Below are 70,807 nucleotides of genomic sequence, written 5' to 3' on the forward strand. Positions count from 1 at the left end.
TGGGCTTCTTGCGGTCAATTTGCAGTCTACAAATTATTTCTTATTACAGTATGTTCCGGCCCCCCGACCATCCGCTCAATAAAAAAATTGGCCCGTAGCTGATTAACCCTGCTCTAAAGCGTGCTTCCAGACCGGAACCCTGGCCCCTTGATCTGTCTCCGTCCATCCTTCCGTCCGTTTGTTCGTACATTAACGTTATGCCCCCTTTACATCGTGACGTATTTCATTACGACGTAGGTCATCTTCACAGAGTCTTGCCCCGCTAGTGAACGAACAAGTGTAGTGTTTGCAAGATGGAGGAGAGCCTGTCTCTCGTCAGAGATTGCATTTATTTTTGTTTAGTTACTTTTTCCTCAACTTGTTTATCTAACTTTATAGCAAGTCAAGCTAGCTTGCACTGCAGAGCAGCTAGCTAAAAGCTAGGCTAGGTTGAAGATATCATAGCTAGGGACCTCCACCTAATAATTATCATCAAAAACAAACAGTCATATAATATAATTGGCTTATCAGCAAATTTTGATTATTTAACATTACTATTAAAATAGGACCCACTTATAGGAATGGGTAGTTGTTTACAAGTTGCTAGCTATCCTATAAAGCCATCACTGAAAAACAAATATTTGTATCTCCTTCTGTGGTTTGGTAACTTCCTGTTCTGTGACGGACTCTGGACTGAAGACGACACAAAGTTTGAAAAATGTCAAAGTATGCGGCATCCGTCTCGCAACGGAGCCTTGAACCATAACGCCTCGATCACACCGTGTCATTGCATTTTGGTACACCAGAAGTACATTAATTTCCAATGGAACGCTGCGTTTGCCGTTGCAGAGGCAGTTATAGTGCTTTCTGTGTGATATATATGTTGGATTTATCTAACGTATGCGTCAAAACTGTATCTGTAGATGGCTTGACAGAAATCGTAGAAGGTGAATGTTGAACTTTTGTTGCACACATATCCAGATGATCCTGCGTACTATTTTGCACAATGATGCTTTCGGCGAAATCCTGTATCCCGAAAATAATTTTTACCAGCCCCCTGGTTTACCTATTTCCGTTAAATTTTTCCCGTCACGGAAGGCAAATCTATAACCTGGAATGCCTTACCAGTAGGCTTGGACAGTATACCATATACCGGGGTATTTGGAAAAGTTGTTATGAATATTTGTAGATACTTTTTATGTAAATACCTGCAGTCAACTTGTGCAATACCTTAAGATAAAGCAGATTGTGTTCTTCATTTCACCTGTCACATTGTCACAGCTGGATTGCCTGACTTTGCAATTAGTTTATTTTCCTTTGCGCTCGTTAGCATATGTAGCTAGCATCCTCTATGGAAATTCACCATTACTTGTGCTACTTTTGTTAGCATTCTGGTAATAGACGCCCAATGGGCTTTTTGCATTTCGAGCGCCCCCCTTGTGTATTAACATTTACATTTACATTTACGTCATTTAGCAGACGCTCTTATCCAGAGCGACTTACAAATTGGTGCATTCACCTTATAGCCAGTGGGATAACCATTTTACAATATGTGTATATATATATATATATATTTTGGGGGTAAGGGGGGGTAGAAGGATTACTTTATCCTATCCCTGGTATTCCTTAAAGAGGTGGGGTTTCAAGTGTCTCCGGAAGGTGGTGAGTGACTCCGCTGTCCTGGCGTCGTGAGGGAGCTTGTTCCACCATTGGGGTGCCAGAGCAGTGAACAGTTTTGACTGGGCTGAGCGGGAACTGTGCTTCCGCAGAGGTAGGGGGGCCAGCAGGCCAGAGGTGGATGAACACAATGCCCTCGTTTGGGTGTAGGGACTGATCAGAGCCTGAAGGTACGGAGGTGCCGTTCCCCTCACAGCTCCGTAGGCAAGCACCATGGTCTTGTAGCAGATGCAAGCTTCAACTGGAAGCCAGTGGAGTGTGCGGAGGAGCGGGGTGATGTGAGAGAACTTGGGAAGGTTGAACACCAGACGGGCTGTGGCATTCTGGATGAGTTGTAGGGGTTTAATGGCACAGGCAGGGAGCCCAGCCAACAGTGAGTTGCAGTAATCCAGACGGGAGATGACAAGTGCCTGGATTAGGACCTGTGCCGCTTCCTGTGTAAGACAGGGTCGTACTCTCCGAATGTTGTAGAGCATGAACCTACAGGATCGGGTCACCGCCTTGATGTTAGCGGAGAACGACAGGGTGTTGTCCAGGGTCACGCCAAGGCTCTTTGCACTCTGGGAGGAGGACACAACGGAGTTGTCAACCGTGATGGCGAGATCATGGAACGAGCAGTCCTTCCCCGGGAGGAAGAGCAGCTCTGTCTTGCCGAGGTTCAGCTTGAGGTGGTGATCCGTCATCCACACTGATATGTCTGCCAGAGATGCAGAGATGCGATCCGCCACCTGGTTATCAGAAGGGGGAAAGGAGAAGATTAGTTGTGTGTCGTCTGCGTAGCAATGATAGGAGAGGCCATGTGAGGATATGACAGAGCCAAGTGACTTGGTGTATAGCGAGAATAGGAGAGGGCCTAGAACTGAGCCCTGGGGGACACCAGTGGTGAGAGCACGTGGTGCGGAGACAAATTCTCGCCAGGCCACTTGGTAGGAGCGACCGGTCAGGTAGGACGCAATCCAAGAGTGAGCTGCGCCAGAGATGCCCAGCTCGGAGAGGGGGGAGAGGAGGATCTGATGGTTCACAGTATCAAAGGCAGCAGACAGGTCTAGAAGGACAAGAGCAGAGGAGAGAGAGTTAGCTTTAGCAGTGCGGAGAGCCTCCGTGACACAGAGAAGAGCAGTCTCAGTTGAATGACCAGTCTTGAAACCTGACTGGTTTGGATCAAGAAGGTCATTCTGAGAGAGATAGCAAGAGAGTTGGCTAAAGACGGCACGCTCAAGAGTTTTGGAGAGAAAAGAAAGGAAGGATACTGGTCTGTAGCTGATGACATCAGAGGGATCGAGTGTTGTTTTTTTGAGAAGGGGTGCAACTCTCGCTCTCTTGAAGACGGAAGGGACATAGCCAGCGGTCAAGGATGAGTTGATGAGCGAGGTGAGGTAAGGGAGAAGGTCACCGGAGATGGTCTGGAGAAGAGAGGAGGGGATAGGGTCAAGCGGGCAGGTTGTTGGGCGGCCGGCCCTCACAAGTCGCAAGATTTTATCTGGAGAGAGAGGGGAGAAAGAAGTCAAAATATAGGGTAGGGCAGTGTGAGCAGGACCAGCAGTGTCATTTGACTTAACAAACGAGGATCGGATGTCGTCAACCTTCTTTTCAAAATGGTTGACGAAGTCATCCACAGAGAGGGAGGAGGGGGAGGAGGATTCAGCAGGGAGGAGAACGTGGCAAAGAGCTTCCTAGGGTTAGAGGCAGATGCTTGGAATTTAGAGTGGTAGAAAGTGGCTTTAGCAGCAGAAACAGATGAAGAAAATGTAGAGAGGAGGGAGTGAAAAGATGCCAGGTCCGCAGGGAGTCTAGTTTTCCTCCATTTCCGCTCGGCTGCCCGGAGCCCTGTTCTGTGAGCTCGCAAGGAGTCATCAAGCCACGGAGCAGGAGGGGAGGACCGAGCCGGCCGGGAGGATAGGGGACATAGAGAGTCAAAGGATGCAGAAAGGGAGGAGAGGAGGGTTGAGGAGGTAGAATCAGGAGATTGGAGGGAGAAGGATTGAGCAGAGGGAAGAGATGATAGGATGGAAGAGGAGAGAGTAGCGGGAGAGAGAGAGAGCGAAGGTTGTGACGGCGCATTACCATCTGAGTAGGGGCAGAGTGAGTAGTGTTGGAGGAGAGCGAGAGAGAAAAGGATACAAAGTAGTGGTCGGAGACATGGAGGGGAGTTGCAGTGAGATTAGTAGAAGAACAGCATCTAGTAAAGATAAGGTCAAGCGTATTGCCTGCCTTGTGAGTAGGGGGGGGGGGGCGGTGAGAGGGTGAGGTCAAAAGAGGAGAGGAGTGGAAAGAAGGAGGCAGAGAGAAATGAGTCAAAGTTAGACGTAGGGAGGTTGAAGTCACCCAGAACTGTGAGGGGTGAGCCATCCTCAGGAAAGGAACTTGTCAAGCTCATTGATGAACTCTCCAAGGGAACCTGGAGGGCGATAAATGACAAGGATGTTAAGCTTGAATGGGCTAGTGACTGTGACAGCATGGAATTCAAATGAGGAGATAGACAGATGGGTCAGGGGAAAAAGAGAGAATGTCCACTTGGGAGAGATGAGGATTCCTGTGCCACCACCCCGCTGACCAGATGCTCTCGGGGTATGCGAGAACACATGGTCAGACGAGGAGAGAGCAGTAGGAGTAGCAGTGTTTTCAGTGGTAATCCATGTTTCCGTCAGCGCCAAGAAGTCGAGGGACTGGAGGGTAGCATAGGCTGAGATGAACTCTGCCTTGTTGGCAGCAGAACGGCAGTTCCAGAGGCTGCCTGAGACCTGGAACTCCACGTGGGTGGTGCGTGTAGGGACCACCAGGTTAGAGAGGCAGCAGCCACGCGGTGTGAGGCGTTTGTATAGCCTGTGCGGAGAGGAGAGAACAGGGATAGACAGAGGCATAGTTGACAGGCTACAGAAAATGGCTACAATAATGCAAAGGAGATCAGAATGAAATGAACTAAACACCTGGGAAAGGAGAGAGCGGGGCCTTCCTCACTTACATTTCACTGAAACACCCAAATATAAAACTCTCCCATCTTCCACCTCAGAAACTATACTTGTTGTAAACTACAGCGGTTCAATGTTTTCTAGGAATAGACTAACTTAGTTTATTCAGCTAGCTAACTTGGTACAGTATTCTTCCGTGAAAATCGTCCAGGGCACCTAGTCATATCACGCCACAGCCAACTAGCATGCCGGACTCCAACAACACGGTTTAGCACCAATACTCGGCCACAACAAACCACCAGTGTGTCAACACGCCAATCAGATCATTCGTGTCCGTGTCTAACGTTGTGGGTTAGTACCGACAGCTTGAGCGAGTCTGTCGTCAACTTATTCAGCCAGTTAGTTAGCTAGAATAGTTAGCATACTAGCTAGCCATTGCTTTCAGACAACGAAGCAACCCCTCCTCCCACGGCACGAACACACAGAGAGAGCCAAGCTAACGTTAACTAGTCACCCATGTCCCGAATTCCCTTGAACGACTCTGGCTACCAGTATGTAAAAACAAAACACAAATGTAGGTTATAACTTATAGGTTATAACTTACCCCTAGCAGCTACTGTTAGCTAGCCATGTGCAAAGCTAGCCACTGAATTGACTCAGCCAGTTCGCGTCTGTTCGCTAGGTCATTCCAGCCATTGTTTAGTAGCTATCCAGGTAGCAACAAGCTAGCTAAATTTCAAGCACAGTAGCCACTTACTACCTAACATTAACGCTTCAGACAATGAGGTCAGAAAAACAGCTGAATGTTAGGCATTATTGTATGTAATTATTGTAGGCAGCTAGCTGGCGTAATTACAGGCACTCTCAGGCGTGAAACAACTATCCACAGTTGCTAATAGTTACCAGTAGCCACCCGCTAGCTAGTCCATGTAGTGGGTTAGCTAGCTTCGTGCTTCACCGGGCTCAGCCGAATACAATACTAACCTACAATAATTACATACAACAACCCACGATAACTACCTACAATACCTAACTACAATCTAAATACATAGTTTAAGCTTTACTCGACAAAGCCCAAACTATGCATATAAGCCATATAAGCCAAGCTTACCTCCCGCCAGAGAGAGACACAACCTCACCCGACGACGACGCAAGTTATTAAGAAGATTACTTTTACCTTTTAGTCATTTAGCAGACGCTCTTATCCAGAGCAATTTACAATTAGTGAGTGCATAATACCAGTAATCCCAGGATGAGTAAAGACTGTATGATGATGTGAAAATCTGGATACCGCAAAACCCTATGTACCAGTTGGTACGGGCTATACAATGTGTGAAAATAAAAGTTTATATCCAACTTTTCCTGAGTTTACCGAATTCACACCATATCTCCATAAAGGTGCGCTGCCATCTGGGATCACGCAGTAACCTGGTGTGGCAACTACTATGGAGTATGGGGACTAGGGTGCTCTGAAAAATGTACATTTAAAAGTTTATTTTTACCATAGTTCACACATTGTATAGTAGTCCCCTGTAGCTCAGTTGGTAGAGCATGGCGCTTGCAACGCCAGTGTTGTGGGTTCGTTTCCCACGGGGGTCCAGTATTAAAATGTATGCACTCACTAACTGTAAGTCGCTCTGGATAAGAGCGTCTGCTAAATGACTAAAATGTTAAATGTTAAAATGTAAGACTGGTAAGGCATTCCATCATCAGTCTCTCATGCACTACAATAGCCACTTCCACTACAGCGAAATACTATGGCAATATGGGGATGTGTTCCAAAACATGCCAACATAGCAAGGGGAGGTGGCGTTGTGGCGATACTCCCACGCATATCCTGAGACCCCCCCCCCCAATGTGACAGTCCTGTCTGCACTCTTATCAGTGCATGTGTCACTCTCTGGCTGATCAGTTGACAGAGCAGATGTAAGTGACACACAGAGAGCAGCAGGAGTCAGCAATATGTCTGTGATAGAGTCAAAGACGGAGCTCTTCACCGTGGCTGACACTGGGGACTCAGGGCTAGGTTCAGCGGCAGTCAACTCCAGGAAGATAGTCACCACCTTTGAGAGGTATATCCAGCCGTGCTTGGCTGAGATGGTGGGATGCACTCTCTTCATCTTTGTGGGATGCGGGTCTGTTATTGAGAATGCCGGTGTTCCGGGGAGCATCCAGCCCGCTCTGGCTCATGGACTGGCGCTGGCGATTGTTATCGCTGTACTGGGAGAGATCAGGTAAGGACATGCACTCTGAGGTCAGAAAGTTTTACTATGTTTTTATGAATGATTTAAGTATAATTTTGTTCCCATGAGTGGAGATTTACTATAACTAGAGCCTGACCGATATATCGGTTCACCGATATTATCGGCTTATTTTGGCCCTTTTACTGCTATATGATAACTCAACCGATAACTGATATTCAATAACTAGGATGAGAAAAGGGAATCTCATTTATCTGAACACTTGTGGCCATTCTCATGATGTGTCATTATTATCACAATGTATGAAATCAACATTTGAAGGATATTTATTGGACAATTACTCTTTTGGATGGCAATTTATGATAATTCATTGTGGAAAAATTACACTTTTTAATTTTCGCGCTGTAAAACAATTGGCACATATATCGTATTAGTACGTTTTGTCCCGCCAAAAAATCGGAATCAGTATCAGACCCCAAAAAACATATAGGCTCTAGCTATAACACGTATGTTCATCTCTTCTATCAGTGTGATTTTCCTAATGCATGAGTATCAGTAGCAAGTATTAAACATGTTATTCTGTCTGAATCCAGTGGTGGCCACTTCAACCCAGCTGTGTCTGTGAGTGTGTGCGTCAGTGGAGGACTGGACGTCATCCTACTGGGGCCGTATATACTCTCACAGATAGTGGGGGGGATGACTGGGGCTGGCTTGGCAAAGGTAAGGGGGCTTTCAGATCAAGTTTGTTTGAGCGTTTTTTTGTTTTACTCTGGAGCGATTACCCCCTAAATTCGGTTTGTTTGGACAGGTGTCCAAACAAACCAAACAACACACTGTGGTTCGCTCAAAAGTATAGTCTGTCTGATTCCATTTGAATGTGGTGCGGTTCACTGCAGGTGAGAACAGTAGTACTGACCAAACACAGGAGGAAAATAACCAGAGGCCAGCAGTATTGTTTGTTTGACGCAATATCATAACTTGATAGCTCTGAAACATTTTGTGAGTAGCAGTGCATTTATGAGCAGACTGGGACTGGTTGTCACAGTTTTTACTGTGTATATTTCTCAACACTGGTAGGCCTATATCATAAGATACTCTTTTAAACAAGAAAGCAAGGTCTTGGGTAGCTGACTAAACTCCACTCCATGGTGAAGGAATTTTCTGATGAACTCCACCAATGGAGTGGAGCAGAGACCAGGCTTTGTGGAATCTAGCTCCGACTACATCGATTCGCCCAAGGTCAATACTTTAAAAAATGTAAATTATGAAATGCTTACCTTGTACCTATGTTTGTCCTCGGTAGTTGTGTTTCTTTGTTTGCTGAAATTCATCCTTTTTCTAAAAACGTTAATCAAATAGAACCACCGACTGTTTGCTCATTGCTGTTGCTCTACAATGGCAACTCAGCGCAAATGTGCATGTGCCAATTGAATCTCAACAAGGAAACAGTTGTGGTATTTCCTTAACATTTAATGAAAAAGTATGGATTTCAGCAAACAAAGAAAGGTGGAGTTCATCAGAAACTTCCTTTACCATGGAGTGGAGATTAGTCAGCTAGGTCTTGGGGTTGAAATGGGCACCCTTTTGGAGTTATTGCCCATCAAACACTGTCTGTTGGAAATGAAGAAAGTATTGTGGGCTAGCCTACAGTCTTAGAAATAATCACACTATTGATTTTGATGGAATATTGTTCTAACAAAATTAAACAGCTTATACTTTGTAAGTATAATTTTTTATATAAACACTCCCAATATAGCATAAAGGCTATAGCCTATGATCAGGGGCACAACCTTCACTTGGGACCGGGGGTCATGTCCCCCCCACATTCTGAAATGTCACTTTTTCAGTCGGTTGGATTTAGGACCATGCGGACACCCCAAAGCGGGCAGACAGGCTGTGTGAAAGGCAAAGCTTCTGGAAGGCTGGCTGGACCAGCACAGGAGAGTTGAACAGAGACAGCTGCTATCAGTGTGTTGCCTTTCTCCGAGTTGTAAAATCAAGCAGAGCAGAAACTGCCTACTCTTTAGTTGACTGATGTAATTGCTGTTTAACTTAACAGGGGAAAAAACTAAACTAGTGGTTATTCCCAGTGCTGAGCTATTAGCTAGTGTAACTGACATGTAATGTTAGATCGTGTTTCTTCCCCTCTCGACTGAGGAGAATGAATTAGCTAGCTAGTAGCTAACTTAACACAGCCAGGTCAGCTCTAGCCTCTAGCTATCTGGCAGATAACGATATGAGGTGACTACTATTACTATCTAACAGCTGTTGTTTGTATGGAAATGTTTTGTAGCCTTTGTTTTGTCCCATTTCAACAGAAGTACACTACCGGTCAAAAGTTTTAGAACACCTACTCATTCAAAGGTGTTTCTTTATTTTTTTACTATTTTCTACATTGTAGAATAATAGTGAAGACATCAAAACTCTGAAATAACACATATGGAATCATGTAGTAACTAAAAAAGTGTTAAACAAATCAAAATATATTTTATATTTGAGATTCTTCAAATAGCCACCCTTTGCCTTGATGACAGCTTTGCACACTCTTGGCATTCTTTCAACCAGCTTCATGAGGTAGCCACCTGGAATGCATTTCAATTAACAGGTGTGCCTTCTTAAAAGTTATTTTGTGGAATTTATTTCCTTCTTAATGCGTTTGAGCCAATCAGTTGTGTTGTGACAAGGTAGCGGGGGTATACAGAAGAAAGCCCTATTTTGTAAAAGACCAAGTCCATATTACGGCAAGAACAGCTCAAATAAGAAAAGAGAAATGACAGTCCATCACTACTTTAAGACATGAAGGTCAGTCAATACGGAACATTTCAAGAACTTTGAAAGTTTCTTCAAGTGCAGTCGCAAAAACCATCAAGCGCTATGATGAAACTGGCCGCCACAGGAATGGAAGACCCAGAGTTACCTCTGCTGCAGAGGATAAGTTCATTAGTTACCAGCCTCAGAAACTGCAGTCCAAATAAATGCTTCACAGAGTTCAAGTCACAGACTCATCTCAACATCAACTGTTCAAAGGAGACTGTGTGAATCAGGCCTTCATGGTTGAATTACTGCAAAGAAACCACTACTAAAGGACACCAATAAGAAGAAGAGACTTGCTTGGGCCAAGAAACACGAGCAATGGACATTAGACCAGTGGAAATGTGTCCTTTGGTCTGGAGTCCAAATTTGAGATTTTTGGTTCCAACCGCCGTGCCATTGTGAGACGCGGTGTGGGTGAACGGATGATCTCCGCATGTATATTTCCCACCGTAAAGTATGGAGGTGGAGGTGTTATGGTGGGGGGGTATATTGCTGGTGACACTGTCTGTGATTTATTTAGAATTCAAGGCACACTTAACCAGCATGGCTACCACAGCATTCTGCAGCGATACGCCATCCCATCTGGTTTGAGTTTATTGGGACTATCATTTGTTTTTCAACAGGACAATGACCCAACACACCTCCAGGCTGTGTAAGTGCTATTTTACCAAGAAGGAGAGTGATGGAGTGCTGCATCAGATGACCTGGCCTCCACAATCCCCCGACCTCAACCCAATTGAGGTGGTTTGGGATGAGTCGTACCGCAGAGTGATGGAAAGGCAGCCAACAAGTGCTCAGCATATGTGGGAACTCCTTCAAGACTGTTGGAAAAGTATTCCAGGTGAAGCTAGTTGATAGAATGCCAAGAGTGTGCAAAGCTGTCATCAAGGCAAAGGGTAGCTATTTGAAGAATCTCAAATCTCAAATATATTTTGATTTGTTTAACACTTTTTGGGTTACTACATGATTCCATATGTGTTATTTCATAGTTTTGATGTCTTCCCTATTATTCTACAATGTAGAAAATAGTAAAAATAAAGAAAAATCCTTGAATGAGTAGGTGTTCTAAAACCTTTGACCGGTAGTGTAAATGAACTTGCCTAGCCCTCGCCAGTTGAGAGAGAGAGCTGTCCAAAGTTGGCTAACGTTAGCTATTCTTTTTGCCTCAATCACACTAGACCTGAATCAAACAATGAAACCAGCGGCCAAACGTTTGAATACCGATATTCTGACGTTTTTTCAGCGCAATGTGAGTTTTTATTAGTCAGTATAGCAATGTACAGTGGGGAAAAAAAGTATTTAGTCAGCCACCAATTGTGCAAGTTCTCCCACTTAAAAAGATGAGAGAGGCCTGTAATTTTCATCATAGGTACATGTCAACTATGACAGACAAAATAAGAAAAAAAGTCCAGAAAATCACATTGTAGGATTTTTTATGAATTTATTTGCAAATTATGGTGGAAAATAAGTATTTGGTCAATAGCAAAAGTTTCTCAATACTTTGTTATATACCCTTTGTTGGCAATGACACAGGTCAAACGTTTTCTGTAAGTCTTCACAAGGTTTTCACACACTGTTGCTGGTATTTTGGCCCATTCCTCCATGCAGATCTCCTCTAGAGCAGTGATGTAAGTGGGAGAACTTGCACAATTGGTGGCTGACTGAATACTTTTTTCCCCCACTGTAATGTAATTGATCTGTCAGTTTCCATAGCTAATTCCCTACTTTTCACACAAATACAGTAATAAACAGCTCTACATGCTTCACAGTCATGGTGCACAGTCAGTACACAACACTATTCTCATTAATGTCTTAGCAGGATCAGATGGTGACAGGTGTCTGGGCAGGGTCAGACAGCCAGGGAAGACCAGTCTACGGAGCTCAGGTGAATTTTGCAGTATATTAACAATATCAGAGAATGATACAAAGTTCCATCTTGAGTTGATGGGTAGACCTACAGTAGCTACAGGACAGCAGCTTAAGCTTAAAGCTACAGTCTGGGATCTGGGAATAATGGTCATTTCAATTATTGAACCATTGATTCTATTCTTGGATAATATAGTGTATAAATGTACACCAAGGTAATTATTTGTATTGACTCATCTTAGGAGGATCAGATGGTGACAGGGGTCTCAGCAGGGTCAGGCAACCAGGGAAGACCAGTCTGTGTTGGATTTTTGCAGATGCAACACTTTATTCTCTCTGTGCAGCAAATACTGGACAAGCCAGATTCTTCAAAGATTGAAACTATTTTAAGGCAGTCTGACAAACTTCCAAAGTTGATTTCCAAACTGTATGACACAAAACATGTCAAACAAAAATGTGAGAAAGACCTGGTAGAATAAGTAATTGATGATGATGAATGGATACAGATATGTTTGAATGCCCTGTCATGTTCATATGATCTCAGACATACATTACTGCAGTTTAAGACCATGCATAGAACATACTATATGCCAGTGAAACTGAATTACATGCACACAGAAATGTAATTCCTCTGCTGGAGGTGTAAAACACAAAAGGGGACATATTTGCATATGTTATGGTCTTGTGAAGGCTTGCTGAATTCTGGCAAAGAGTATTCTCTTTTATCTCAGCATGTCTACAGATTCTCCCTTCTCCCTGTTTATGTTTGCTTGAAAATGTTGATACTAGAGACTGTTATCAGAAGAAGCTGTGTAACCAAGCATTTATAGCGGCTAAGAAATGCATTGCCATTAATTGGAAGGTTGGTTATCCTCCCACAATGGATGGCACAAATGTCAAATTATGTATCACTAGATTTGATTTATTACAAGAGTAAATGTATACTAGGCAATTTTCATAAGTTCTGGAAGCCTTTTTATGGAATACAGTACGATAAAAGGAGTCTGTTTTGGAAACATGTCTACGTCAGAGGAGATATCTATTTAGGCAATCCCTAGCTGCTGGGCTGCTCAGTCCTGGCCCTGGGGGTCTGTCGTACTGTACGTTGTCACTCTGGCCTTGGCCTAACACACCTGAAACCAATAATGAATGTTTCACTAAGATCCTAAAGCTGTGTGGGGTGTGTTGGGTTGGGGCGCTGCAGGGCGGTGGACCCCTAGATACAGGACGGGGTGATCCAGCTATATTGTGTGCAAGTAAAAAGAGCTGAATAAAACTATAAACACAACATGCTACAATTTCATAGATTTGACTGAGTTACAGTTAATGAATAAATAAATAAATTAATTGAAATAAATTCATTAGGCCCTAATCTATGGATTTCACATGACTGGGCAGGGGCGCAGCCATGGGTGGGCCTAGGAGGGCATAGGCCCACCCACTTTGGAGCCTGGCCCACCCACTGGGGACCCAGGCCCAGCCAATCAGAATGAGTTTTTCCCCACAAAAGGGCTTTATTACAGACAGAAATACTCCTCAGCAGAGGATGTCTTAATAAAGACAATCAACCACTTAAAACAAAAGTAATAATGATCTCTTACCTAGCTTGATGACTGTGGGCATTTTTGCTTACTTTTTGTTGTTCTAAATAGACACGACATATTGGATTGTGTAGAAATGCAGGAAATGAGCATTAGATGGCCAAAAAAGTCCTCCCCAGACCCCCGGCCAGGTTATGTCCCCCCCACTTCTAAAACCAAAGTTGTGCCCCTGTCTATGATCCTAATTTCCATGTCTTGTCCTTGCAACAATTTAGAAATCAGTTTGAAATAGGCTATAGCTCTCCCTTTCCTCTTAATTGTTCATGGATAGCCTACTCCTATAATTCAAACAATTAAAATACCAAGACGTATGTTTTACTTTCACCTCATATACACTGTAAAACCCTGAAACATGACGCGTTTATAACCTAAAGTAATGTGACAACCAACCCATGATGAGAGGACCAGCCCCAGTCTCCCCTATTCAACCAACCCATGATGAGAACCAGCCCTAGTCTCCCCTATTCAACCAACCCATGATGAGAACCAGCCCTAGTCTCCCCTATTCAACCAACCCATGATGAGAGAACCAGCCCCAGTCTCCCCTATTCAACCAACCCATGATGAGAACCAGCCCTAGTCTCCCCTATTCAACCAACCCATGATGAGAGAACCAGCCACAATCTCCCCACTTCAACCAACCCATGATGAGAGAACCAGCCCCAGTCTCCCCTATTCAACCAACCCATGATGAGAACCAGCCCTAGTCTCCCCTATTCAACCAACCCATGATGAGAACCAGCCCTAGTCTCCCCTATTCAACCAACCCATGATGAGAGAACCAGCCACAATCTCCCCACTTCAACCAACCCATGATGAGAGAACCAGCCCCAGTCTCCCCTATTCAACCAACCCATGATGAGAGAACCAGCCCCAGTCTCCCCTATTCAACCAACCCATGATGAGAGAACCAGCTCCAGTCGCCCCTATTCAACCAACCCATGATGAGAACCAGCCCCAGTATCCCCTATTCAACCAACCCATTATGAGAACCAGCCCCAGTCTCCCCACTTCAACCAACCCATGATGAGAACCAGCCCCAGTCTCCCCACTTCAACCAACCCATGATGAGGGAACCAGCCCCAGTCTCCCCTATTCAACTAACCCATGATGAGAGAACCATCCCCAGTCTCCCCTATCCAACCAACCCATGATGAGAACCAGCCCCAGTCTTCCCTATAATCCCATCCAATCATTAAAACCCCAATCTAATCGTACAGATGTTGTGATATTCCACAGGCAGTCTCCTCCATCATCAGCTATGACAGTGCAGCAGGGGGAGCATTCAACGTGGTTAAAACCACCGGCGCCATCGGCAGTGCCACTGTAGCAGAGATGGTCATGACCCTCTTCTTGTCCCTGGTAGTCTGTATGGGGGCCGTCAACGGCAGGACCCGTACCCCACTGGCCCCACTTTGCATCGGGCTCACTGTGACTGCTAACATACTGGCTGGGTAAGGGCTGAGCAAATCTATGGAGACCTGTCATGGTAGATGTAGATGATGTATTGAAATGACAAGGGTTCACGGCAGAACAGGTTCAATACTATTCCTGCTGTGCCGTTATCGACAATAACAAGAAATGGCACAGCAGGAATAAAGAGGACATTGCCATTGACATCACTGCCTGCCTGATGACATCACTGCCTGCCTGATAATGATTAATTCTACTAACTACATGTATTGATCTGATGTAATGCATTGTTCGATCAATATAAAACCAGATTTGTTTGTCCCATTGGTCTTTTAGCGGGTCAGTATCTGGAGGGTGTATGAACCCAGCGCGGGCGTTTGGCCCTGCAGTGGTGGCTAACTACTGGGAGTACCACTGGATCTACTGGGTGGGACCGGTTGCTGGGGCCCTTATCACTGGCAGCTTGATCAGGTAGGATACAGCACACCCAGCCTTCATTACTCACCTATTTATAGATTGTATTACCCTTATGCCATAGATTGTGGCCTTAAATAGGCAATAGAATGGCACTGCATTTTCAGTTTCAGCCTGTCATACATCATACTCTATACAGTCAGTAGGAGAGTATTGCTTCTTCGCATTGCAATTCATGTATTGTTTACTATCATTGAATTCCTATTTTTGTATACAGGTTGTTGTTTGGAGACCAGAAGACACGTCTTGTTCTGAAGTGAAAGTGTTGTCTTGGAGACATGAGGGTATTGTCTTCCAAAATATTGTATTGCCCTGTATAGCTTGCAGAACTTTTGTATTTCACATCTTGTCATACACGTCATATTGTTTTGAACTGTACTGTACTGTAAAACATTTGTTTTTCTTCATAAATACAGTACATTCAAACCTATGATCACCTCTGGCCATTCAGGCCGTCAGTCATTGTTGATGTGTTTGGTTCAAAGTTCTTTAATGGAAACTATTTTATTACACGATAGGTGGTGTAATAACTTTTTGAACTTAACAGACGCATTGAACTCACTGACTGATAAAATAAGTTCAAAATCACACTTCAACTGGCATGCATATATCATTTATTGACAATATCAAAAAAGATGTTTAATGTTTTCACATTTGCCATGCATCCCTGACATTAAGTGTCTCAAACGTAAAATACACTATATATATATATATATATATATATATATATATATATATATACACTTTTTTCCAGAGCTGTGTGTATATATATATATATATATATATATATATATATATATATATATATATATATATATATATATATATATATATATACACACATACATATACATATACAGTGAGGGAAAAAAGTACCGTAATTTTCGGACTATAAGCCGCGCCTTTTTTCCCATTTTTCGACCCTGCGGCTTATATAATGGTGCGGCTAATCTATGGATTTTTACAGCTAACGGCCACTAGAAGACCTCCTAAATCTATGGATTTTACAGGTTACAGTCCACCAACTTTAACTCTATGGGCTCTATGACTGGTCCGCGCCCCCCACCTTTAAGCGGCGGGCTCCAGCAGGAAAAGCTGGAGGCCGGAAAAGAGTGAGACAGGTAGCGCGCAAAAGTAAAAGTGGAACCGAGAGTGGTACGAGAGACAGAACGAGAGACAGAACGAGAGCAGTGTTGAAAAGTTGTGTGTCTGAAACGCTATGTGATACAGTACAGTTTACACAGCACAGTATATGTTCTGTAGCTACTATTGCACTAAATGGTAACACTTGAATACGTTATGCAAATATGCAACTTGCTTGTTGAAATGTTAATAAATGGGAGCTTCCTCAAGCAGCCATCTCTTTCCCGACAATCCCCTCTGTGCACAAACCCTTACATATGGTAATTAAACATTAAAACACCTGCGGCTTAAATATGTACACATCATTCAATTTAGCTGCTGCGGCTTATACTCCGGTGCGCCTTATAGTGCGGAAAATACGGTATTTGATCCCCTGCTGATTTTGTACGTTTGCCCACTGACAAAGACATGATCAGTCTATAATTTTTATGGTAGGTTTATTTGAACAGTGAGAGACAGAATAACAACAACAAAATCCAGAAAAACGTATGTCAGAAATGTTATAAATTGATTTGCATTTTAATGAGGGAAATAAGTATTTGACCCCTCTGCAAAACATGACTTAGTACTTGGTGGCAAAACCCTTGTTGGCAATCACAGAGGTCAGACGTTTCTTGTAGTTGGCCACCAGGTTTGCACACATCTCAGGAGGGATTTTGTTCCACTCCTCTTTGCAGATCTTCTCCAACTCATTAAGGTTTTGAGGCTGACGTTTGGCAACTCGAACCTTCAGCTCCCTCCACAGATTTTCAATGGGATTAAGGTCTGGAGACTGGCTAGGCCACTCCAGGACCTTAATGTGCTTCTTCTTGAGCCACTCCTTTGTTGCCTTGGCCGTGTGTTTTGGGTCATTGTCATGCTGGAATACCCATCGACAACCCATTTTCAATGCCCTGGCTGAGGGAAAATTTGACGGTACATGGCCCCGTCCATCGTCCCTTTGATGCGGTGAAGTTGTCCTGTCCCCTTAGCAGAAAAACACCCCCAAAGCATAATGTTTCCACCTCCATGTTTGACGGTGGGGATGGTGTTCTTGGGGTCATAGGCAGCATTCCTCCTCCTCCAAACACGGCGAGTTGAGTTGATGCCAAAGAGCTCGATTTTGGTCTCATCTGACCACAACACTTTCACCCAGTTCTCCTCTGAATCATTCAGATGTTCATTGGCAAACTTCAGACGGGACTGTATATGTGCTTTCTTGAGCAGGGGGACCTTGCAAGCGCTGCAGGATTTCAGTCCTTCACGGCGTAGTGTGTTAACAATTGTTTTCTTGGTGACTATGGTCCCAGCTGCCTTGAGATCATTGACAAGATCCTCCCGTGTAGTTCTGGGCAGATTCCTCACCGTTCTCATGATCATTGCAACTCCATGAGGTGAGATCTTGCATGGAGCCCCAGGCCAAGGGAGATTAACAGTTATTTTGTGTTTCTTCCATTTGCGAATAATCGCACCAACTGTTGTCACCTTCTCTCCAAGCTGCTTGGCGATGGTCTTGTAGCCCATTCCAGCCTTGTGTAGGTCTACAATCTTGTCCCTGACATCCTTGGAGAGCTCTTTGGTCTTGGCCATGGTGGAGAGTTTGGAATCTGATTGATTGATTGCTTCTGTGGACAGGTGTCTTTTATACAGGTAACAAACTGAGATTAGGAGCACTCCCTTTAAGAGTGTGCTCCTAATCTCAGCTCGTTACCTGTATAAAATATGACTTTTTTTCAGAAATGCCTGATTTGGAATGAAAAACCTCAATCCTGGAAAGAGGGATGGAAGAAAGGAAGGAGGAATCATAAACTATCTTGAAATTGAAGGCAGTGAAAAAAAAAACTTGATTTTGAAGACTATAGCTACATACCTCAACAGTTTACATTTTCTGTTTGGTTCCCTCTTGTGAGCCTCCCCTGTGGCATATAGATAGTGATCAGAGAAACAGTTCCACGTTTCCCTTTCTTCCTCACCTGTTAAATCACAAACAGTTTATCAATGTTATGTTGAAAAGATTTTGAATGTTCTGGAATTCTTACAGGCATCTGTTTTGACATGTTTCTCCCCACGATCAATTTCTTAATTTTACTAATCCTGTATTACTATTTGCGATCTAACATCAGTTGGGTTATTCATCACACATTTACACATGAGGCGACACAGGAATAGAATTGACCCATTCCTATCTGTTTAGGCCTCTGAAAACATCTGGATTTGTCTTTTACTCTCAAGAATATTCTACCTGTTTAGAGTTATGGCAGTTAATACTCCTGGGCCTCGTGTGGTGAGGGGGTTGTTGATATGAGATGGTAAACATGTATAATGACCAAATTATATTTGCACTGTCAAGAAAATGGAAGTCAGCTGAGACAAATATAAGATTAGTTATTGGTGTGTATGTCAACCTGTCAGGTTATCACAGGCTGAAGAACTTAAATTGATGTTGAATTGCAGTGATAAAAAAAAAAAATTGTCTACATCTTTCTAATAAACTGTCTAAGACTCATATTTCACATGGGTGTGTGTTTGAAGACGGTCTATGCAGGTGGCATGTCAAAGCAGTTAGAGAACACGGCTTTCATTAGGGTGCGACTTTTCTGAAAGTTTAGATGGAAATAGGAGGACATTGCTACTGAACTACGTTAATCACAGTTTCCCAAAACAATCGACTAAGAATAGGCTACTGTAGAGCCGTGTTTCTCAACCTCCAGACATGTTTGGACAGCTGCTCACTGATAATATAGGAAAATAAATATCCTATAAATAATTCTGCGTCATGTTCACTATTATCTATGATCACCTATCCTCCCTTCCCTATAACTTTCTGAGCTCTTTTAAATAGGCTACATAATCTGGTCTAATCAACGTTTGAGGATATATTGTATCGTTGGTTATCCATTTTTTCAGGGTGAAAACGTTGTGAAATGATGGCATGTCCGAGCGGCAGATGACCACCGGCTACCATAAGGGATGGAGAGGCTGAAAGATGGCCACAGAGAACCATTTCTATTTTTACAACAAGCATTAAATGGCAATAAAGTTCGTATAGAGTCAATATCGGTCAAATTCATTACACTAAAATGAGAATAGGGCCATATAATAAATAGCATACTGCGTTCAGTTCCAGTGTGAAGGGGAAAAGTGGTTTCTGTCACACACAAAAAATATATTAATGTTGTACCTCCAATTATTTCAATTTTATGTAGGTATTTTTGTAATTGTTTATTATTAAAGCTGCAATATGTACCTTTAGGGACGACCAAATTCACATAGAAATGTGAGTTATAGATCTGTAATTCTCATTGAAAACAAGTCTAAGGGTGTGTTCGTAAATTCACTCTGACTATCTAATCCGATTTCCAATTCTGACACACAGAATAACTGATGCATTTACGAACACGCAACACCCATTGAATGGGCTCTATGCACGCATCACTTCCGCATTGGCGTATGGATGCTTGGGCATTTCCGGTTACCCAGAAAAAACATTAGACAGTGACAGTAGACCGTTATGATGGCAGAGATGAAGTTTACAAGGTGTTTGCTGGAGTTGCCTAAAGTATCTGTTAATGATATACGGAGGGTCGTCCGGACATCCAGTACGACACCACGTAGCAAACTGGAAAAAGGCTTCAAATTTTACGTTTCTTATTTTCTTTGCAACTTTGAAGGTAATATGCTAACGCTAGCTAGCCTGAGCTAGAAGCCTTGCTTTGGTGTTTTAAGTCATGACTCCGTCCTGCTTCAGGTTAATCATGCTTTAAATAAAGTTTAATCATGTGTATATACCTCTCACTTCATGTGTTTGTACTTTTATAAAAGTATCAGGTAAAAACAGGGCTACAAATGAGATCTCTGTGAGAGCCCACTGCTACCGCTCAATGAAGAAACTAAAGCCACCACACCAGCTGAGAGTAGGACTAGATTAAGTGACACGTTCAAAGTTCTGTTGAACTTGTTCAAGGTTCCGTTCAACACATGTTTTACTCATTTAATGTTACCACAGCTTTGATTGCCATTGCTAAGAGAACACTTTAGAACTTTAGTGGTTTTCACGATAGCTGAACAGTGGTAGCCTAATACAGACCAGGGTAGCTGAGTGGGAATTGCCATGCTTTGTTGTTGGGTCTCTTGTAAACAAATTGGAGTTTGGTTTGAAATGTAAACAATAATGAGATTACTACTTTTTCCTGACTTGATGTGTTGTGGAAAATAACCCCTATACTTTATTACAAATAAGGTCTTACAGAGTTTTTGTTGCATCAAGAAATGACTTTATTAAAGTTTTCAACAAAGCCGATACCCGTCTGCAGAGGGGCACACATCCTTAAGGTCTCCCTCCAGCTTATATATTCCTCTTCAGTTTTCCCGCTCTTTTATTGCTCCACCCACTTCCTTTGTCCCTGAGGACGGCTGAACTATTACTCCAACCAATCACCCGCTCCCCTGTCTTGCACACACACTCATGTTTAGCTTAAACATGACAAGGCCCTAAATCACACAAACCTCACCCCCTCAAGCTGTAATCAATCAAGAAGATACCAAAGAGACAAAGGTCTAGCCCAAACTCTATTCAACCCTGGTGCCGCTCCCTTCACTGTGTTTGAAGAGAGAGACAAAAACAAACGGCCCAATTCAGTTACCCACAACTATATGTTCATGATTAACTCAATTTCATCTGATAATCCATTAAAAATACACATCATATCCCTCCCAATGGGATTACTAATCCCATAAACTTATAAAAGTATATTGTTTATGCTATCAATCCCAATCTTTGCATTCAAGGTTATACTCATAATAAAAATATCACTATTTCTACTCAAAATAATTCCAACATAAGTGTTAGTCTCCTAACACATTAAAACGAACGTAGCATTGTTTTAACCATACTACCTAGGACATGTTTAAGAATAGTGTCAACATCTTTTAACTCACATATCTTCATTCAGATCAATCAGTCAGCTTACAATTCATAATCATACTCAAATTAATTACCCAAAACAAATTTAGAATGACAATTCTTAGTCAGTCACCTTGGTTCCATCATTCAAAGTTAAAACTCTCACCTTGGCACATACTGACACTAACAGAATGTACCTTTATATTATCCATAATTTTAGCATTACCTTCCTCATAACGAGAATTACAACAGATCAGTATCCCAATGCATTCCTAGTCTAAATTACTATAAATTTAGCAGTGTATACTACCTCCTCAATTCAACATACTACCTCAACTAACACTCCCTTCCTCTACGGGCACTCAATCTTCTGGCGTCCTCCTTATGTCCTTCAGATAGCTTCATAGTTCATCTTGGATTGCCCATGGCAATGTCCCAATTCCAATGTCACACCTGAGCCGCCCCCCCTCCACCATCATTCTGTTTTGTCCATTTTGCCAACCAGTATACCCAAACTATGAAGAACGTTGTATTGGCATAGATCTCTCTCTTCCTGCTCTCTCCACATGTACTCCTGTCACATTCTTGAGAGAAAAGGCCCAAAAGAGAAGGCAATTGATTGCTTTGATTTGATGCTGGATTCAGGTCTCCTGGCAGAGGTGGTGTCGGACAGGAACGTCTTCAACGCCTTTGTTGCTCCTCTTCAGCCAGGTAGAGGGTTTTTGGTTTTTATTGAGGTTTACACCGTTCTGGACAAAATTATCTCTGCTATGCATTACGACACCATCCGTAGTAACCTCAGGAAAGGACAGATCATAACAGTTTAGTTGAGTTAATTTCCAATCCAAAACATCCCTATTAACATTGACTATGTGACAAATCATTATGTTTCACCACTCATTCTTAATACCCATTTCTAATACTTGATCCTTCTGCCTGATAGCCTTTGGAATACAGGGACCCCTCAAATAAAAATATATCTGTTTAAACGCCCCCTAGTTTCACATTCTCCCTTGAATTCTCCCAAATTATATAACCCAATTGTTTTATTGTAACATTCCTATATTTCCTCATAATCTATTTGATATTACTCGGATGTTTCCCTTTTCCTTGTTCCTATTCTAACAATTGCTTACACTTCTCTCCTCATCCTGGTTGATCATAAAATTGTTTATAGTTAGAATTTCCTAAATATTACAAAAGTTGTGATTGAATCCTAGCACACAGTCCTGGTAACTGTGAAGATTTTGAACTACTGTTAATTCTTTAAACAGAGATGTGGTGCATATTAGACTATTTTCTTTATTTAATTGTAATGTAATATATTGTACTCATCTATACCAATCATTGTTTAACGGCTCCTTCATTCCCTTTCTTCTGTATTTGGTATGGCTCTAACATGTACAGGGTTTAGTGCACTTTCCCAAGGAATAACTACTCCAACAACACTTCCCCCTGGAACTCTAACACTAAGTACTACATCAAATTGTTTATCTAAGTTTTGAACTGTTATCCTTATGTCTATGATCCATCTGTCTTTTTCTTTTATTATCTTAAGGTCACCGTTACCCCATGTGATGTCCCCATACTCCTTGTGCTGGTTCTTCCCACACCAATAACCATTTAACCCTTGTATTTTAATAGTGATCCCTTTCTGTATTTTAGTTATGGTTCCTGCCTGTGCAGGAATATACATTCTAATCCTGTCTTTATCCCTTCTATGTCTTGTTCTTCTGCTCTTTGCTATTATCAGTACCCCATTCCCCTTATTCTCAGGGAACTAGTCAAGTGCAGAGAAATCAATGATGAGGATATCTGGTGCGTCTTGGAGGTCTGGAATCTCTCGGTGGTCTGGAATCTCTCGGCGGTCTGGAAGGTCTTGGAGGTCTTGAAAGTCTCAGTGGTCTCTTAGTCATCAGTTCCCTCACTCTGGTACAATGGTTTAGATGATACCTGATCGCGCTCCCCTCTATCCGTACCGCCGTTGGTGTAACCTGGACGATGATGTATGGTCACTTTAGCTGTTAACCTTCTTCCGTCACTAGGGTTTCCGGATCAGCCAGAGTCCCTCTCAATCTATCACCATCTCTCTGTGGACTGTGTCCTTCTATCAGCGTACCAATAGTCTCTGCTGCAAAAACACACAAACAAAACAAAACAATGCTCCGCCGAAGCGGTGCCATCTTCCTCCTCTGCGTTAGAAAAGTCCTACAATGTTACATACAGATCTAGGAATCTCTCTCTCTTACTTGCCCCTCCATCAAGGTAGCCATCAACACCTGGTACAGGCCCCTCCACATAGGGTCTTTCCAACTCTTTCTTCCGTAGTCTTTTACCATCACATAGTCTCCAGGGCGCAGAAAATACTCAGATTCTCTACTCCGTTGGGCAGAGTTCCCTTCACCCATGGGAAAAAAATCTTAAGAACATTGTTAGGTTAGGTGAGACACAGTATGCTACTTATGTCCTCTCATCCGTCAGGAGAAGCCTTGAGATTATGAAGCGCACCTCCTTCCAGCTCGTTGTAGTCCACTCATTTCATAGACAGACCTCCTCTACACCCTGCCTCCTATCACAAAAACAAAAAAGATTTAACCTAACCCATAACACATTATTACTACTGCTCATATCCTTAATACAATTTGCATATCTTACCACAAAAACATTAAAACCATTAAAAACCATTAAAACTCCTGTAAGCCCAAAAATCATTAAAACACCTGTAAAACCCCTGTAAGGCCAAAAAAACAAAATCGTTAACACCTTCCCCCCTTTGGACACATGCATCACATCGTGATTCATGTGTTCAAAAAACAAAACAACAACAACATTGCTTGTTAAACCAAAAATAATAACTGAACTTAAAATGACAACCCTTGATGATATCTTAACCCAATTGCATTCGATAACATTATTCAAGGATATCTCTCCTTCAAGACTAACTCTCCCACTTCATCTTTGTTCTGTTTGGGATGATATATAGGATTAATGCCAAATTATATACTTCTTTACAATTCCTTATTATAAATCAATCAATTCAGCATGCCTCCAAGTTTAACAGTGTGGATGATCAGGCCACACCATAAAGCCAGGAAAGATTGCAGAGGTCATTGAAATCATTCAATTACTTGTTTAATCAAATAGTATACTACTCATTAACAACCGTCAAAACATTTCATAAATGTTGTATCCCAAGTGTACAGTATGTCTTTAGTACAGCTCTTTTCAAAATAAATCACACGTATTTACTTATCCCTCAGTAAATAAAAGCCCAAATTACATGTGTTTGCCCCTTTAAGATATTTCACTTCCATCCCGTGAAAAAACCTAAAATACAAATAAAAATCCTATACAGCTAACATTTCATACTAAGTGGTTTGTTTGTGGTTATTTGAACACCATTTAGTAAAACAATAAACAAACAAAAAATGGCCAGGCCTTATCTATAGTCTCAGAAAATATTTCAAAGAAAAGAGAATCACTCCCCCCTTTTTCCTGGAAGAAAAAGTACACATTTAGTTAGTTTCCATTTTGATACCTCTTAATCAGTCCACACAATCTAAATTCGAAATTCTCACTCTCTTGCCACATCTCCTGATCCCTCCTTTCAGACAACCCTCAAGAACATCACTTGTGACAGCTCCCTTCTCCAGTGAATTCCACAATCTAGTGCACATAAAATGAAATAAAATCCCATAAGATTTAAACCCCTAGGCTTTTCCTTAGCCGCACTGCTACCACTCAATCACCCCCAACATGCTTTGTGACGTCGAAAACTCAAATATGCTATCTCTTGCCTCGTTGGTTGTACTTTCCCACATGCCCTGTGGCCCCTTTCCTATAAAATCATTTACTAATGTGATGATGGTTTCGCCCATTAGCGTCATCGTCATTCGACACCCATAACACTTTACTACAATCCATAACACACAAATTCAACCCCTCTAGCGATTGTTTAAATGCAGCATGACACACCATTTGACCATTTGTAACCCTCATTCGCGCTGTCACCCATACTGTCAATTTACATTTCACCTTTCAGAATGTATTATCTTTGACCCTCGGAAGGATTCTTTAACCCCACTGAATGTAATACTTTTCCCTCTCACAAATACAGTCAATTCCTCAGTGTAAGGAAACAGTGATATTTGATCCCAAGCATCTATTAAAATGTTGTTTGAGACGTGGTCTCCTACATCTCCCTCCTCATTCATACTGTAGGGCAGGGTTCTTCAATTCCGGTCCTGGAGGGCCGAAACACCTCTGTTTTTCATCCTCTCCTTCTAATCAGGGGCTAATTCAGACCTGGGACACCAGGTGAGTGCAATTAACTACCAGGTAGAAATAAAAAACAGAAGTGTTTCGGCCCTCCAGGACCGGAATTGAAGAACCCTGCTGTAGGGGATTTCCATCAATCCGTGAAGAACGACTCCCAATCAAGACACATCAGACATTATAATGTTTCATTAAGTGGAATATACACCTATAACATAACAAACCCATAACCACTTTCCAGTATTCTAATCATTTCAATTTGCTGCCTTGATTTTAGTAAAAAATATAAATTGTTGTGTAATCAATCCAGAACCTACAAAAAGTTAGTCCTGTCCCCTAGTCCAAAATAAATGCTTCTCTAGCTACCCTGATTTGGTCCTCCCCATGAGTTCTAAGACTGCTGCCATTCATCTTAGCTGGTGCCATTTCTTTGCCAATTTTCCTGTTGTGGTTGCCTAGGCAGCCATGGGTTGGTAGGACAATCCCTTCTCATATGTCCTAATTGATTGCACCCCCAGCAGACACCTGGTCTTCTTGGTCCACCACTCTGGTGTGTTTGATGCTGTGGTTGGTACCATTGATTCTTGTGTCTTTTTTCATTATTCTTGTTTTGCTACTGTCCAGGAGACTGTTGTGTGTACACATTCACTACTGGTAAGGCAGTAGATCTTTGGCATTGCTGTTGAGGCGGTGGTTGTTGACCTTCTTGGAGAACAGGTGTAGTTTGTGTTTTCTTTTTGTCCTTGCTTGTCAGCTCTTCCAGCTGCAACTGTCCCAGTTTTCTCAAAATCTCTCTCCACTGCTTCGCCAATTTCCATTCATCCCTCCTGTATTTCTCCATTGCGTGGATAATATGATCGCACAATTTCTTGTGTGATTCTGACGTTAGTCCCTCTGTCTCATTCTGTCCTTGATCAGAGTCAGCATACTGTCTAAATTCTTCACCTTCCTCATCATTTGTATTCCCCCCATCTCTTTGCCCATCATACACTTGTTCATCTATCCCATAATTTTCCAGCTCCGTTAACATCCCCCTCAGTCTTTCATAACAGTCTATATCTAAATGTGATTGTTTTCCTCTTCCTGGTGTGGAAACCTGCTGCTTCCTTTTTTCTCCTTCTATCTCTACATTCCCTGTTATTGAGACTAAACCTGTGACCTGAGAATACTGCCCCCCTTCTGCGTATGGTGGTGGTGTAGTTGAACCAGCCTTTTTTGGTTCACTCCCTCTCTCTCTTCTAATTTTCTTGATATTCTTTGTTCCCTTATCTTATCCATTTCCTCTCACACTGTTACATCAAATGTTCCCTCCTTTGGCCATTTAGTTACTATTTTCCTGGTCCTTTTTTCCCATTTCTCAGAGATATTACCAATATTACTATTTTCTGGGAACCTTCTCTTCATGATTGCTACTGGTGTTCCTGCCATCTCTACTACTTGTGTGGTTCAGTGTCTATATTAGGGTGTAAGGTAAATTATTCCTGTTGTCTTTCTCAGCTAAACGTTTTATATCCCTCAGTTAATGGTATTTTTCTTCCTAATATATCTTCATACTCTTCTTCTTCCCTTAAAATGAGATTTTATCCCTTGCCTTTCCTTTACTATCCTTCTATCATTACTGGATCAATGACACTTGTAATAACTATTTCGCATTAAATTTAGCCTTTTTCTGATAATGTTATAATTGTAGCCTATTGCATTACTTTAGTTTAAAATATAAGTTTGTTTATTCAACAAATCTAGAACCCACTATAAGTTGGTGCTATTCCCTCAGCATATTAGCTAAAGCTACTTGCATCCCCTGGTTCACGTAACGAAAATAAATTATCGTTCTAGAATTCACCAACTATTTGCATACATCACTTGTGTTAAGCAACCTATCGAATAAAGTAATAACAATTAGAATTCGTCAAATAACTGTTTTCCAGTCAAGTATTTAGACCTCTACTTGAAATCTTACAGCTCAATTCGTACTAGCTGGACTGTCTCTCTTTTACCCACGAACCAGAGCCATAAATTATTTTCCTTTGTTATCAATTCAAATAATCATTACCACAGCTCCAGTGCAATTGCCAGCCCGCTATTCAATTTCTGTAACTGTCCTTTCTGATTATGCCCTAATTAATAAAACAAACACTGGCTATAATTTACAAGCATACATTTAATTCACATCCATATTCAATTCACTATTCCAATTATATTCTCAGTAGTTTTCAAATTATCAACTCATTCGGGCGGCAGGTAGCCTAGTGGTCAAGAGCGGTGTGCCAGCAACGGAAAGGTTGCTGGTTCTAATCCCCGAGCCGTCCAGGCAAAAAATCTGTCGATGTGCCCCCGAGCAAGGCACCCAACCCTAACCACTCCTGTAAATCGCTCTGGACAAGAGTGTCTGCCAAATGACCAAAATGCAATTCAGCGCCACAGAAAATAACTAACTATCTTTCTCCCCGTCTCCTATTCCGGTTGAATACCGGAGTCGTTCAATTTGAAATCAGCCAGCTGCTAAATCGTTCAGTCTTATAACACAAAATGAACATTGACTGTTCTATCAATCTCAGCAACCCATAAACGTAATTGGAAAATCTAATGCAGAATCTATGCTATATCTGAATGACAAGGAAATCCTCCGTTATTCCAATTCTAAATGGTCTGTATTTCTAGTATCTTGCACATACCACATTTATCACAAAATAGCTTTGAAGGACACCGATCTCACACGCTCAATGTATAACTTAGCAGTCAACGAGTCAAACACACATTCATTGATTTTGCAACAGATCTAACGACTTAACCAAATTAATTATATTTTCCCCTAATATACTAAAATTCCTTGACTATATCACCTCTGCTTCTGAAATGATAGATAACTATTATAATGCTTAAAACCTTTTCTCCCACACGCTCTATGTACTGTCTCGCACACCCCACGTACGTCTACGTGTTTGGGCGCGCAAGCTAGCACTTATAAATTATTCCACTTTTATCCACTCTCCATTATTCAATTACCCACACATAACATACATCATATGTCGATATTATTCATAATCATCCACTGCATTCGTATTTCTAATGATTCTTTATCACCACACGCTCTATAACATTATCATACGCACCTCTTTATCTCTTCATCATACCACATTCACACAACGTTGTTCTCAAACACGCTTCATCACTATTTGCATAACCTACCGGAATATTCCTTTACTATGGTCAATTTTACCATAATCCTATATCCCTTCTATCTTTCCCAACTTTAATTACCCCCTAACAGCTTGTCCGAACATCCAATTTATAGTGTCACCTTCTCAGGATGACTTAATTTTTTTTACCCGATTCGTTGTCTAATTTGTGCATCCCCTCATCCAGGATGATGCACACCTACTGCGGACGAGCAAACCTACGTATTAGCCTGCTCGTCCACTAGCCTGCGTGTATGCTAGCCTGCTCGTCCACTAGCCTGCGTGTATGCTAGCCTGCTTGTCTACTAGCCTGCGTCTATGCTAGCCTGCTTGTCTACTAGCCTGCGTCTATGCTAGCCTGCTTGTCTACTAGCCTGCGTCTATGCTAGCCTGCTTGTCCTACTACTAGCCTGCGTCTATGCTAGCCTGCTTGTCTTATTTACACTAATTTACATTGCATGCATGCTTATTCCTCATTCCAACAAAAACTCTGCTTCTTCTACTAAATTTGGTCCTTATTCTGGAGAGAATTCTTCCGTACCCCACACCCAGATTCAGCTTGATCGAAACACACAGTTAAAGTAAGAACGTAGCTTAACTTTGTTTAATCAGTGGCCACTGAGTCTGTGTGAGTCGCTCAAACTTCCTCAGACGGTAAAGCAATCAAAAATCTCTTTAAACAGGTCCCTTCATGGTCGCCAATTATGTTGTGGAAAATAACCCCTATACTTTATTACAAATAAGATCTTACAGAGTTTTTGTTGCATCAAGAAATGACTTTATTCAAGTTTTCAACAAAGCCGATACCTGTCTACAGAGGGGCACACATCCTTAAGGTCTCCCTCCATCTTATATATTCCTCTTCAGTTTTCCCGCTCTTTTATTGCTCCACCCACTCCTTTGTCCCTGAGGACGGCTGAACTATTACTCCAACCAATCACCCACTCCCCTGTCTTGCACACACACTCATGTTTAGTTTAAACATGACAAGGCCCTAAATCACACAAACCTCACCCCCTCAAGCTGTAATCAATCAAGAAGATACCAAAGAGACAAAGGTCTAGCCCAAACTCTATTCAACCCTGGTGCCGCTCCTTTCACTGTGTTTGAAGAGAGAGACAAAAACAAACGGCCCAATTCAGTTAGCCACAACTATATGTTCATGATTAACTCAATTTCATCTGATAATCCATTAAAAATACACATCAGATGACTGCAATGACAGTAACATATTCCACTCAGCTATTCTTCAAACTGCTGATGTTCTACTCAAAACTGTCCTGTCATCTTTACTTCTTTCTTTATAAACATATGGCCCAACTTCCTTGCTTTTGTACTTGATGTTTCTACTTTTCAAGAGGAATTAGGAGCAAAACCTTCACTCTACTGTTGTTATTGGTACTAGGCTACAATGTTGCACCACTCACCTACTGCTCTGCCAATACTGTTTGAAGGTAGGTAAATTGCACAAGACAATAGGTAAGTGGTGGGAGACAGTATAGCCAAGTGGTGCAAGACAGTAGGAAAGTGATGCAGAAAGCACAAAAGTGACACGAGGCAGTAGATAAGTTGCTTACACCAGTAAAAAGTAGAAAGAACAAGTTTTGCTCCTGCTCCTGTAGACCCTCGTCTTTCAAAACCCATTAAATTATGCTTCTGTGTATTTCAGATGACATTGCGTGATTCACAGCCAGTTGTGCTTGTTAAAAGCTACTGTTCCTGTGTGGCTGGGTGTGGGATATGCAATAATTTGGTTGCATTACTATAACAGACTGCCCATTACTCTGAATGTGGCATGTCTGTCGTCCCTCCTGTACTTTCGTGCACTGAAACAGAGCAGAAGTGGCATAAACCACGAACAATGGTTTGTATCATTTCGATACCAGACAGTTGTGTCACATGCATACTAGCATGTTAGCATCCTTATTGACAGTTATACAACATCTTAGAACATTTGGCACTAAGGTCAGAAACTGGACCATGCACACGTCAGTCCTTTTGCTTACTGCTCTTCTCCGTATTTTAAAATACAATGAATGCGCTAGTAGATAGCCTAGATCTAGATAGTTTTAGATAGATACTTTACTCATCCTGAGGGAAATTCAAGGTTTCCAGTAGCTTACAACAACACACATCACACATGCAACATTTAAACAGATAATAATACTAGTCATTGTTGACAACTCAAATACATAGGCCTATATATTAAACACATTGGACATTTTAATTTACCTTGTGAAAAACCTTATGTCATCATCAGATCCAGCAAACCGCTCCAAGCAGAACTTGCTGCTGATAGTTATCTCCTCAACACTAAGTTCTTCATTGTGGTCAAGGGACATATCCAGCGCAGCAGGTTCAGTACTGTTGCAGTAGTCATGGTCAGGAGGACAGTCCAATTGCACAGACGGATCATTCATGGTTTCTGTGTTGGGACACTCGGTCCTTTCCCAAACTCCGGGCCGTGGGGCTGGAAGACTGAAATTGTTCCATTGAAACAGCACTGGAACAGCTCCCTTCTTCAGAGATCTGCGCCCAGCTGGAGTCGGAGGCTCTATCACATTTTCACTTAGAAAGTGTCGGCTGCAGACTCGTGTGTTTGTTGTAAGAAAGTTGACTCATCGAATGTTAATCACCCACCGTTTATGTAATTCACTGTCTTTGGGAAAAGTAAAAAAAACTAACAGAAGAATTGCATCTGGCAGACACTGTACATTGCGGCACACAGCAGTGATGGCTGGAAGAGCTGTCATCCCGTTTTTGAAAGGACACTTTCATACGTTTACACGTCATTGTGTTATAAGTAAAGACGAAGTATTACAAGTAAAAACATTAACATAAACATTAAGATAAACAACAACAACGACGACGAAAATTAACCGTTTCGGAAGTTTTTGACGACAAGCATTCAATGCTAGCATACGATAGCACAGCATTCTACAGATAACCGGAAGTTTACATCCATCCTGAGATTTAACCAGAAATACGTCATGCTCGCCTGTGCATATCGCCTATATGACAGGTCTCAGTAAAAGTCGGCAAAGAAAATGTAATTTTATTGTTGCCAGCAGCACAGTTACAGTCACCAACGCTCTAGATAACATGAAAACAGCCTAACCAGCTCTGCTAGTGAGGTGTTCTCTTATTTGTGTCTTGAAGTAGCTAGCCAACGTTAGCCAGTTAGCTTGGGTGCTTGACTGCTGTTGTGAGGTCAGAATGCTCGGATCAACCCTACAACCCTACTCCTCAGCCAGTGTCCAGTGTGTGCTCTGAATTTATGATTGGACAGTCTGACAACTCACTGAATTTACCAACGGACAATCTGACAACGCTCTGAGTTCACGAACGCCCAGAGCACACTCTGGCACTCCAGAGTGAATATACGAGCACACCCTAAGAAGCGGTAGATGTGTTCTATGTGCGCTATTTCCATGCTTCCCTTGCTTAAGTTTCTTTTAGCGTCTTTTACTTTCTGTTTTGTACACCACCTGAAAATACAATATTTTTTGGTTATGGAAAATATATTTCACTGCGGTTTAGATGGTACACTGATTCTCTACACTATACTTGCTAGTTTTGTCACATAAACTGAAATTAGGCGAACTATTAATATTTTAGCAACCAGGAAATGGCAGATTGATTTCTGCATAGTGCATCTTTACACGAAAACCTCCCATCTTAGTGCTATCTCAGCATCACTTCCTGTAGCATTCTGACCAGACACCCTTTGCACTCTAATGATTCCGATGGAGACATCCCGTCGGGTCCTAAAGCCGCTATTTCTCTTCGGTATTGAATGAGAGTAATTAAATAGTTATGCCATGAAAGCTGTGGAAAACGATTAGGAACTGTGTAACGAGAGGAGGTGGAGCGTTGAAAAGGTTTCAACAATAAACGGGATAACCTTTAATTCAATGAAATGGCTTAATGAGAAAGCAATACTTATCTATTCAAAAATCATATTCTTGAGTACAGTCTTTTTCTTTTGAGTAAACAATATTATGGTATTTGTTTTGTTTTATTATGCTTTTCCTGAATGTGCCCATTTTAATGTGAAATGAAACTCTGGCAAAGCTGAAGAAGGTTAAATACAGTGTATTTGGAATTATTTCAGTCCCCTTGACTTTTTCCAAATTTTGTTACATTACCGCCTTATTCTAAAATGAATTCAATTGTTTTTTCCCCCTCATCAATCTACACACAATATCCATAATGACGAAGCAAAAACAGTTTTTTTTATTTGTATTTTTTAATTTAATGTATTAAAAATTAAATAAATAAAATATCACATTTACATTTGTATAGGCCCTGTGTAGCTCAGTTGGTAGCGCATGGCGCTTGCAACGCCAGGGTTGTGGGTTCGATTCCCACGGGGGCCAGTATGAAAATGTATGCACTCACTAACTGTAAGTCGCTCTGGATAAGAGCGTCTGCTAAATGACTAAAATGTAAATGTAAATAAAAGACACCTGGGAGCCAGAAATCTTTCTGATTTGAGAGGGGGTCAAATACTTATTTCCCTCATTAAAATGCGAATCAATTTATAACATTTTTGACATGCGTTTTTCTGGGTTTTTTGTTGTTATTCTGTCTCTCACTGTTCAAATAAACCTACCATTAAAATTATAGACTGATCATTTCTTTGTCAGTGGGCAAATGTACAAAATCAGCAGGGGATCAAATACTTTTATACTGTATATATGTGTGTATGTATGTATGTATGTATGTATGTATGTATGTATGTATGTATGTATGTATGTATGTATGTATGTATGTATGTATGTATGTATGTATGTATGTATGTATGTATGTATGTATGTATGTATGTATGTATGTATGTATGTATGTATGTATGTGGTCCTCTGTAGCTCAATTGGTAGAGCATGGCGCTTGTAACGCCGGGGTAGTGGGTTCGATCCCTGGGACCACCCATGCGTAAAAATGTATGCACACATGACTGTAAGTCGCTTTGGATAAAAGCATATGCGAAATGGCTTATTATTATTATATTATGTGTGTGTGTGTATATATATATATATATATATAGTGTGTGTGTGTGTGTGTGTGTGTGTGTGTGTGTGTGTGTGTGTGTGTGTGTGTGTGTGTGTGTGTGTGTGTGTGTATATACAGTGAGGGAAAAAAGTATTTGATCCCTTGCTGATTTTGAACGTTTGCCCACTGACAAAGAAATGATCAGTCTATCATTTTAATGGTAGGTTTATTTGAACAGTGAGAGACAGAATAACAACAAAACAATTCAGAAAAACGCATGTCAAAAATGTTATAAATTGATTTGCATTTTAATGAGGGAAATAAGTATTTGACCCCCTCTCAATCAGAAGGATTTCTGGCTCCCAGGTGTCTTTTATACAGGTAACGAGCTGAGATTAGGAGCACACTCTTAAAGGGAGTGCTCCTAATCTCAGTTTGTTACCTGTATAAAAGACACCTGTCCACAGAAGCAATCAATCAATCAGATTCCAAACGCTCCACCATGGCCAAGACCAAAGAGCTCTCCAAGGATGTCAGGGACAAGATTGTAGACCTACACAAGGCTGGAATGGGCTACAAGACCATCACCAAGCAGCTTGGTGAGAAGGTGACAACAGTTGGTGCGATTATTCGCAAATGGAAGAAACACAAAAGATCTGTCAATCTCCCTCGGCCTGGGGCTCCATGCAAGATCTCACCTCGTGGAGTTGCAATGATCATGAGAACGGTGAGGAATCAGCCCAGAACTACACGGGAGGATCTTGTCAATGATCTCAAGGCAGCTGGGACCATAGTCACCAAGAAAACAATTGGTAACACAATACGCCGTGAAGGACTGAAATCCTGCAGCGCCCGCAAGGTCCACCTGCTCAAGAAAGCACATATACAGGGCCGTCTAAAGTTTGCCAATGAACATCTGAATGATTCAGAGGAGAACTTCACCCCATCAAAGGGACGATGGACGGGGCCATGTACCGTCAAATCTTGGGTGAGAACCTCCTTCCCTCAGCCAGGGCATTGAAAATGTGTTGTGGATGGGTATTCCAGCATGACAATGACCCAAAACACGCGGCCAAGGCAACAAAGGAGTGGCTCAAGAAGCAGCACATTAAGGTCCTGGAGTGGCCTAGCCAGTCTCCATACCTTAATCCCATAGAAAATCTGTGGAGGGAGCAGAAGGTTCGAGTTGCCAAATGTCAGCCTCGAAACCTTAATGACTTGGAGAAGATCTGTAAAGAGGAGTGAGACAAAATCCCTCCTGAGATGTGTGTAAACCTGGTGGCCAACTACAAGAAACGTCTGACCTCTGTGATTGCCAACAAGGGTTTTGCCACCAAGTACTAAGTCATGTTTTGCAGAGGGGCCAAATACTTATTTCCCTCATTAAAATGCAAATCAATTTATAACTTTTTCGACATGCATTTTTATGGATTTTGTTGTTGTTATTCTGTCTCTCACTGTTCAAATAAACCTACCATTACAATTATAGACTGATCATGTCTTTGTCAGTTGGCAAACGTACAAAATCAGCAGGGGATCAAATACTTTTTTCCCTCACTGTATATATGTGTGTGTGTGTACATATATATATATCTGTGTGTGTATATATGTATATGTGTGTGTGTGTGTGTGTGTGTGTGTGTGTGTGTATATACATATATGTGTGTATATATATTGTGAAGTGGAAATGTCAAGGAGCAACAATGCATAGTGCCAACAGTAAGGTTTGGTGGAGGAGGAATAATGGTCTGGGGCTGTTTTTTATGGTTCGGGCTAGGCCCCTTAGTTCCAGTGAAGGGAATACTTAACGCTACAGCATACAATGACATTCTAGACTATTCTGTGCTTCTAACTTTGTGGCAACAGTTTGGGGAAAGCCCTTTCCTGTTTCAGCAGGACAATGCCCCCGTGCACAAAGCGAGGTCCATACATAAATGGTTTGTCGAGATCGGTGTGGAAGAACTTCACTGGCCTGCACAGAGCCCTGACGTCAACCCCATCGAACACCTTTGGGATGAATTGGAACGTTGACTGCGAGCCAGGCCTAATCGCCCCACATCAGTAACCGACCTCACTAATGCTTTTGTGGCTTAATGGAAGCAAATCCTTGCAGCCAATGTTCCAACATCTAGTGGAAAGCCTTCCCAGAAGAGTGGAGGCTGTTTTAGCAGCAAATGGGGGACCAAATCCATATTAATGCCCAAGATTTTGGAATGAGACGAGCAGGGGTCCACATACTTTTGGTCATGTAGTGTATGTCACTATAGAAAGCATTTTGAGTAGACAACCTTGTCAATGCCCTCCCATTTATCTTTGAGATAGTGATAAAGTGACCTTGATCAATAAACTTCTAACCTCTATTCGCCTTAGCTTATCCAATTTAGCAATTGAAGGTCCTTTGTTGAACTGATATGAACAGCCTCTGTCAGAATGAGGTCAAAGTGCTTATGGTTTATGGTCAGGCAATATCACCAGTGATTATACATTTCAAGACACTGTCATAAGTCATTCACTAGTATCCCAGACACTCAGTCTGACTCTTGAGGTCCAGTCAGACCAGACAGACACGATGGGAGTAGAGAATGTGGAGCTGGATGTGGGAGACTCGACTCTGATGAGTAGCACCAAGAAGCCTCCCAAGGTTCGGCCTCCCAACATGTTTGAGCGCATCATCCAGCCCTGCCTGGCAGAGGTGGTGGGCACCATGTTCTTCGTCTTCATCGGGTGTGTGTCGGTCATCGAGAACGTTGAGTCTGCAGGCAGGGTACAGCCGGCCCTAGTCCATGGCCTGGCAGTTGCCGTCATGGTGGCATGCATGGATCAGATCAGGTAGGACTCACCTGTACTGACCTGGTTGATCTTACCTCAAATGCCTTTTTCTTGCAACTTGAATCTCTGGTTGCAGCAAGCTAATGGTATGCTGTCTAGATCATTTTGGGTTCTCTCAAAATATAAATTGGAATATATTTTGGATAAAATATATGTATGAACATTGTTTTGTTATAGACAGAAATAATGTAATAACTAAATCATTGTCCAGGCATTTATTTTCATGCAACTTAATCCTTCTCTTCATGCAGTGGATCCCATTTCAATCCTCCCTTCACCATTGCCATCTACCTGTGTGGCGGCATGCAACTGTTCATGGTCATCCCATATCTTATCAGCCAGTTAATAGGAGGGGTGCTGGGAGCTGCCATGTCAAAGGTCAGTTGAGTTATTAATGTTCATCAGTTGAGTTATTAATGTTCACCTGTGGTAACCTCTAATGAGCAGTTACAGTGGTACAAATGGAGAACAGATTATAATTCTATAGTGGAAAGGATAATCTCTTCCACCAGCCGGCTCTCTTTGAGCCAGGGTACAAGGTTAGGGAAAGACATGCTTATAAAGTTAAGAAAATCAATCAATTAATCAATCAATTATTTGTATAGGCCCAGCACTTTTTATGAATAGATTTGTCACTAATGTGAAGTGATGTCCTGCTGTGCTTAGCACCTGCAATATGTAGGTCAGCAGTTGACTTAAGTATACTGTTCCTCAGATGATGACATCAAAGGAGAACTATGCCAATGCCACCGGCGCGGCGTTTACCATCCTCCAATCAGAGGACCAGCTGGTGGGGGCCATCTTTGGAGAGATCGCCATGACATGCCTGGTTTCCATGGTAGTGTTGCTAGGGGCGGTGAACGCAAAGAGCAAAAGTCCCATGGCGCCTTTCCTGGTAGGCTCTACTGTCATCATCAACATTCTGGCAGGGTGAGCTAAGAGAATATATTAATTGAATTTTACAATATTGAAGAATATAATATTACATTTTTAAGTCTGACCTATGAAATCTAGACTATTCCAATACCAACATGCTCAGAATTCACCAATAGTCAGTTTCATTTACATTGTCAAGTTTGTATCATGTGCCTGATAATGTCCCCTTTACCAAACAGCATCTCTGTGTACTCTGGGGTTGGGGATCACTGTTATCTTAGATATTTGTGTGTGTGCAACACTAAACCAGTCTGTGTGTTGGTGCAGAGGGGATGTGTCTGGGACCTGTCTGAACCCAGCCAGGGCTCTGGGGCCAGCAGTGATGGCCAACTACTGGACCTACCATTGGGTTTACTGGGCTGGTCCTATCGCAGGAGGTCTACTGGCAGCAGGACTAGTGAGGTGAGAGCGAGGCCATCACATAAAATATGTTAAACCTGTGATATGTTTTTATTTATTTATTCAAATTCCATTTTGAAGGATACAAGTTCAAATGTATTACAAACATCTATAGATCCTTCTACAGTGTGGTTAATATACTGTATACTGAAGACCGAATTTTGCAGTAGCAAGTTGACTTTGTAAAGGTAAATGAGGAGACGTTAAAGGTTTAATGCAGAGCTTTCTGGATACAGGTAGTCATGTAAAAATGCAAAGGGTAATGGCACCAGGGGCTAAAAGGCCAAGGCCAATAGCATGGTGGCTAAAGAGCATGGCGAAAAGGCCAAGGCCAATAGCATGGTGGCTAAAGAGCATGGCGAAAAGGCCAAGGCCAATAGCATGGTGGCTAATGAGCATGGCGAAAAGGCCAAGGCCAATAGCATGGTGGCTAAAGAGCATGGCGAAAAGGCCAAGGCCAATAGCATGGTGGCTAATGAGCATGGCTAAAAGGCAAATGGCCAAAAAGGGCAATTATGCTTTTGGGTCTCAGTTGGTAGAGCATGGCGCTTGCAACGCCAGGGTTGTGGGTTCGATTCCCACGGGGGGCCAGTATGAAAAATGTATGCACTCACTAACTGTAAGTCGCTCTGGATAAGAGCGTCTGCTAAATGACTAAAATGTAAATGTAAAATGTATATAGTCATTCTGAATTATGTAAACATCATTACAGACCTTGGTAGATATGAAACTGATAGAACTTGCAATTGAACAATTACAAAAGTTAGACTTCTGCTACTTTGTCATGTTGTCCGGAACAGAGTGGCCTTCAGCATTTTAGCAAGTTCAAGGTTGAATTGTCAGTTCCTGAGGCCACAGCCACCAAGTCATAATTATGGCTAAACCCCACCTATTTCTACAGTTTATCTTCTTAAAATCAGAATTTAACCTTAACCACACAGCTAATCTTATGCCTTTTTTGTTTCCTAACTATACAGCCAATTTTGACTGAGCTGTGGTAACTAGTGACAACTTCTGGGTCAAAGGGATTTATGGAAAACGCTTTTATATATTAGACCATTTGAAGTGACATGTAATCGATTAGGCAGGCTAATTATATTAGGCAGGCAGGCTAATTACATCGAACAAAAATATATACACAACATGTAAAGTGTTGGTGTCTTGTTTCATGAGCTGAAATACAAGATCCCAGAAATGTTCCAGACCACAAAAAGCTTATTTCTCTCACGTTCTGTGCACAAATTTGTTCACATCTCTGTTAGTGAGCATGTATCCTTCGCCAAAATAATCCATCAACCTGACAGGTGTGGCATATCAAGAAGCTGATTAAACAGCACGATCATTACACAGTTGCACCTTCTGCTGGGGACAATAAAAGGCCACTCTAAAATGTGTAGTTTTGTCAGACAACACAATGCCACAGATGTCCCAAGTTTTGAGGGAGCGTGCAATTAGCATGCTGACTGCAGGAATGTCCACCAGAGCTGTTGCCAGAGTATTGAATGTTAATTTCTCTACTATAAGCCGCCTGCAATGTCATTTTAGAGAATTTGGCAGTACTTCCAACCGGCCTCACAACCGCAGACCACGTGTAACAACGCCAGCGCAGGACCTCCACATACGGCTTCTTCACCTGCGGGATCGTCTGAGACCAGCCACCCGGACAGCTGATAGAACTGTGGGTTTGCACAACCAAATAATTTCTGCACAAACTGTCAGAAACCGTCTCAGGGAAGCTCATCTGCGTGCTCATCGTCCTCCCCAGGGTCTTGACCTGACTGCAGTTCGGTGTTATAACCAAGTTCAGTGGGCAAATGCTCACCTTCCATTGCCACTGGTACGCTGGAGAAGGGTGCTCTTCACAGATGAATCCCGGTTTTAACTGTACCGGGCAGATGGCAGAAAGCGTGTATGGCGTCATGTGGGCGAGCGGTTTGCTGATGTCAATGTTCAAAGTTCTGAGTGCCCCATGGTGGCGTTGGGGTTATGGTATGGGCAGGCATAAGATATGGATAATGAACACAATTGCAATTTATCTATGTCAATGCAACGCCGCCATCACCTCATGTTTCAAATCAAATGTATTTATAAAGCCCTTTTTACGAGAGAGAGAGAGAGAGAGAGAGAGAGAGAGAGAGAGAGAGAGAGAGAGAGAGAGAGAGAGAGAGAGAGAGAGAGAGAGAGAGAGAGAGAGAGAGAGAGAGAGAGAGAGAGAGAGAGAGAGAGAGAGAGAGAGAGAGAGAGAGAGAGAGAGAGAGAGAGACTATACATACCTCGGCCTAAACATCAGCGCCACAGGTAGCTTCCACAAAGCTGTGAACGATCTGAGAGACAAGGCAAGAAGGGCCTTCTATGCCATCAAAAGGAACATAAAATTTGACATACCAATTAGGATCTGGCTAAAATACTTGAATCAGTTATAGAACCCATTGCCCTTTATGGTTGTTAGGTCTGGGGTCCGCTCACCAACCAATAATTCACACAATGGGACAAACACCAAATTGAGACTCTGCATGCAGCATTCTGCAAAAATATCCTCTGTGTACAACGTAAAACACCAAATAATGCATGCAGAGCAGAATTAGGCCGATACCCGCTAATGATCAAAATCCAGAAAAGAGCCGTTAAATTCTACAACTACTTAAAGTGAAGCGATTCCCAAACCTTCCAGAACAAAGCCATCACCTACAGAAAGATGAACCTGGAGAAGAGTCCCCTAAGCAAGCTGGTCCTGGGGCTCTGTTAACAAACACAAACAGGACCCACAGAGCCCCAGGATAGCAACACAATTAGACCCAACCAAATCATGAGAAAACAAAAAGATAATTACTTGACACATTGGAAAGAATTAACAACATAACAGCGCAAACTAGACTGAGGGATATCAACAGACCACCAACTTACTACCCTGAGACAAGGCTGAGTATAGCCCACAAAGATCTCCTCCACTGCACAAGCCCGAGGGGGCGCAAAACCGGACAGGAAGATCACGTCAGTGATTCAACCCACTCAAGTGACGCACCCTTCCCAGGGACGGCATGGAAGAGCACTAGTAAGCCAGTGACTCAGCCCCCGTAATAGGGTCAGAGACAGATAATCCCAGGGGAGAGAGGGGGAGCCGGCCAGGCAGAGACAGCAAGGGCGGTTCGTCACTCCAGTGCCTTGCCGTTCACCTTCGCACCCCTGGGCCAGACTACACTCAATCATAGGACCTACTGAAGAGATGAGTCTTCAGTAAAGACTTAAAGGTCGAGACCGAGTCTGCGTCCCTCACATAGGCAGACCATTCCATAAAAATGGAACTCTATAGGAGAAAGCCCTGCCTCCAGCTCTTTGCTTAGAAATTCTAGGGACAATAAGGAGGCCTGTGTCTTGTGACCGTAGCGTACCTGTAGGTATGCAATCCATGTAATGCGTTTCAGCATGATAATGCACGGCCCCATGTTGCAAGGATCTGTACACAATTCCTGGAAGCTGAACATGTCCAAGTTCTTCCATGGCCTGCATACTCACCAGACATGTCACCCATTGAGCATGTTTGGGACGCTCTGGATCAACGTGTACGACAGCGTGTTTCAGTTCCCACCAATATCCAGCAACTTCGCACAGCCATTGAAGAGGAGTGGGACAACATTCCACAGCCCACAATCAACAGCCTGATCAACTCTATGCTAAGGAGATGTGTCGCGAAACGGTGGTCACACCCGATACTGACTGGTTTTCCGATCCACACCCCTACCAATTTTCTTAAGGTATCTGTGACCAACAGATGCATATCTGTATTCCCAGTCATGTGAAATCCATAGATTCTGGCCTAATTTATTTATTTCAATTGTTATTGATTGATTTCCTTATATGAACTGTAACTCAGTAAACTATTTGAAATTGTTGCATGTTGCGTTTATATTTTTGTACATTAGGCAGGTATATTAGGCAGGCTTATCATATTAAGCAAAAATATGTGAGGATGTGGTCGTCCTCGATCTTGGTTGTAGTCTTGGCATCCTGGTTTGCCCCCACTACACCTTATACTGCTAGTGTGATATCTCCTGGTTTGCCCACATAACACCTTATGCTGCTAGTGTGATATCTCCTGGTTTGCCCCCACAATACCTTATGCTGCTAGTGTGATATCTCCTGGTTTGCCCCCACAACACCTTATACTGCTAGTGTGATATCTCCTGGTTTGCCCCCACAATACCTTATGCTGCTAGTGTGATATCTCCTGGTTTGCCCCCACAACACCTTATACTGCTAGTGTGATATCTCCTGGTTTGCCCCCACAATACCTTATGCTGCTAGTGTGATATCTCCTGGTTTGCCCCCACAACACCTTATACTGCTAGTGTGATATCTCCTGGTTGGCCCCCACAACACCTTATACTGCTAGTGTGATATCTCCTGGTTGGCCCCCACAACACCTTATACTGCTAGTGTGATATCTCCTGGTTGGCCCGCACTACACCTTATACTGCTAGTGTGATATCTCCTGGTTGGCCCGCACTACACCTTATACTGCTAGTGTGATATCTCCTGGTTGGCCCGCACTACACCTTATACTGCTAGTGTAATATCTCCTGGTTTGCCCCCACAACACCTTATACTGCTAGTGTAATATCTCCTGGTTGGCCCGCACTACACCTTATACTGCTAGTGTGATATCTCCTGGTTGGCCCCCACAACACCTTATACTGCTAGTGTGATATCTCCTGGTTGGCCCGCACTACACCTTATACTGCTAGTGTGATATCTCCTGGTTGGCCCCCACAACACCTTATACTGCTAGTGTGATATCTCCTGGTTGGCCCGCACTACACCTTATACTGCTAGTGTGATATCTCCTGGTTGGCCCGCACTACACCTTATACTGCTAGTGTGATATCTCCTGGTTGGCCCCCACAACACCTTATACTGCTAGTGTGATATCTCCTGGTTGGCCCGCACTACACCTTATACTGCTAGTGTAATATCTCCTGGTTGGCCCGCACTACACCTTATACTGCTAGTGTGATATCTCCTGGTTGGCCCGCACTACACCTTATACTGCTAGTGTGATATCTTTATCCGTGTTGTTAATTTATGTTGTGACTAAAAGACCCCTTTCCTTTTCCAGACTTGTGCTTGGAGATGAGAAGACACGAATCATCATGAAGTGACATCCTGTCCATGTCCACCTCACTGTGAAAAACATTTAACCAACTGGGTCATTCCATCAATTCGGTGCCTTTTGAGGAGTATAATTTTGTATTACTTTTTTTGAATAAATTGAACAGTGGTGGAAAAAGTACCCAATTGTCATACTTGAGTAAAAGTATGGATACCTTTTAATAGAAAGTTACTCAAGTAAAAGTGAAAGTCACCCAGTAAAATACTACTTGAGTAAGTCTAAAAGTATTTAGTTCTAAATATACTTAAGTATCAAAGGTAAATGTAATTGCTAAAATATACCTAAGTATCAAAAGTAAAAGTATAAATCATTTCAAATTCCTTATATTAAGCAAACCAGATGGCACCATTTTATTGTTTCGAAAATTTACGGATAGTCAGGGGCACACTCCAACACTCAGACATAATTTACAAACAATGCATTTTTGTTTAGTGAGTCCGCCAGATCAGAGGCAGTAGGGATGACCACGTGTTCTCTTGAATTGGACCATTTTCCTGTCCTGCTATGCATTCAAAATGTAACAAGAAAATATATGGAGTAAAAAGTACATTGTTCTCTTTAGGAATGTAGTGAAGTAAAAGTTGTCAAAAAATAAACGTAAAGTACAGATACCCAAAATATAAAATATAAATATAAATAACTACTAGATGTTTAGTTAATTTTATTCCGATCTCTTTTGCATTATTGTAGCCATTTCTGTAGCCTGTCAACTATGTGTCTGTCTATCCCTGTCAACTATGTGTCTGTCTATCCCTGTTCTCTCCACTCTGCACAGGCCATACAAACGCTTCACACCGAATGGCTGCTGCCACTCTAATCTGGTGGTCCCTGCGCGCACGACCCACGTGGAGTTCCAGGTCTCCGGCAGCCTCTGGAACTGCCGTTCTGTGGCCAACAAGGCAGAGTTAATCTCAGCCTATGCTACCCTCCAGTCCCTCCACTTCTTGGCGCTGACGGAAACATGGATTACCACAGAAAACACTGCTACTCCTACTGCTCTTTCCTCGTCTGATCATGTGTTCTCGCATACCCCGAGAGCATCTGGTCAGCGCGGCGGTGGCACAGGAATCCTCATCTCTCCCAAGTGGACATTCTCTCTTTTCCCCCTGACCCATCTGTCTATCTCCTCATTTGAATTCCATGCTGTCACAGTCACTAGCCCATTCAAGCTTAACATCCTTATCATTTATCGCCCTCCAGGTTCCCTTGGAGAGTTCATCAATGAGCTTGACGCCTTGATAAGTTCCTTTCCTGAGGATGGCTCACCCCTCACAGTTCTGGGTGACTTTAACCTCCCTATGTCTACCTTTGACTCATTTCTCTCTGCCTCCTTTCCACTCCTTTCCTCTTTTGACCTCACCCTCTCACCGTCCCCCCCTACTCACAAGGCAGGCAATACGCTTGACCTCATCTTTACTAGATGCTGTTCTTCTACTAATCTCACTGGAACTCCCCTCCAAGTCTCCGACCACTACTTTGTATCCTTTTCTCTCTCGCTCTCCTCCAACACTACTCACTCTGCTCCCACTCAAACACTTGAAGCCCTACCTCTTTATGGAATACCTGGAATAGTCTAACAATAATCCTTCTACACTCCCCCTCCCCCAGTGGTGGTTGTCCCACTGGCTATCCTAAGTTGAATGCACCAATTTGTAAGTCGCTCTGGATAAGAGCGTCTGCTAACTGACTTAAATGTAAATGTGAAAAAGTAGTACTTGAAAGTATTTTTACTTAAGTACTTTACACCACTGCAATTGAATGCAAGCTCCACAAAAAAAAGTACATTTCTAAAACATTTCTAGCCTGTCTATCTATGGGTAACAGGGTTGACGTGTTATGCTCGACCCATTCAGTTTTCCACCACAAAACACCAGAATATTGCCAAAAAGAATAGAACCAGCTTTTACACTATGATTTGACTATTACATATTTAAAAAGGAATAGTATCCCCATATTAAAATGAGAGTTCAGTTCACGTAACAGGGTTGACCTTAAAATGAAGGGCAGATGTAAATGAATCACTAATCACATGAAATAAATAATAACCTTCAGAAATGACTTTGTCAAAGCAACAAAATAACTAGGGCTTTACTATTATGGTGAAACTTGGAGACATTTTTGGATTGTGTTGAAATCTTCCTAGAAGTGACACGGGGTTGACAGAGGGACATGTTAAAATGCAGAATTTTAGCAAGCCTTTATTCATATTAAAAGTTTATTACATTCTCCATGTGGTCTATATTAAAGGGCACTTCATTTAATATAACAGGAATTTTAAATTATACATAAAATATCAAAGGGATGCAAAAGACACTCATTTCGTGGAATGATCCAACTACTAGTTCTTGTCATATTATAAACCTTTTTATAACAAACAGCATATGAATTTAGACTCAGAATGGCATTTCATTTTTTTTTTTGTATAGACAATGTATATATATTTTTTCATCACACAAATACAAATACATTGAGAGATTTTTTTCCTGATAAATTATATGCTATTTCATGGTCATGATATTATTTTATGTTACCATTAAGGAAACACAAGAATCGTTCCCCTATCTTTTTGGCGTCTCTATTTATTTTTCTCCTGCCTCTTTGCTAACATGATTTCATACAATGTTTTTAGCAACGTATTCATCCACTCCGTGAACACTGGCTCATTAAAGCTTTTCCAATGTTTCAGGACCAGCCTTAACACTGACACAATACCTCAACATCATATTTTAAATTCTGTCTGGTTAATCCCTCTTATTTCAGACATGTCTCTCGACCGACACAGTCTTGCTGATCTAGGTACACTACATCGAATCCAAGGTTGTGAAGACAAATCTACAACAGTGTTGCCTTTTGGCATAATGGCACCACCTAGTGTTGACACACAGCTTTTTATTAGCATATTCTGCATCGCCATTACATCATTATATTTTAACATTTAAGTCATTTAGCAGACGCTCTTATCCAGAGCGACTTACAATATCACACACTTAAGACTTTTCCCCCATTTCTTTAAATGAGTATAAACCCCTTCTCTTACCCATTTTCCCCAAATTATTGACTGCTTCCCCACACAAATACCAAGATTATACCATACAGAAGCATTTATTTGCCTATGTGGAGACCCTTTGGTCCTTTTATGTATTGACAGCCACACTGCCCTAGAAAGGAATAGAATTGGATTGATACCCTGAATATCTGTTTTATTGGCTCTTTTTGGGGATAAATACGTAACGTCCAAAAGGAGCCTTTACAATGTAACTCATCTCTCCTCAGCCTCCTCTCTCCTCCAGTGCTCTATATCTCTCCTCAGCCTCCTCTCTCCTCCAGTGCTCTATATCTCTCCTCAGCCTCCTCTCTCCTCCAGTGCTCTATATCTCTCCACAGCCTCCTCTCTCCTCCAGTGCTCTATATCTCTCCTCAGCCTCCTCTCTCCTCCAGTGCTATATATCTCTCCTCAGCCTCCTCTCTCCTCCAGTGCTCTATATCTCTCCTCAGCCTCCTCTCTCCTCCAGTGCTCTATATCTCTCCACAGCCTCCTCTCTCCTCCAGTGCTCTATATCTCTCCTCAGCCTCCTCTCTCCTCCAGTGCTCTATATCTCTCCTCAGCCTTCTCTCTCCTCCAGTGCTCTATATCTCTCCTCAGCCTCCTCTCTCCTCCAGTGCTCTATATCTCTCCTCAGCCTCCTCTCTCCTCCAGTCCTCTATATCTCTCCTCAGCCTCCTCTCTCCTCCAGTCCTCTATATCTCCCCTCAGCCTCCTCTCTCCTCCAGGGCTCTATCTCTTCTCAGCCTCCTCTCTCTTCCAGTGCTCCATATCTCTCCTCAGCCTCCTCTCTCCTTCAGTGCTCTATATCTCTCCGCAGCCTCCTCTCTCCTCCAGGGCTCTATCTCTCCTCAGCCTCCTCTCTCTTCCAGTGCTCCATATCTCTCCTCAGCCTCCTCTCTCCTCCAGTGCTCTATATCTCTCCGCAGCCTCCTCTCTCCTCCAGGGCTCTATCTCTCCTCAGCCTCCTCTCTCTTCCAGTGCTCCATATCTCTCCTCAGCCTCCTCTTTCCTCCAGTGCTCTATATCTCTCCTCAGCCTCCTCTCTCCTCCAGTGCTCTATATCTTTCCTCAGCCTCCTCTCTCCTCCAGAGCTCTCCATCTCTCCTCAGCCTCCTCTCTCCTCCAGTGCTCTATATCTCTCCTCAGCCTCCTCTCTCCTCCAGTGCTCTATATCTCTCCTCAGCGTCCTCTCTCCTCCAGTGCTCTATATCTCTCCTCAGCCTCCTCTCTCCTCCAGTGCTCTATATCTCTCCTCAGCCTCCTCTCTCCTCCAGTGCTCTATATCTCTCCTCAGCCTCCCCTCTCCTCCAGTGCTCTATATCTCTCCTCAGCCTCCTCTCTCCTCCAGTGCTCTATATCTCTCCTCAGCGTCCTCTCTCTCTCTCTCTCTCTCCTCCAGTGCTTAGCCATTCTGGACAGCTCTAAAGCAACATTGTACAGTTCCACATCTGGGAATCCTAACCCTCCTCTTTCTTTAGGGGTATGCATTTTCTCCATACTGTTGCGTGGTCTTTTCCCTTCCCATATAAAGTATTTAATAATACCATTATAATGCTTAAAAATGTATGATGGAATGCAAATCGGTAGCATCATTGAAATATAAATGAACTGAGGAACAACCATAATTTCTATTTAATACGTTTTTCCCCATAAACTAAGATTTAACAACTTCCACTTGTCCATGTTTTATTTTTGTGAGGACTGGAAGCATATTGTTATCCACTATCTTATCGAACTCTGACGTCAATAGAATCCCCAATACACGTCCCCCCCACATTCTGAAATTGCATTTTTGTTCCCCCCCAGTTATATCAATGGAATGTGATACAAAACGAGGCAACGGTGTGTTTAGGACCATACAGACGCCCCCGAGCAGTCGGGCAGGCTGTTTGGAGTGTTTATCTGACTGGATTAATATATATATATACAGTGGGGAGAACAAGTATTTGATACACTGCTGATTTTGCAGGTTTTCCTACTTACAAAGCATGTAGAGGTCTGTAATTTTTATCATAGGTACACTTCAACTGTGAGAGACGGAATCTAAAACAAAAATCCAGAAAATCACATCGTATAATTTTTAAGTAATTAATTTGCATTTTATTGCATGACATAAGTATTTGATCACCTACCAACCAGTAAGAATTCCGGCTCTCACAGACCTGTTAGTTTTTCTTTAAGAAGCCCTCCTGTTCTCCACTCATTACCTGTATTAACGGCACCTGTTTGAACTCGTTAACTGTATAAAAGACACCTGTCCACACACTCAATCAAACAGACTCCAACCTCTCCACAATGGCCAAGACCAGAGAGCTGTGTAAGGACATCAGGGATGAAATTGTAGACCTGCACAAGGCTGGGATGGGCTACAGGACAATAGGCAAGCAGCTTGGTGAGAAGGCAACAACTGTTGGCACAATTATTAGAAAATTGAAGAAGTTCAAGATGACGGTCAATCACCCTCGGTCTGGGGCTCCATGCAAGATCTCAACTCGTGGGGCATCAATGATCATGAGGAAGGTGATGGATCAGCCCAGAACTACACGGCAGGACCTGGTCAATGACCTGAAGAGAGCTGGGACCACAGTCTCAAAGAAAACCATTAGTAACACACTACGCCGTCATGGATTAAAATCCTGCAGCGCACGCAAGGTCCCCCTGCTCAAGCCAGCGCATGTCCAGGCCCGTCTGAAGTTTGCCAATGACCATCTGGATGATCCAGAGGAGGAATGGGAGAAGGTCATGTGGTCTGATGAGACAAAAATAGAGCTTTTTGGTCTAAACTCCACTCGCCGTGTTTGGAGGAAGAAGAAGGATTAGTACAACCCCAAGAACACCATCCCATCCATGAAGCATGGAGGTGGAAACATCATTCTTTGGGGATGCTTTTCTGCAAAGGGGACAGGACGACTGCACCGTATTGAGGGGAGGATGGATGGGGCCATGTATCGCGAGATCTTGGCCAACAACCTCCTTCCCTCAGTAAGAGCATTGAAGATGGGTCGTGGCTGGGTCTTCTCTGGCAAATGCCAAATGTCCTGCACGGTGTTGGGCTGTAACCACAACCCCCACCTGTGGACGTCAGGCCCTCATACCACCCTCATGGAGTCTGTTTCTGACCGTTTGAGCAGACACATGCACATTTGTGGCCTGCTGGAGGTCATTTTGCAGGGCTCTGTCAGTGCTCCTCCTGCTCCTCCTTGCACAAAGGCGGAGGTAGCAGTCCTGCTGCTGGGTTGTTGCCCTCCTACGGCCTCCTCCACGTCTCCTGATGTACTGGCCTGTCTCCTGGTAGCGCCTCCATGCTCTGGACACTACGCTGACAGACACAGCAAACCTTCTTGCCACAGCTCGCATTGATGTGCCATCCTGGATGAGCTGCACTACCTGAGCCACTTGTGTGGGTTGTAGACTCCGTCTCATGCTACCACTAGAGTGAAAGCACCGCCAGCATTCAAAAGTGACCAAAACATCAGCCAGGAAGCATAGGAACTGAGAAGTGGTCTGTGGTCACTGCAAAACCAGTCCTTTATTGGGGGTGTCTTGCTAATTGCCTATAATTTCCACCTGTTGTCTATATCATTTGCACAACAGCATGTGACATTTATTGTCAATCAGTGTTGCTTCCTAAGTGGACAGTTTGATTTCACAGAAGTGTGATTGACTTGGAGTTACATTGTGTTGTTTAAGTGTTCCCTTTATTTTTTGGAGCAGTGTATATATATATATATATATATATATATATATATATATATATATATATATATATATATATATATACAGGACCAGTCAAAAGGGTTTTTCTTTATTTTTACTATTTTCTACATTGTAGAATAATAGTGAAGACATGAAAAACTATGAAATAACACATCTTCATGAGGTAGTCACCTGGAATGCATTTCAATTAACAGGTGTGCCTTGTTAAAAGTTAATTTGTGGAGTTTATTTCCTTCTTAATGCGTTTGAGCCAATCAGTTGTGTTGTGGCAAGGTAGGGGTGGTATACAGAAGATAGCACTATTTGGTAAAAGACCAAGTCCATGTTATGGTAAGAACAGCTCAAATAAGCAAAGAGAAATGACAGTCCATCATTACTTTAAGACATGAAGGTCAGTCAATCTGAAAAATTTGAAGAACTTTGAAAGTTTCTTCAAGTGCAGTCGCAAACTGAGAGAGATATAGACTGCATTGTTGGTTAAGGGCTTTTAAGTAAGCATTTCACTGTAATGTCTACACCTGTTGTATTCGGCGCATGTGGCAAATAAAATCTGATTTGATTTGATTTGAAACACCATCAAGCGCTTTGATGAAACTGGCTCTCATGAGGACCGCCACAGGAAAGGAAGACCCAGAGTTACCTCTGCTGCAGAGGATAAGTTCATTAGAGTTACCAGCCTCAGAAATTGCAGCCCAAATAAATGCTTCACAGAGTTCAAGTAACAGACACATCTCAACATCAACTGTTCAGAGGGGACTGCGTGAATCAGGCCTTCATGGTCGAATTGCTGCAAAGAAACCACTAGTAAAGGACACCAATAAGAAGAAGAGACTTGCTTGGGCCAAGAAACACGAGCAATGGACATTAGATGGGTGGAAATCTGTCCTTTGGTCTGGAGTCCAAATTGAAGATTTTTGGTTCCAACCGCCGTGTCTTCGTGAGATGCAGGTGAAGCTGGTTGAGAGAATGCCTAGAGTGTGCAAAGCTGTAATCAAGGTAAATGGTGGCTATTTGAAGAATCTAAAAAATATATTTTATAGGTGGGTCTGTTCTATAAATACAGTATCTACTCTCTTTGTTTTAAGATAGGATAAGCATTTCCTTCTTTTCACGGGATTATGTGATCCGTGAATATTCAAAGAGATAATGTTCAGAACCTTATTAGACATCACTAAAAACTGTAAAATGAGGATCGCTCCATACATTCACTGTGATGTGACACAAGAAAGAAATAGGATGTAAAAACCAAAACAATTGAACAAACCATATTATTAGCTTTCTGCATCATTTTTGGACAAAAAGTTTCTGATTTATGCAATGTTACGAAGATGGAAAAATACTGTCCTTGAAATATTCTTGATATGTTCGTCAAAAGAGAGATCAGGGTCCAGAGTAACGCAGAGGTCCTTCACTGTTTTTTTTTTAGACGACTGCACAACCATCAAGATTAATTGTCAGATCCAACAGAAAATCTCTTTGTTTCTTGGGACCTAGAACTAGCATCTCTAAAAGTAAAAAATGTGCCGCCATCCACTTCCTTTATGTCTGAAACACATGCTTCCAGGGTAGGCAATTTTGGGGCTTCACCATGTTTCATCGAAATGTAGAGCTGTGTGTCGTCCGCCTAGCAATGAAAGTTAACATTGTGTTTCCAAATGACATCACCAAGAGGTAAAATATATAGTGAAAACAATGCTGGTCCTAAAACGGAACCTTGAGGAACACCGAAATGTACAATTGATTTGTCAGAGGACAAACCATCCACAGAGACAAATTGATATCTTTCCGACAGATAAGATCTAAACCAGGCAAGAACTTGTCCGTGTAGACCAATTAAGGTTTCCAATCTCTCCAAAATAATGTGGTGATTGATGGTGTCAAAAGAGCACTAAGGTCTAGGAGCACGAGGACAGATGCAGAGCCTTGGACTGACGCCATTAAAAGGTAATTTACCACCTTCACGAGTGCGGTCTCAGTGCTATGATGGGGTCTAAAACCAGACTGAAGCGTTTTGTATACATTTTCTGTCTTCAGGAAGGCAGTGAGTTGCTGCACAACAGCTTTTTCTAAAAATGTTGAGAGGAATGGGAGATTCGATATAGGCTGATCGTTTTTTACATTTTCTGGGTCATGGTTTGGCTTTTTCAAGAGAGGCTTTATTACTGCCACTTTTAGTGAGTTTGGTACACATCCAGTGGATAGGGAGCCATTTATTATGTTCAACATAGGAGGGCCAAGCACAGGAAATAGTTATTTCAGTAGTTTAGTTGGAATAGGGTCCAGTATGCAGCTTGAAGATTTAGAGGCCATGACTATTTTCATGAATGTGTCAAGAGATATAGGATTAAGAAACTTGAGTGTCTCCATTGATCCTAGGTCCTGGCAGTTTTGTGCAGACTCAGGACAGCTGAGCTTTGGAGAAATACACAGATTCAAAGAGAAGTCCGTAGTTTGCTTTCTAATGATCATGATCTTTTCGTTGAAGAAGTTCATTAATTAATCACTGCTGAAGTGAAAGGCATCCTCTCTTGGGGAATGTTGCTTTTTAGTTAGCTTTGCGACAGTATCAAATAGACATTTTGGATTGTTCTTATTCTCCTCTATTAGGTTGGAAAAATAGGATGATCGAGCAGCAGTGAGGGCTCTTCGATATTGCTCTGTACTTTCTTTCCAAGCTAGTAGGAAGACTTCCAGTTTGGTGGAGTGCCATTTCCATTACAATTTTCTGGAGGCTTACTTCAGGGCTCTGGTATTTTCTGTATACCAGGGAGCTAATTTCTTGTGACAAATGTGTTTTGTTTTTAGGGGTGCGACTGCATCTAGGGTATTACGCAAGGTTAAATTTAGATCCTCAGTTAGGTCATTAACTGATTTTTGTACTCCGACGTCCTTGAGTAGGTGGAGGGAGTCTGGAAGGGCATCTAGGAATCTTTGGGTTGTCCAAGAATTTATAGCACAGCTTTTGATGGCCATTGGTTGGGGTCTGAGCAGATTATTTGTTGCGATTGCAAACGTAATAAGATGGTGGTCCGATAGTCCAGGGTTATGAGGAAATCATTTAGATCCACAATATTTATTCCACGGGACAAAACTAGATCCAAGGTATGACTGTGGCAATGAGTAGGTCCGGAGACATGTTGGACAAAACCCACTGAGTCGATGATGGCTCCGAAAACCTTTTAGAATGGGTCTGTAGACTTTTCAATGTGAATAATAAAGTCACCAAAAATTAGAATATTATCTGCCATGACTACAAGGCCCGATAGGAATTCAGGGAACTCAGTGAGGAACTCTGTATACGGCCCAGGAGGCCTGTAAACAGTAGCTATAAAAAGTGATTGAGTAGGCTGCATAGATTTCATGACTAGAAGCTCAAAAGACGAAAACGCAGTCATTTTTGGGGGGGTAAATGTTAGCAACACCTCCGCCTTTGCGGGATGCACGGGGGATATGGTCACTAGTGTAACCAGGAGGAGAGGCCTCATTTAACACAATAAATTAATCAGGCTTAAGCCATGTTTCAGTCAGGCCAATCACATCCAGATTATGATCAGTGATTAGTTCATTGACCATAACTGCCTTGTTAGTGAGGGATCTAACATTAAGTAGCCCTATTTTGAGAAGTGCGATATCACAATCTCTTTCAATAATGACAGGAATGGAGGTCTTTATTCCAGTGAGATTTCTAAGGCAAACACCACCATGTTTAGTTTTGCTCAACCTAAATCGAGGCACAGACACGTTCTCAATGGGGATAGCTGAGCTGACTAAACTGACTGTGCTAGTGGCAGAATCCACTAAACTGGCAGGCTGGCTAAAAGCCAGCCTCTACACTCCATTTCTCAATAAATCACTTTTAGACATTGTCAATTAAAATACAATTTTAAAAAGCTAGCGACTAACTCAATTTATTGATAAATTACAACATTTCTATAGCATTTCCAAAAACAAACAGACAAAAAATTACCTCAACTATTGTTGTCAGTGGGGGGCGCTCAACCCCACCCGCCTCGAGTCGCCGGCCGGGCAAAGCCCCTGCCTCTGGCCCAAAGGGATTTGCCTAGGACAGGAAAGACCAGGCCCGGCTGGACGCCCAGCCTGTAGCCTACAGCGGACATGAGAGTATTTCTTAGACCCCTCCCTCAGAATGGCATTTCTGTTTAATTTGAAAGACTATGAATCTGGTTTGTATAGAAGCACCATGTAAGTCGTCTGTAACTTTCCACATCAGCAGATGCCAGCAGATAGCAGTTGTCATACTTAACTCTTATAGAACTCTTATTGTAGCCTACTCTCTGGTTTCTATTTCTGGATGTATTGGTCTCCGGCAACAACACAAAAGCAGCGCTGATATCTTTATGCAGTTCAGAACCATATGGCGCTGATATCTTTATGCAGTTCAGAACCATATGGCGCTGATATCTTTATGCAGTTCAGATCCATATGGCGCTGATATCTTTATGCAGTTCAGAACCATATGGCGCTGATATCTTTATGCAGTTCGGAACCTAATAGCGCTGATATCGTTATGCAGTTCAGAACCATATGGCGCTGATATCGTTATGCAGTTCAGAACCATATGGCGCTGATATCTTTATGCAGTTCAGAACTATATGGCGCTGATATCTTTATGCAATTCGGAACCAATGGCGCTGATATCTTTATGCAGTTCAGAACCATATGGCGCAGATATCCATATGAAGTTCAGAACCATATGCTGCTGATATCTTTATGCAGTTCAGAACCATATGGTGCTGTAAGCTGTGTAGGTGCTAAAATAGCAGCATGGTATGACAAACTTGACCTGGCGTTTTGGGGCGCTGTTCCAGCTAATGACATTGATCTCTCTTTTAATGACGCGTTAGAGGCCTACAGTATGGGCCATTAATCACAACCAATGTACACCTAAATTAAAAAATCGAAATATGCTTTCATTTAAATTTTAGTCATTTAGCAGACGCTCTTATCCAGAGCGACTTAAAGTTAGTGAGTAAATAGATTACATTTTAATACTGGCCCCCCGTGGGAATCGAACCCACAACCCTGGCGTTGCAAACGTCATGCTCTACCAACTGAGCTACATCCCTGCCGGCCATTCCCTCCACTACCCTGGACGACGCTGGGCCAATTGTGCGCCGCCGCATGGGTCTCCCGGTCACGGCCGGCTACTACAGAGCCTGGAATCGAACCAGGATCTCTAGTGGCACAGCTAGCACTGCGATGCAGTGCCGTAGACCACTGCGCCACTCGGGAGATGTGAGTTGCTTTATGGAAAATGTCACGATTTTTTCGTTATTTCTCTCATTTTATTTGCTTTAAAATAGGTCAACTAAGAGGCACACTTTTGAATAGAGGTCAATATCATAGTTGTATTTACAGATAAAGCTATTCATCATAAAACCATTTCGGCTCTTCATAAAGTATGTCAAAAGAAACCAACAAGTTATTTTCAACGTGCATGTCGTTTATTTTCTATGCTCTTGCGACTGGACAGCAAGATCTCTCCAGCCAGTCCCAGCCGAGAAAGGGAGGGAATGGGCTTTTAGTGGTACTGCCTGCCCAGAGCGGACACAACCACGGACAAGAACTTCCTTACACTCCGGGGTGAAGTCGTTGCCCATCTTCCCACCACGGTCAGAACATCAGCTAACAGCTAGAGGACAGACCAAATATATAGGAGAAAACAGATTAGATCTTTTACATTTTTGACTAAATGTCTGACTTCAAGCTAAAGGCCACTTGATCTATTGCCTATAGACTACATAAAATGAACGAAGGTTACAGGCATGACCCGTAGGCCTAGGTTTATGCTATGACAATTATACAAATGCTGCCTAAATCTATTTCTGAGCAGCCCAGACTTTGGAACAAATTACAAACCTGGAGACTCATGGGCGGCGCACAATTGGCCCAGCGTCGTCCAGGGTAGGGGAGGGAATGGCCGGCAGGGATGTAGCTCAGTTGATAGAGCATGGCGTTTGCAACGCCAGGGTTGTGGGTTCGATTCCCACGGGGGGCCAGTATATTTAAAAAAAAAATGTATTCACTAACTGTAAGTCGCTCTGGATAAGAGCGTCTGCTAAATGACTAAAATGTAAATGTTAACTTGCAGGAGGATGGGATAGCAAAGCATTTACCTTTCCAGGGATTCGGCGCCCACTCGAACGTAGTCGAGGTTAGAGAAGATATCAGTGATGGCAGCGCGCTCTTCATTTGTTCACTCCACCATTTTGACTGTTTGCTCGGTTTCTTGAGTTGCACAGAAAACGATCTGAGCCTAACTGCATCTCCAACGGTTTATAAACAGAATACACTACAGCCAGATGTAGGGAGACGCGTCTGATTGAATGACTGTGGAGGTGTACGTGCCTGTCACGGAACAGATGTGGATTTGCACTTGGATTTGCACATGGATCTCTGCTTAGTTTAGATAAAAGTTAGGGCGTTTTATGTGTTTTCAAACTCATTTCATGTTTCTTTTTATAGCCCTCGTAAATATTTTCAACAATTCTGTAGCCTACATAAGGAACTAAAATGTCAATAGCCCATGTTCTATGGACATGCTGTTCCGAGGTTGCTGCATATTCGTTTTAATTTATTTGGAAAAGCACATAGAAACATAAACATTTAATTAATTAATTTCCATTCAATTACCAAATCATTTAGTCTCTTTTTCATACAGTTTTATACAAAAAAATATATTTTTCTCAGTGTTTATCTGTAACTTATAGTACGCTATTACCTCATCTCAAAGTTAGCCTTTCTTTCATTCTTAATACATTGTGGATTCATTATATTAATAATTCATTTAATAATCATATGTAATAAATAAATAAAGTATGTTATTTAAAGAATTGTTGTAAATAGTTTAATACAATGTATTAATCCTTGTGTTATGTTCAAAAAGGCTATATGGTTTATGTTCTGGGTCGATATGACCCATACAAAGAGCCAAAGTACAATAAGTACAGTAAGTACAGTAAATAGGCTACAGTAAATAGACTACAGTAAACAATAAGTACAACATTTTGCTATAGGAATACATCAAAAGCAGACAAGCTTTTATTTAATTCGTTGCCTTCTATTGTAAGGCAGCCAATGTGATAAATCGAAAATATTACATACAAAAAACATGTTAGGATCATAGGCCTAATATTCAAATAAAATATTTTTTTGCTTGAAATTGTTATGTATTATTTGTATTTAAATAATTGTTTTATTATTTGAATCATGAGTAATAAAACAAAATATGAATCTAAAAGTTTCCTGTCATGTGAAATACATCAGCCTAGGGTAAATAGATCTTAATATTTCAGAAATACACTTTATTGCGATCATTTTCATTATTTTTCATTAATTTATCTTAGTGTATTTGTTCGTTTCTTAATTGTTGAATTGACTCCATTACATTTTCATATGAGTTTAATTCGTTTCGTTTGCTTGGAATTAAGGCCTAGTGGATGAGGTATAAATGTTCCTTATAAATTATAATGTAAAACGCTTTGAGCATTGGAAAAGCATCCAACCCCATGCACTAATAATATAATTTTCGTTATTTTTAATATTGATTAAAAGTAATTTATTATATTAAAAGCAATATTGTAATTTAGTAGTCATCATCACCTTTTTGATATTTTGTTTGTTTATTTTTAATGACAGTTGTTGTCTTTGCTTTAGAGTTTTTAATCAAATGTGTTTCATCTCTAACGGTCGACTAGCTCAGACTCTTATTACCGCTGTCTACCTCACAAGCAGTCCTTATTTTTGACGAGAGTACCAAGAAACACTATAGAAACTATAGATTTAATTGATTGCACTTTTTATTTCTCAATGAAGAAGACCATTTATTTCCACACTGAGGACCACAGCAGGTGTGAGTGCTGGCGTGTTGGTGCTGATTGGTCCTTTAGCGGTACTTCTCGGACAGAGCCAGGGCCAGGAGGGCCAAGAACTTGTCCACGGCAACATGAATCTGAGGGGTGAACTCCTCGGCGAACAGCATGGACAAGACCACCAGGATGCAGTGGGACAGGATCTGACAAGGGACAAACAGAGCAAAGTGTCAGTACTTTGATTATTCTGAGTAAAGCTCAATGGCGCCTTATGCAAACGATTAGAATAGGTATAGGTTAATACTACATTGCCCATACGCCTATAGCGCATTATGGGTGCATTGGATATAGTTCGTGATAATTACCTTGAAGTTGACGGGGTCAACTCTAAGCATGAAGGCGTGCAGCACGCTCAGGGTCAGGAGACCACCGGCCAGGTCATCGATCTTGCTCACGGCCTCGTACACGCCACCCATGACCGTGATGCCTTGCTTCCTAACCGGAGCGCCGTTGGGGCTCAGGTCCTTCCAGTGGTCGAAGTAGGACTTGGTCTGGGGGTACACCACGATCAGCCTGAATGGAGAAACGAGAGAAATGATTGGTTAGTGGTAATTGCTCTGTCGAGCATATCAATTACTCAGTATCAATAACATTCTGTATCTGATAAGTGATGCATTTATTCCTCAATTATGCAGTACATTTCAGGAACTGTTTTGTATTTTTAGAAATGTATATAGGCCTGTTAGATCGTTTTCAATTAGAGTTGTTTAACACAATAATGTCTAATACAATTTCCATAAATCCAATTAGCTTAGATAGACCAGACCTCGTTGTAGCCTAACTGATGATAAAGTGTCTTCCATCTTTACCTGGCGAGAGCCTCGGCACCGATCTCTTCGGACCTGCTGGAGACCTTCTCAAAGAAGTCCTTGACGATGACTTTTTCCTTAGCTGACAGGCTCATTTTGACTAAAGGCTCTGTTGTACCACACAAGCTATTCAGAGGGTAAATTAAGCTTTAGAAGGGTCTGAATTTAGACAGACCCTGACACCTTTACATTTACATTTACGTCATTTATCAGACGCTCTTATCCAGAGCGACTTACAAATAGGTGCATTCACCTTATAGCCAGTGGGATAACCACTTTACAATGTTAATTTTTTTTGGTTTTGTCTTTTATTTTTAACATTTTTTTTGTTTGTATTTATAATTTTACTGTTTTTTCTTTTTTTTTATATCGTTTTTCTTTTCTTTTTTTTTCTTTTTTTTTCCGCAGAGGTAGGGGAGCCAGCAGGCCAGAGGTGGATGAACGCAGTGCCCTCGTTTGGGTGTAGGGACTGACACCTCTTTTATGGTTCAAGACATGTCACCAAACCCCACCTCTACTCGTTTTCTATTGGCTATGAGGCATTGGCGAAATTGCCATGGGGGATAGGGGGACATGTCCCCCCCAATATTCAGAACAGGTCGATTGCGATGTGAACACATAAGTAATGGCAAAATGTGTAGAATTCCTGGAAATTAGCTTTAATGGTTGACTTTGGGCACAAAAAACGTTCCAACTCCTCCTCTTTCTCAATTTTCAAACAGAAATGGGGTGTGCCTGTGATGGTTCATCGATGTGTCATTCTGGTCATGGGCGCCACGACTGACGTAGCTAGCTGGTTAGCTAAGCTAGCCACTGTAGCTAGCCAGTAACTCCTCCAGTATGTGTTGATGTCATTTCACATAATTTGTTTTTGTAAGGAAGCTGTAGAAATCGGTAAGAATTGGCACTTCTATAGCCAAATATCTTATTAATCAAAAAAACATTTTTTAAAGCATTAAATGACCTGGTAAGATGGTGCATTGATCAGTTATACAGTTTAATTAAAGCCGTTATTTATTTATTTTATTTTGCCCAAAGTTGACCTTTAAAGTAACTGTCCAGTATTTCCAGATTTCTAAGAAATATTACCTGTAATTAATTACAATATGAGTGAAATTGTTTTCCAAAATAGTGTAATTAAGTATGCTAAAATTCAGCTGTTCTGTGTTGGAATGGTGTGGGCAAAAAACTAACAACAGAATGATGTGGGCGTATATGGTCATTAAATATTCATGTGAGTAGACCGCTGATTGGCCAGCTTATACTTCTCAGTAGGATGACATCATCCTCTATGAGGAAATAGCAAGCATTTTTTAAATGGTCTGTTTGATATAAAAGTTTGAAGTGGGGTTTTTCAAGTGTCGTCATCGTAGTCGTCGTACCCCAACCCCCCACAAGTACGAGGATGAGTCAACAACATTATTTGGGTATGAGTTAACAGAATATGAACTTTAAAATGGCAAAACAATTTCTCTGCCCCATTGCAAAATGTGTAGAATTGCAGGAACTTTGCTTTAAAACTGCAAAATGTTCTCTCATCCTCTTTACAAATGTGAAGAATAGCATGAGAATGAGCTATAAAAAAGCAAATTTTTCTCTCTGCCTCATTGCAAAATGTGTAGAATTGCAGGCGGGTGGCATAATAAGAGGCATTGTAAGTGATGTCAAACTGTGTTGAATTGAAGGAAATGCGTTTTACTGTTCACACCACAATATCTACACCACATTTTCGCCCTTGCTATGAGGAGACGATGCTGATGAGTGAGATGGAGCCTCAGTTTTTTAGGGTGTTGTCTTATCTTATCACTTTTGGCTATATACGGTAGCACAGCAAATCTATTTGCGTTGGACGTAGACTTCTAGGAACCAAGTTCATTGCTAGGCGTGGCCGCCATATCTATTAGAGTTAAATATAGGTTAGAAACACTTCTCTGAAAATGTTTCTAATTGAAAAGAGGGACTTTGATATCTTACTATGAAACAGATATGATATTTTCTTGATATATAATGCAATAATACAGTGGGGGAAAAAGGTATTTAGTCAGCCACTATTGTGCAAGTTCTCCCACTTAAAAAGATGAGAGAGGCCTGTAATTTTCATCATAGGTACACGTCAACTATGACAGACAAATTGAGGGAAAAAAATCCAGAAAATCACATTGTAGGATTTTTAATGAATTTATTTGCAAATTATGGTGGAAAATAAGTATTTGGTCACCTACAAACAAGCAAGATTTCTGGCTCTCACAGACCTGTAACTTCTTCTTTAAGAGGCTCCTCTGTCCTCCACTCGTTACCTGTATTAATGGCACCTGTTTGAACTTGTTATCAGTATAAAAGACACCTGTCCACAACCTCAAACAGTCACACTCCAAACTCCACTATGGCCAAGACCAAAGAGCAAGGAAAGAATGAATGGGGCCATGTATCGTGAGATTTTGAGTGAAATCCTCCTTCCATCAGCAAGGGCATTGAAGATGACACGTGGCTGGGTCTTTCAGCATGACAATGATCCCAAACACACCGCCCGGGCAACGAAGGAGTGGCTTCGTAAGAAGCATTTCAAGGTCCTGGAGTTGCCTAACCAGTCTCCAGATCTCAACCCCATAGAAAATCTTTGGAGGGAGTTGAAAGTCTGTGTTGCCCAGCGACAGCCCCAAAACATCACTGCTCTAGAGGAGATCTGCATGGAGGAATGGGCCAAAATACCAGCAACAGTGTGTGAAAACCTTGTGAAGACTTACAGAAAACGTTTGACCTGTGTCATTGCCAACAAAGGGTATATAACAAAGTATTGAGAAACTTTTGTTATTGACCAAATACTTATTTTCCACCATAATTTGCAAATAAATTCATTACAAATCCTACAATATGATTTTCTGGATTTCTTTTTCTAATTTTGTCTGTCATAGTTGACGTGTACCTATGATGAAAATTACAGGCCTCTCTCATCTTTTTAAGTGGGAGAACTTGCACAATTGGTGGCTGACTAAATACTTTTTTCCCCCACTGTATATCTTACTCAACGATGATGAAGACTTACTGCTTGAAATTTGACAATGACGTATGTATTACACTGGGCTGTTCTTATGAAAATAAATGCTACTTTGCACCAATTTCTACTTTCTAAAACTGTGCAATTAAGGAAATGGAAGAGTGACCGTTTTATAATTGATTGAGTTGCTAACAGCGGAGTTGTGACTTGATATTAGTAGATGCGGGAACGACAGAATGACAACCAACATTCGATAGGTTCTCAACGAATACAATGATTTCTAGAATGAAGAACCTGATATCGCGATATCGAGGAAATGTTATGTCACTTTCTTCATGAAGTTGTAATGTATGTGGCAGCAAATATATGGCTTCTCCTACAGCATCCTGGGGGATGATGAGAAATCATCTAATAGGGAAGAGTATAGACACACTGGAGAGACCTATGGTTATACATGCTATTAGGACGCTTTCATTAAATAAATGTAAAGGCATAGATATGCCTTTTACTCATAGATTTTCTCAGATAATGTGTGGGCCTACTGTATGTGGTTAAAGATAACACTAGGTGTTGCCATTTTTATATTCTGAAACCCCATGTAGGATCGTAGCTGGAGAGGCCAGCTGCTGCAGGGGCCTGCATGGACTAGGTTGCTGTGGTTCATGTCATATAGGCTACTGTAATGATATAGCTCATGTAGGGTTCTGGTGTAGGAAACTTGAATCTCATCCCCTTATAATAAAAAAAATGGGACCACTATGTCAACAACAACACATTATGAATATGGTGCAGTTTCCTGCACCAAACAAACTAGCTTTTGCTAAATGTACAAGTGGAGGTCAATTGTATCAAACATTTACTTTTTAGTCATTTAGCAGACGCTCTTATCCAGAGCGACTTACAGTTAGTGAGTGCATACATTTTTCATACTGGCAGCCCGTGGGAAACGAACCCACAACCCTGGCGTTGCAAGGGCCATGCTCAACCAACTGAGCTACAGGGGACAAAACGGAAAACAATCTTAGCAGGAGATTCAACATTTCTGGAATTATGTTTTATATTTGGATATCAATAGGACAACAGCTACAGTAAACTCGTGTCAATATAAGGTCAATAATTTTGACAAATGCATATTAACTGTGAAATACTCAAAGGACAATAATGATATTTATTTTACTTTTTAAAAAAAATAATGAAATTGCGCATTCCATCCATGATGCTTTGATGTTCGTTTTATGACCCACAGTGGTCACTTCATAGTTTTGTTTTTGTACCTTTTATGTGTTAATAGTCTATTGAATGTGTGTCACGTGTTTTACAGCCAGCAACAGTATACAATTCAGTCGGGTCAACTCTGTAGGCTTTTAGACAATGTGCATCCATTCACCAACTTGTTCATGTTGGCTAATGTATTATTTATAATGTGTAGATATGAAATAACCATTGAAACCTTTAAAGTTGTCTTATTATATTAGCCATGCTTAAAGTGCAATTCGTCTAGGCCTATATATATATATATATATATATATATATATATGGACACAATTACGCACGCATAAAATAAACAAACATAATTAACAAACAGATGCTTCTATACTTCTTTTATTTTTTCATTGAGGAGTGAAACACGTCTCCTCTGTCAGGTATGGAGGACTGACTCTAGTGGTACTGCTTGCCCAGAGCAGAAACCACCACAGACAAGAACTTCTGGAAGGATGCCTGATACTCGGGGGTGAAGGTGGTGCCCATCTTAGCGGCGATGACGATGGTCAGACAGTCAGACAGCAGCTGTAAAAGTGAACAAACCAAAACAGAAGTGAGACGTTTAGAATGTCTTTGGTGGTAGCTTGATCGAGTGGTGTAATTACAAAGTATTGTATACCTTGCACGCACAAAAAAAAAGTTACACTTCAATGTTCTTTTGTATTTTACCTTGAAGTTGTCGGGATCCACGTGCAGTTTCTCGGAGTGCAGAACGCTCAGCTCCGCGTAGGTGTTCTTTATGTCGTCCATGTTATTCAGAGCTCTCTCCAGACCGCGCAACACCGTGGTGCCGTGCTTAGCGATCAGAGGGTTGTTCATGATGGCCTCTGCGTTGTACAGGTTGCCGAAGGCCCCGAAGTACCTCTGGGTCCAGGGGTACACGATCAGACACCTGAGGGGAGCGGAGAGAACAGTGTGAGGCTGAACAACAACATAAAATGATGAAGATGATGAAGATTAAGGGGACTAACACTCCAAATTAAATTAAAGCTAAGCTTATTGTCTTACCTTGACAGGCACTTTTGGCCAACTTCGTCATAGTCTAGCTTGGAGAAGATGTCGGAGATGGCTGCGCGCTCTTCATCTGTCCACTCAACCATGTTTGCTCGTGATGATTTAGCTAAGGTTCTAGTGAGAATCGGAATCATGAACACATTTGTAAAACATATTTCTTTTTATGGTATTTGTGCACTCCGCCCCCAAGACGAGAAAGTGCATTATGATTGGTTGGAGATAACCCAAGACGAAAAAGTTAATGTGATTGGTTGGATATAGGTCATGTTTTAGATCATAAAGATCTTTGAACGGGTCCTCCTGTAGTTCTACTTACTATATGTGGTTTTCCGTGAAACAGCAGAAACCGTTGACCACAAATAGATTCTGAAGTGTCCATAAGGAGTAGCCTATTTAGTAACATACACTGCCCTACATATGTATTTGGACAGTGAAGCTAGACATTTTAATATGGCTCTACATTCCAGCATTTTGGATTTAAGATATAATGTTTCATATGAGGCAACAGTAGAATGACACCTTTCATTTGAGGGTACTTTCATACATATCTGTTTAACCGAAATGAAGGCATATAGTCGTCGTCCGTCCGTCCCCCCCCCCCAAATTCACTTAAAGTGCATAGTCAAACTATTTTGTCCCATATTCCTTGAACGCAACGATTACATCAAACGTGTGACACTACAAACTCGTTGGATGCATTTGCAGTTTGTTTTGGTTGTGTTTTGGATTATGTTTTGCCCAATAGAAACTGAATGGTGAAAGATGACTGGAGTAATTGTATTTCGAAGTGAGTACATGAGATGTTTCTGAACACTTCTAAATTAATACTGATAATGAAATTATTAGGAAAAATCATGAATGAATCATGAATAATGACGAGTGAGATGCCATGCAGAGGCTGCAACAAGACATGCTAACCTCTCACTATTACCAATAACAGGTGAGGTTAGTATTTTTAGCGGGTATGAGATTTTTGCCCCTTTAACCCTCTCACTCATCATTATTCATGATTAATTCATGATTATCCATAATATTGGTAGCATCCACATGAATGTAGAATTGTTCAGAAACATCTATTTTTACTTACAATAAAAGGCACTTCAAAATGACACAATACATTATTCACCATTCAGGTCCAATTGGGCAAAACATAATCCAAAACACAACAAAAACAAACTGCAAATGTATCCAACAAGTTTGTAGTCACGTTACGTGCTAGGAATATGGGACCAAATACTAAACTTTTGACTATTTTAATAATACGAATCTCCAATCTAAAATGTATGGCATTGGCATTGCATTAGTTTCATTCCAACACTGCCTCATGAGGGTGCACTTGTGCCATAGTTGATGGTCTATAATTTCAGATCAATTTGATGCCATAGTTTAAGATTTCATTAGGCCTAATTAAGCGTTTGAAATATACTTTTAGTTACAATCATAGAAATCGGGACCATGTTTTCCCACCCTCTGACGTGTTATCTGCAACAAACACGCATCTGTGTAATCTCCTACAACAAGACTCTCCACCCATTAGTGACTCTAAATGAAGCGCATTTGTATTAGGACACTTCTCGAATGTCATTCGTGCCGTGATATACATGCGTGCTTGTTCATTTTTTAAATTGATAGGACATTCATTTATTGAATCTGTCAATAATCAAAATGTAAATAAGCGTGAATAGAATACAATAAAATAAAAGGAAACACGAAAGGATATTAGGGTTATTTATACTTTGTAGCCTGTATTACATGCCTGGCCCAAATATATATATATAAATATATATCTTTAGATTTTTCACTTCGAGGTAAAAAAAATAAAATGTCCTGGACCAGATTATTCAGAATTTGGTTGGAGGCAGGGGATTCTCGTTTACTGTGTAATTTGGGTCATGTGGGTAGTTATTTTATTGTGGTGGAAATGCTGTCCCTGGACTTTGGCACCATGTAAACCACTTTCAAATTACAAAAAAATATAGCTGCGAGAAGCAATGAACGGGTTCACAGGATGACAGAAAGAACAGAAGATCAGTTAGATAACAAAGCAAGTGTTCTATCATGAAAAAACTACACTATATATACAAAAGTATGTGGACACCCCTTCAAATGAGTGAATTCGGATATTTCAGCGACACCCGTTGCTGACAGGTGTATAGAGTGTATGGCAGTAGAATGGCCTTACTGAAGAGCTCAGCGACTTTTAACGTGGCAACATAAGACGCCACCTTTCCAATAAGTAAGTTCGTCAAATTGCTGCCCTGCTAGAGCTGCCCCGGTCGACTGTAAATACTGTTATGGTGATCTGACAGACAAATCTGGGTTTGGCAGATGCAAGGAGAATGCTACCTGCCCCAATGCATAGTGCCAACTGTAAAGTTTGGTGGAGGAGGAATAATGTCCCCCCGTGTGGTTCTGGGATATTTGCTCACCGTTCTTGTGATCATTTTGACCCCATGGGGTGAGATCTTGCGTGGTGTTGTTTTTCATGGTTCGGGCTAGGCCCCTTAGTTCCAGTGAAGGGAAATCTTAACGCTACAGCATAGAAAAATATTCTAGACGATTCTTTGTTTCCAACTTTGTGGCAACAGTTTGGGGAAGGCCCTTTCCTGTTTAATGCTCTTGTGGCTGAATGGAAGCACGTCCCCACAGCAATGTTCCAACGTCTAGTGGAAAGCCTTCCCAGAAGAGTGGAGGCTGTTATAGCAGCAAAGGGGGGACCAACTCCATATTAATGCCCATGATTTTGGAATGAGATGTTCGACAAGCAGGTGTCCACATACTTCTGGTCATGTAGTGTATCTTCCTTGATGTGCAATCAATGAAAGCATTACTATGTTTATCTCTCAATACCTCAAGTATGATGCAACTGAAGTTTAGTCTAGTGCTGTAAGTTGGTTTTATTTTAATGCAACAGGTAATCATTCTTAAAGTCATTAATTAATATATTGAGTTTATATACCAATTCTGGGGTCAATTCGACTAATGGTTTATTTTAAGATTTGTGAAATATTTTCAGTGTTAGTGTATTGGTATATTGCAGTCATCTTTGAATCTGGGCCTTTATTTTGTGGAAATCTGTTTGTGGAAATGATTTAAATCTCAGTTAGTGCACTCCAGTGTTCCAAAATACTTCAATACACTCTCACAGCTGTAATACACTGACTGCCCAAGCAGCAGGACTTACGGTTTCAAATTTTCCAGAATAAAATATCCACTTTTCACTACATTCAGACAACATAAGGGCAACAATATGTGATTATACAGATATACTAAGCACAATATTTAACTTTGTTCGTCTGCATAATTTAAATCTAACATTAATTTGCATGAGACAAAGTTCACTTGATCAATAGTTATTGCTCTAGTATCCTATGGTGTCACTGGTGCCAATTACATTTATAGTGCCATCAACTGGTCTGGTGCAGCCATCTAACTTTGCAGTGACTTTATATTCACACATCTTCTAAGGACACACATATAAGGTTTACATACCAAATTTCATGGCTCCATGTCCATCGGTTCAGTTCTTATGCCCTGATGTGATATGGTGCCTTCTTGTGGTGTAGCGTGGCCGACTTTAATGCAGCAACTAATCATTCTCAAATTCATTAGAAGCTAATTCATTGAGTCTATATACCAAATCTGGAGTCAATCTGATTAATGGTTCATGAGAAGAAGATTTATGAAGTATCTTTATCATTAGCATATGTGCTAACTTGCATCTATAGGTACAGTGCGGCCATATTTGAATGCAGCAACTATTCTTGCTCAAAACCATTAAAGATGGATTTCATGATTCTAAATACAACATCTGGAGTGAATCAGACTTATGGTCTATGAGGAGAAGATGATTGCAGATGATTTTTAGCATTGGTGTTAAACATGCAAAGAATGAGTTTCCTTGTTTTTTAAGATATCAATACCAAATTAAGTGTGGTTCTTCTTAGGGACGTCCATGAAAGCAATTACAATTATCACGTTGACCGGCCACTGTGGAGTGGATTTACAGTGGTTTAAATTGAGACTTAAAATTATATTTTTTATTTGTTAATAACTCAGCCATCTTTTGACCACTACCTTAGCTTTTCTAAAAACTATGTTAAGACATACAGTGGGGAAAAAAAGTATTTAGTCAGCCACCAATTGTTCAAGTTCTCCCACTTAAAAATATGAGAGAGGCCTGTAATTTTCATCATAGGTACACATCAACTATAACAGACAAATTGAGAAAAAAAATCCAGAAAATCACATTGTAGGATTTTTAATGAATTTATTTGCAAATTATGGTGGAAAATAAGTATTTGGTCACCTACAAACAAGAAAGATTTCTGGCTCTCACAGACCTGTAACTTCTTCTTTAAGAGGCCCCTCTGTCCTCCACTCGTTACCTGTATTAATGGCACCTGTTTGAACTTGTTATCAGTATAAAAGACACCTGTCCACAACCTCAAACAGTCACACTCCAAACTCCACTATGGCCAAGACCAAAGAGCTGTCAAAGGACACCAGAAACAAAATTGTAGACCTGCACCAGGCTGGGAAGACTGAATCTGGAATAGGTAAGCAGCTTGGTTTGAAGAAATCAACTGTGGGAGCAATTATTAGGAAATGGAAGACATACAAGACCACTGATAATCTCCCTCGATCTGGGGCTCCACGCAAGATCTCACCCCGTGGGGTCAAAATTATCAGTAACACACTACGCCGCCAGGGACTCAAATACTGCAGTGCCAGACGTGTCCCCCTGCTTAAGCCAGTACATGTCCAGGCCCGTCTGAAGTTTGCTAGAGTGCATTTGGATGATCCAGAAGAGGATTGGGAGAATGTCATATGGTCAGATGAAACCAAAATATATAACTTTTTGGTAAAAACTCAACTCGTCGTGTTTGGAGGACAAAGAATGCTGAGTTGCATCCAAAGAACACCATACCTACTGTGAAGCATGGGGGTGGAAACATCATGCTTTGGGGCTGTTTTTCTGCAAAGGGACCAGGACGACTGATCCGTGCAAAGCAGGGTTGTCAAACTCATTTTAGCTCAGGGGCCACATGGAGGAAAATCTATTCCCAAGTGGGCCGGACCGGTAAAATCATGGTATATATAACTTAAAAACAACAACTTCAGATTGTTTTCTTTGTTTTAATACGATCAACATAAAACATAAAGCTGGAGCCTGAGGACAGTGTGTCCAAAATAGTACAAGCACAACATCACTATTAATCATAAAACACCTCAAGTTTATTTGAAATTTCTAAAGAAAAAGAACACACAAACACACAATGCCTCAGTGATTTACAGAACTGTTTCACAGATCACAGAACTATATCAGGGTGTCATTTCTCAGGCAGAAATGTAGATAAAAATAATGAAATCCTGTTCCCCAAACAAGTGCAAGAACCACAGAGTCAAGAATAGGTTAAATATATAAATAAAATAAAATCAATTAAAAACAACTTCAACATAAAAACATATAAACATAAAGCTGGAGCCTGAGGACAGTGTGTCCAAAAGCACAACATCACTATTAATCATAAAACACCTCAAGTTATTTGAAAATTCTGAGGACAAAGAACACACAAACACACAATGCCTCAGTGATTCACAGAAGTATATCACAGATCACAGAACTATATCAGGGTGTCTCATGCAGCACTTTAAGTGGGGTTGCATAGTTTATTTGACTCCTGATACCTGGCATCTTTTAGCTTTCACCAGCGCATCAATATCAGGCGTCACATCCTGAGTGGCAGCCAAATTCAGGATGTGATTCAAGTGCTTGTGCGTGAGCCTTGAGCGCAGCTTTGTTTTATATATGCTCATTACAGAGAAAACTTGCTCAGAAAGATATGTGGTTCCAAACATGCACAACAATTTTGCAGCAAGGGCTGTCAAGTTGGGGTAACCTGGCAAGAGATTCTGATAAAATGTGTCCAAGCCAGCTGCGGCAAATTTGCCCTTCAAATCCGAGTCACACTGCAAGTCTATTATTTCAAGTTGGATGCTGACGGGCAGATCAGAGGGATTCACGGTGAATGCCGAGCAAAAAACGTTGAAGTCTTTCTCCCGTTCACCAAAAATCTGAAAGCGTTGCTCAAACTCCCGTAACAGTCCCGTTATTTTATCTTTGAACCGCATCATGTCTGCCACATGTTGGGTCGCGCACACATTTTTCAGACAGGGGAAGTGAGCTGCATTACCACCGGCGAGTTGCGTCTCCCACAATGACAGCTGCAACTTGAAAGAACGTATGCTGTCATAATACTGCGTGACAACTTTGTTGCGCCCTTGCAGCTGTTTGTTCAAGTTATTCAGGTGCTCTGTAACATCCACCGTAAATGCAAGGTCCTGCATCCATTCTGCGGAATGAAATGGCTAGTTGTGCAACATCTGTAATGTCCGTGCTTTCATCAATTGCAACCGAAAACGCAATAAATGACTTTACTTTTTGCTTCAACTGGCTGTCCAAATCCACTGAAAATCGGAAATCCTGTCTGCAACTGTGTTTCTTGTCAGGCTGATATTTGCAAAAGCCTGGCGCTTTTCAGGGCACACAATCTCCGCTGCCTTCATCATGCATGTTTTTACAAATTCACCCTCACTAAATGGTTTTGAAGCCACTGCGATTTCATTAGCAATGAGGTAGCTAGCTTTCACTGCAGCGTCACTGATGTCTCAGCTGTGAGTAAACACAGACTGCTGTTTCTTCAGAACCGCCAACAGTTCATTCACCTTCTCTCTTCTTCGCTGTCCTTGAAAGTTGTCATATTTGTCGGCATGAAGACTCACATAGTGGCGACGAAGGTTATATTCTTTCAGCACTGCAACATGCTGTGAACACACCAAACATACAGCTTTCCCATTCAATTCCGTGAATAAATAGGAGGATGACCATTTTTCTTGGAACACTCTGCACTCTGCGTCCACTTTTCTCTTTTTTGACAGAGACATATTGGGGCAATGAGGGTGCCAAAGCACATCATGTTAAAAGTAGAAGCCATAATAAATATCGCGGGCAAAACAAAGTAGCTCATCCGGCTTGACCTACTTGCTCTGCTCTGGTATAAACAGTTTGCTTGCTTAACACAATTGCTATTGCGCCATCCAGTTTATTTTATTGAAAAATTGCAGCTCATTTTTATACTTATACTTATAATTAAACCCGTTTGCGGGCCTGATCCGGCCCATGGGCCGGACGTTTGACACCCCTGGTGTAAAGGAAAGAATGAATGGGGCCATGTATCGTGAGATTTTGAGTGAAAACCTCCTTCCATCAGCAAGGGCATTGAAGATGACACGTGGCTGGGTCTTTCAGCATGACAATGATCCCAAACACAC

General features: G+C 41.7%; 4 protein-coding genes across 10 annotated transcripts; 2 read left to right on the top strand and 2 right to left on the bottom strand.

Annotated features, from left to right (window-relative positions):
* Positions 1–6,441: 6,441 nt before the first annotated feature.
* Positions 6,442–15,364, top strand: LOC311135159 (aquaporin-8-like). Of its 7 annotated transcripts, none has more exons than XM_084169060.1 (6): positions 6,442–6,799; positions 7,360–7,486; positions 11,397–11,465; positions 14,287–14,501; positions 14,797–14,931; positions 15,152–15,364. In XM_084169060.1, the coding sequence occupies exons 1-6, from the start codon at positions 6,528–6,530 to the stop codon at positions 15,192–15,194; spliced, it is 861 nt and encodes a 286-aa protein (XP_084025186.1). In that variant the 5' UTR covers positions 6,442–6,527; the 3' UTR covers positions 15,195–15,364. The 7 variants fall into 7 exon arrangements, with proteins under 7 accessions (XP_084025186.1, XP_084025187.1, XP_084025191.1 ...); XM_084169061.1 differs by having other exon boundaries at positions 11,400–11,465; XM_084169063.1 differs by lacking the exons at positions 6,442–6,799; positions 7,360–7,486 and adding exons at positions 9,302–10,421; positions 10,759–10,829.
* Positions 15,365–35,418: 20,054 nt separating this feature from the next.
* On the top strand, positions 35,419–42,856 carry LOC311135192 (aquaporin-8-like). Its single transcript, XM_084169123.1, has 5 exons — positions 35,419–36,234; positions 36,486–36,612; positions 36,950–37,164; positions 37,438–37,572; positions 42,683–42,856. The coding sequence occupies exons 1-5, from the start codon at positions 35,975–35,977 to the stop codon at positions 42,723–42,725; spliced, it is 780 nt and encodes a 259-aa protein (XP_084025249.1). The 5' UTR covers positions 35,419–35,974; the 3' UTR covers positions 42,726–42,856.
* A 14,549-nt stretch (positions 42,857–57,405) lies between these two features.
* LOC311148005 (hemoglobin subunit alpha-2-like) lies at positions 57,406–58,295 on the bottom strand (the record flags this gene model as incomplete). Its single annotated transcript, XM_084184887.1, has 3 exons — positions 57,406–57,534; positions 57,697–57,904; positions 58,201–58,295. 3 exons carry the CDS (start codon positions 58,293–58,295, stop codon positions 57,406–57,408), a joined length of 432 nt encoding a protein of 143 aa, XP_084041013.1.
* A 4,559-nt stretch (positions 58,296–62,854) lies between these two features.
* Positions 62,855–63,558, bottom strand: LOC311101387 (hemoglobin subunit beta-2-like; the record flags this gene model as incomplete). The annotated part of the gene is made up of 3 exons (XM_084142519.1): positions 62,855–62,983; positions 63,128–63,350; positions 63,467–63,558. 3 exons carry the CDS (start codon positions 63,556–63,558, stop codon positions 62,855–62,857), a joined length of 444 nt encoding a protein of 147 aa, XP_083998645.1.
* Between the last annotated feature and the right edge of the window lie 7,249 nt (positions 63,559–70,807).

Source organism: Coregonus lavaretus, assembly GCF_964263955.1.
Source record: "Coregonus lavaretus genome assembly, chromosome: 1".
Taxonomy (NCBI): domain Eukaryota; kingdom Metazoa; phylum Chordata; class Actinopteri; order Salmoniformes; family Salmonidae; genus Coregonus; species Coregonus lavaretus.

Coding starts and splice junctions, on each gene's coding strand:
- LOC311135159 (XM_084169060.1), top strand. CDS start 6,528: ATGTCTGTGATAGAGTCAAAGACGGAGCTCTTCACCGTGGCTGACACT. Junction 14,502..14,796: donor ACTGCTAACATACTGGCTGG/GTAAGGGCTGAG, acceptor TTGGTCTTTTAG/CGGGTCAGTATCTGGAGGGT. Junction 14,932..15,151: donor ATCACTGGCAGCTTGATCAG/GTAGGATACAGC, acceptor TTTTGTATACAG/GTTGTTGTTTGGAGACCAGA.
- LOC311135192 (XM_084169123.1), top strand. CDS start 35,975: ATGGGAGTAGAGAATGTGGAGCTGGATGTGGGAGACTCGACTCTGATG. Junction 36,235..36,485: donor GCATGCATGGATCAGATCAG/GTAGGACTCACC, acceptor CTCTTCATGCAG/TGGATCCCATTTCAATCCTC. Junction 36,613..36,949: donor TGGGAGCTGCCATGTCAAAG/GTCAGTTGAGTT, acceptor ACTGTTCCTCAG/ATGATGACATCAAAGGAGAA.